The 67051-nt window shown below is 43.6% G+C and overlaps 2 long non-coding RNA genes across 2 annotated transcripts; both read left to right on the top strand.

Annotated features, from left to right (window-relative positions):
- Positions 1-20331: 20331 nt before the first annotated feature.
- LOC128265963 (uncharacterized) lies at positions 20332-21113 on the top strand. The gene is made up of 3 exons (XR_008268980.1): positions 20332-20444; positions 20554-20751; positions 20807-21113. It is a non-coding gene; the product is annotated as an uncharacterized LOC128265963 (long non-coding RNA).
- A 1872-nt stretch (positions 21114-22985) lies between these two features.
- On the top strand, positions 22986-24536 carry LOC128265964 (uncharacterized). Its single transcript, XR_008268981.1, has 4 exons — positions 22986-23131; positions 23209-23906; positions 23973-24299; positions 24365-24536. It is a non-coding gene; the product is annotated as an uncharacterized LOC128265964 (long non-coding RNA).
- The last annotated feature ends 42515 nt before the right edge of the window (positions 24537-67051 follow it).

The raw sequence follows: 67051 nt of genomic DNA, 5'->3' as shown, positions 1-67051 counted from the left end.
CTAGTATATCTAGTATACCCCACAACCCATGGTCATACCTGTCGAAATGCTGCACTACATACTCTCCGACACATATGTAAGACTGATCTGATCGGGTTTTTCTGGGTTTTTCCCGTATCCTTGCAGCGAATGCTGGATCAGATAATTATTCCCATAATGCACACCGCACAAGTATATACAATTACAAAAAAATACTATGATAAGTTTATAAATTATAAATTTTATATTTGAGGGTCGTGTTGGAATACCCCTATTCCTTATACACAAATATCTTTTCTTGTTCTTATGCCATATTCCAAATACAATATGAATGGAAGTTATTAAGCTATTAATAAAAACATATTCTATGGCCACACTGGCTGGCTCTTTCTCATTCTGTGCAAAATTTCTGCAGGTAAATTACATGTGCTGGTGTTGCGGTATAAAATATAAATCTGAAACTTAAAGCCAATCCTGTGTTTTTAATCTATAAAAAGAACATAAACAACAATAGAAGATTAAACTTGTTAATTTTTTTAGCCAACCCGACACGAATAATTTGCTTGTGTATGTTTGTTGGTAATTGTTCTAGTTTTCACAGAAAAATTGGGTAAACAAATCGTGAACTCTACTGCGATACGCCGGGGTCACCATGAAAATTTAATAGTAGTTTGTATTACCGAACGCGAAACTTGTGTGACTGCAGTAGGATTCGGATAATTTATTTGCTTTGCTACAAGCGACAAACGGCTCTCAAATTCTAAAGAATTTAGACGCGGTATATGAACGAAAAAGTCTAGCGCGCAGTTGGCAGTTCGTAAACATTTGCCTTTTCTTAAGCTATCGAGTGAGATGTCGCTTTGTCCCATTTTAAAATTTTTGATGATTTAATAAGTGAATTGTTGGCAGTAGGTGCAAAAATCAAGAGATGGATAAGGTTGCTCATTTGATGATCACATAACCTTGTCTTACGACGGTGTCCGCAGCAATAAGACGTTATCAGAAGAAAATCTGACATTAACGTTTGTTAAAAATGGGTTGCTAGATCAGAAAAATTAAAATTAAAAATGACTATAATGACAGGCCGAAAAGCTTTAAATACCACTGTTCAACATAAAAATTACAGCTTTAAAAAAAACTCATTTAAAATCGCGTAGCGAAGCATAAATATTTAAGGAAATTCTAAGAATAGGGTTAGGGTTCTGACAAAGAGGGACACATTAAAAAGATTGCTACCATTATAAAAGAACATGAACAAAAATAATAAAAACAATGCTTAACTGCTAAAACCGCAACATCTCAAGGCATTGCATTCATGGTGAAAGAAGTGGAAGACCAACCGGGGATATATTTGTGGATTTATCCTCGATTCCGGTGCAAGCGATCATCTAATACGCCGATACTATGGAGTTGGTGCCGCCATTAAGATCGCTGTGGTTAAGCAAGGCGAATATATTTTCGCATCTAAGCGCTGTATTCCGAGCAGGCTGCTGGAAACTTGATGTCGGTAAAGTGCCTACAAGAGGCAAGAATGTCTATCAAATTTGACAAGAACAGTGTAACCATTTTTAAAAATGGGTTGACGGTGATTGAGACACACGAATTTAAACAATATACCTTTTGTTAAGTTTCAGGCATTTACCATAGATGCGAAACATAAAAATAATTTTCGATTATGGCATGAGAGGCTTGGCCATATATCAATGGCAATTGTTAGAAATAAAAAGAAAAAATATATTGTGTTGATAACACCCTTTTAAATAATTTAGAAATATTCCATGAAATTTTGCGAGTCATGTTTAAATGAAAAACAGCAAGGTTACCGTTTCAGCAATTTAAAGATAAGACCCACATTCAAAGACCCCTATTTGTAGTGCACTCAGATGTTTGTGGTCCGATTACTCCAGTTTCTCTAAATGAAAAGAATTACTTTGTGATCTTTGTGATCAGTTTACAAACTATTGTGTAACTTACTTACAAAAAACACAAATTTGATGTATTAAAAGTGTTTGAAGACTTTGTAGCGAAAAGTGAAGCTCATTCTAATTTGAAAATTGTTAATTTGTACATAGACTATGGTAGAGAATACCTCTCAAATGAAATGCGTCAGTTTTGTGGTAGGAAAGGTATTACTTATCACTTAACAGTGCCACACACACCGCAACTTAATGGTTTCAGAAAGGATGATTAGAACCATTACAGAAAAAGCTCGTGCCATGGTAAGTGTTGAAAAACTTGACAAAGCAGTGTTAACTGTAACTTATTTATTTAACAGAACTCAAAGCAGAGCAATTGTTGATAGTATGATGACCCGTATGAAATGTGGCATAATAGAAAACCCAATTTAAAACATTTAAGAGTGTTTAATGCAACTATTTATGTGCACAATTAAACCAAAAAAGGAAAGCTACGATCCAAATGGTTTTTAATTGTGGGATGCTTTGGCTGTCGATGAAACCAATATGGTTAATTCTAGAGCTGTTAAATTTGAAGCAGTGTTTCCGAATGATAGTAAGGAAGTTAATTAAACTAAATTCCCGAATGATAGTTAGGAAATTAATGAAACTAAATTCTCGAATGATAATAAGGAAATTAATGAAACAAAATTTCCGAATGAAAGGAAAACTACAAAACAAATATCCTGAATGATAGTAAGGAAATTGATTAAAACCGAATGATAGTTAGGAAATTCTCGAATGATAATAAGGAAGTTAATGAAACAAAATTTCCGAATGAAAGAAAACTACAAAATAAAATTCCTGAATGATAGTAAGGAAATTGATTAAAATTTTCTGAATGAGAGTAAGAAAGAAAGGGAGATGATTTCCTGAATGATAGTAAGGAATCGAACAACTCGAGTGAGAAAAATGAACATGAAATTGGAAATCAATTAAATTCTGATAAAATTGAAATAACGAGTAGAAGAAGTGAGAGATTAAAAACAAAGCCACATATAGTTTAAACAAATTCATATTAAATGCTCACACTGTTTTTAACGATGTTCCAAATACATTTGATGAATTTAGTATAGGAATGATAAATTGTTTTGGGAGGAAGTCATAAAAACAGAATTATGTGCTTATACATTAAGTAATACATAGACAATAACAGAAAGGCCTAAACATAATAACATTGTAGATAGCAAATGGGAATTTTCCGTTAATTACAACAAACTAGGAAATCCAATAAGATATAAGGCTAGATTAGTTGCATGAGGATTTACTAAAACATACCAAGTTGATTATGAAGAGACCTTTGCTCCTGTAGCTAGAGTTTCTAGTTTTCGATTCATCTTATCGTTAGCAGTTCAATATAACTTGAAGGTTCATCAAATGGATGGATTAAATGAGGAACTATATACGAGACTTCCTAAAGGTGTACCATGCAATGGTGACAATATATGTAAATTGAATAAGGCAAGTTACGGACTCAAAAAACCAGCTAGATGCTGTTTTGAAGTTTTTGAGCAAGCATTAAAAGACTGTGAATTATGAACTCTTCAGTAGATCGCTGTATTTATATTCTTGATAAAGGTGTTATGTGTTATTATACGTTGATGATGTGGTAATAGCTACGGGGAACATGATATCAATGAATACTTTCAAAAAGTATTTAAATGAAAAGTTTAGGATGACCGACTTTAAAGAAATAAGGCATTTTATTGGTATTAGAATAGAAATGTATTAAGATAAATTTGTTTGAGCCAAGCTGCATATGTTAAAAGAATTTTAAATAAATTGAACATGGAATTTTGCAGTGCAGTAAGTACCAAGCAAACTAAATTATGAATTACATAATTCTGATGAAAACTGCAATGCTCCATGTCGTAACCTAATAGGATGTTTAACGTACATAATGCTTTGTACACGTCCAGACTTAACAACAGCAGTAAGGTATAATAGTAAAAATAATTCCGAGTTATGGCAGTGTTAAATAAGTGTTTTAAGGTATTTAAAGGGCACTGTTGATATGATACTAATTTTAAATTAATTGGTTATGTAGATTCTGATTAGGGAGGTAATGAAATTGATAGAAAAGTACCACAGGGTATTTATTCAAAATGTTTGATTTAAACCTAATTTGCTGGAACACTAATAGACAAAACTCATTAGCAGTCTCATCAACTGAAGCTGAGTACATGGCGTTATTTGAAGCTGTGAGAGAAGCGTTGTGGCTGAAATCTCTCCTTAAAAGCGTTTATATAAACCTTGTAACTCCAATTAAAATCTACAAAGATAACCAAGGCTTTATCAGTATAGCAAATAAGCCTTCATGTCTCAAACGAGCCAAACATGTTGATATAAAATATCTTGAGTATATTTGCACAGAGAACTTGCTGATATCTTTACCTGCTGCTAAATTTTTGGAGTTAGGAACTGAATTGGGATTACTGCACGACGACTGATCTACAGATTGCTGATGCTATTTTTTAATTAAATATTTCGTTAGTTTGTAAAACATAAGTTACTAAAATTTAATTTTTTTTTTTAAACATGTAAGACTAATCTGATCTGTTTTTTCTAAGTTTTCCCCGTATCCTTGCAGCGAATGCTGGATCAGATAATTATTCCCAGAATGCACACCGCACAAGTATATACAAATTACAAAACATTACTATATGATAAGTTTATGAATTATACATTTTATATTTGAGGGGGCGTGTTGGAGAACCCCTATTCCTTATACAAAAATATCTTTTCTTGTTCTTATGTTATATTCCATATACAATATGAATGGAAGTATTTTAAGGTATTAATAAAAAACATATTCTATGGCCACACTGGCTGGCTCTTTCTCATTCTGTGCAAATTTCTGCAAGTAAATTACATGTGCTGGTGTTGTGGTATAAAATATAAATCTGAAAACTTAAAGCCAATCCTGTGTTTTTAATCTATAAAAAGAACATAAACTACAATAGGAAGATTAAACTTGTTAATTTTTTTAGCCAACCCGACACGAATAATTTGCTTGTGTATGTTTGTTGGTAATTGTTTTAGTTTTTCACAGAAAAAATTGGTAAACAAATCGTGAACTCTACTGCGATTACGCCTGGGTCACCATGAACATTTAATAGTAGTTTGTATTAACGAACGCGAAACTTGTGTGACTTCAGTAGGATTCGGATAATTTATTTGCGATAATAACTTTTTTAGCTTTGCTACAAGCGACATAACGGCTCTCAAATTCTAAAGAATTTAGTCTATCGTCGCAGTTGGCAGTTCGTAAACATTTGCTTTTTCTTAAGCTATCGAGTGAGATGTCGCTTTTGTCCCATTTTAAAATTTTCGATTTAATAAGTGAATTGTTGGCAGTAGGTGCAAAAATAGAAGAGATGGATAAGGTGTCTCAATTGATGATCACATAACCTTCGTCTTACGACGGTGTCATCGCAGCCAGAGAGACGTTATCAGAAGAAAATTTGACATAAACGTTTGTTAAAAATAGGTTGCTAGATCAGGAAATTAAAATTAAAAATGACTATAATGACACAGGCCGAAAAGCTTTAAATACCACTGTTCAACATAAAAATTACAAAACAACTCATTTAAAAATCGCGTAGCGAAGCATAAGAAAACATTTAAGGAAATTCTAAGAATAGGGTTAGGGTTGTGACAAAGAGGGACACATTAAAAAGATTGCTACCACTATAAAAGAATCATGAACAAAAAAATAATAAAAACAATGATAAACTGCTAAAACCGCAACATCTCAAGGCATAGCATTCATGGTGAAAGTAGTGGAAGACCAACCGGGGATATATATTTGTGGATTTATCCTCGATTCCGGTGCAAGCGATCTTCTAATACGCCGATACTATGGAGTTGGTGCCGCCATTGAAGATCGCTGTGGCTAAGCAAGGCGAATATATTTTCGCATCTAAGCGTGGCATCGTGCGTCTGCACAATGACTGGAGGACGTGCTGTATTGACAAGAACGGTGTAACCATTTTTAAAAATGGGTTGACGGTGATTGAGAACACAGGAATTTTAAACAATATACCTTATGTTAAGTTTCAGGCATATACCATAGATGCGAAACATAAAAATAATTTTCGATTATGGCATGAGAGGCTTGGCCATATTATTAATGGCAAACTGTTAGAAATAAAAAGAAAAAATATATTTGTTGATAACACCCTTTTAAATAACTTAGAAATATTCCATGAAATTTGTGAATCATGTTTAAATTAAAAACAAGCAATGTTACCGTTTCAGCAATTTAAAGATAAGACCCACATTCAAAGACCCCTATTTGTAGTGCACTCCGATGTTTTTGGTCCGATTACTCCAGTTTCTCTAAATGAAAAGAGTTACTTTGTGATCTTTGTTGATCAGTTTACACACTATTGTGTAACTTACTTACAAAAACACAAATTTGATGTATTAAAATGTTTGAAGACTTTGTAGCGAAAAGTGAAGCTCATTTTAATTTGAAAATTGTTATTTTGTACATAGACAATGTTAGAGAATACCTCTCAAATGAAATGCGTCAGTTTTGTGGTAAGTATGGTATTACAGTGCCACACACACCTCAACTTAATGGTGTTTCAGAAAGGATGATTAGAACCATTACAGAAAAAGATCGTGCCATGGTAAGTGGTGCAAAACTTGACAAAAGCAGTGTTAACTGTAACTTATTTATTTAACAGAACTCAAAGCAGAGCAATTGTTGATAGTATGATGACCCCGTATGAAATGTGGCATAATAGAAAACCCAATTTAAAACATTTAAGAGTGTTTAATGCAACTATTTATGTGCACAATAAAACAAAAATAGGAAAGCTACGAACCAAATGGTTTTCAATTGTGGGATGCTGTTAATGAAAAGTTTCTCGTTGCAAGAGATTTGGCTGTCGATGAAACCAATATGGTTAATTCTAGAGCTGTTAAATTTGAAGCAGTGTTTCCGAATGATAGTAAGGAAATTAATTTAACTAAATTCCCGAATGATAGTTAGGAAATTAATGAAACTAAATTCTCGAATGATAGTAAGGAAGTTAATGAAACAAAATTTCCGAATGAAAGGAAAATTACAAAACAAAATTCCTGAATGATAGTAAGGAAATTGATTAAAATTTTCTGAATGAGAGTAGGAAAAGAAAGGGAGATGATTTCCTGAATGATAGTAAGGAATCGAACAACTCGAGTGAGAAAAATGAAACATGAAACATGAAATTGGAAATCAATTAAATACTGATGAAATTGAAATAGTAGTAGAAGAAGTGAGAGATTAAAAACAAAGCCACATATTTCATATAATGAAGATGATAATAGTTTAAACAAATTCATATTAAATGCTCACACTGTTTTTAACGATGTTCCAAATACATTTGATGAAATTTAGTATAGAAATGATAAATTTTTTTGGGAGGAAGTCATAAAAACAGAATTAAGTGCTCATACATTAAGTAATACATAGACAATAACAGAAAGGCCTAAACATAATAACATTGTAGATAGCAAATGGTTATTTTCCGTTAATTACAACGAACTAGGAAATCCAATAAGATTTAAGACTAGATTAGTTGCACGAGGATTTACTAAAAAAATACCAAGTCGATTATGAAGAGACCTTTGCTCCTGTAGCTAGAGTTTCTAGTTTTCGATTCATCTTATCGTTAGCAGTTCAATATAACTTGAAGGTTCATCAAATGGATGGATTAAATGAGGAACTATATATGCGACCTCTTCAGTAGATAGCTGTATTTATATTCTTGATAAAGGTGTTATGTGTTATTATACGTTGATGATGTGGTAATAGCTACGGGGAACATGATATCAATGAATAATTTCAAAAAGTATTTAAATGAAAAGTTTAGGATGACCGACTTTAAAGAAATAAAGCATTTTATTGGTATTAGAATAGAAATGTATTAAGATAAAATTTGTTTGAGCCAAGCTGCATATGCTAAAAGAATTTTAAATAAATTTAACATGGAAATTTGCAGTGCAGTAAGTACCAAGCAAACTTAATTATGAATTACATAATTCTGATGAAAACTTATAGGATGTTTAATGTACATAATGCTTTGTACACGTCCAGACTTAACAACAGCAGTAAACATTTTAATTAGGTATAATAGTAAAAATAATTCCGAGTTATGGGAGTGTTAAATAAGTGTTTTAAGGTATTTAAAGGGCACTGTTGATATGATACTAATTTTAAATTAATTGGTTATGTAGATTCTGATTAGGGAGGTAATGAAATTGATAGAAAAAGTACCACAGGGTATTTATTCAAAATGTTTGATTTAAACCTAATTTGCTGGAACACTAATAGACAAAACTCATTAGCAGTCTCATCAACTGAAGCTGAGTACATGGCGTTATTTGAAGCTGTGAAAGAAGCGTTGTGGCTGAAATCTCTCCTTAAAAGCGTTTATATAAACCTTGTAACTCCAATTAAATCTACAAAGATAACCAAGGCTTTATCAGTATAGCAAATAAGCCTTCATGTCTCAAACGAGCCAAACATGTTGATATAAAATATCTTGAGTATATTTGCACAGAGAACTTGCTGATATCTTTACCTGCTGCTAAATTTTTGGAGTTAGGAACTGAATTGGGATTACTGCACGACGACTGATCTACAGATTGCTGATGCTATTTTTTAATTAAATATTTTCGTTAGTTTGTAAAACATAAGTTACTAAAATTTAATTTTTTTTTTTAAACATGTAAGACTAATCTGATCTGGTTTTTCTAAGTTTTCCCCGTATCCTTGCAGCGAATGCTGGATCAGATAATTATTCCCAGAATGCACACCGCACAAGTATATACAAATTACAAAACATTACTATATGATAAGTTTATAAATTATAAATTTTATATTTGAGGGGGCTTGTTGGAATACCCCCATTCCTTATACAAAAATATCTTTTCTTGTTCTTATGCCATATTCCAAATACAATATGAATGGAAGTATTTTAAGGTATTAATAAAAAACATATTCTATGGCCACACTGGCTGGCTCTTTCTCATTCTGTGCAAATTTCTGCAAGTAAATTACATGTGCTGGTGTTGCGGTATAAAATATTAATCTGAAAACTTAAAGCCAATCCTGTGTTTTAATCTATAAAAAGAACATAAACTACAATAGGAAGATTAAACTTGTTAATTTTTTTTGCTTGTGTATGTTTGTTGGTAATTGTTATAGTTTTTCACAGAAGAATTGGTAAACAAATCGTGAACTCTACTGCAATTATTTGTATTTGTATTTATTATAAAATTTCATTCTAACGCTGCAAGTTTGGAACTTATAAGTTAATGCGCTAGTCACTAAGAGTTTGCAAATATTAAATTGTTACATTAAACTTAAAACTAATTTTCATAAAAACTAACCTAAGTCGCCTTATATTTTTACTTTAATTTACGTAATTTTATCTTGAATTGCGTGGCACTGCTAATATTTTTAAGGTGGTTTGGGAGCTGATTCCATGATCGAATAGCATTAATTAAAAATTGTCTTTCGGATGTCAATGATCTAGGTCTTATGCAAGTAAGATTATTTGCTCTTCTAGAGGATGTAAATTGAAGTTTTTCGAAAAGATACGAAAGTTCTTTTTGGAAAATAATTTTTTGCAGAAAAATTAAGTTTCGCATTTTTATCCATTTATTTAGCGAGATATCGAATATTTTCAGCGAAAATTCGGATACGTGATCTCTATGTGGTTGGTTGAATATATACCTGGCTATGCAATTAAATAGAACTTTAATTTTGTTCTTTACTTATGACAAGACATTTTGATTTTGATGGGTTGATCCCAAGTCCATTGTTGCCGGCCCACTCAATTACACGTTCAAGTTCTCTGTTACAAACATCTATGCATTCATTTATTCTGTTTAAAGAACGACTCACATACATTTGGACATCATCAGCATACAAGTGTACATTACATTCAGCCATGAGATTCTCAAATACCTTTGATAGGTATGGTTAAATGAATATGGGTCTGTACTCATTAGGGTTTATGTTGTCAGACACAGTGGCGTCACTCTTAATTCTTAGTATACTTTGAAGGACATCACACTGATTAACACAATAAAAAAAAATAAACCTAAATCTAATATCACAGACGGTTTCAGGTACAAATCGTGGGTTCAGATATATATTTTCAGTGATTTCAGGTACTTTTTATTAAGTTCATTTACATTCATGTCTTGTTACGCCGGGGTCACCATGAAAATTTAATAGTAGTTTGTATTAACGAACGCGAAACTTGTGTGACTGCAGTAGGATTCGGATAATTTACTTGCGATAATAACTTTTTAGCTTTGCTACAAGCGACATAACGGCTCTCAAATTCTAAAGAATTTAGACGCGGTATATGAACGAAAAAGTCTAGCGTCGCAGTTGGCAGTTCGTAAAAATTTGCTTTCCCTTAAGCTATCGAGTGAGTTGTCGCTTTTGTCCCATTTCAAAATTTTTGATGATTTAATAAGTGAATTGTTGGCAGTAGGTGCAAAAATAGAAGAGATGGATAAAGTGTCTAATTTGATTTTTTTTTTTTACATATGCATTTTATTTATTGAATCTTCTCTAAACTGATACTAACAATACGTATATAAAATCTTAAATAAAAAACTATATATATGCCTCCTACATCCTTTTTGGGACACCCAAGGTTGGGTGGGTGCGTCGTGGCAAGGACATCAAAGCCACCAATTTCGTCCAATTGTCAATGTTTTGATGCAAATATAGCTTTGTTTTGTTTTGCTTTGTGGTAGAGATGGTAAATCGTCAAGTTAGTGACGTGAGACGTCCGATGAGTCGGAATCAATTGCTCGGACTGCAGGGCATGAGGGGTACTCCGCCCTGGGACTCCGTGGCTAGCCGGCGCTGCCCTCCGGGAAAGATGCTGTTCCGTAACAATATGGCGCCCAAATTAGCAAATAAAATATGTGATAGCCGAGTCGACGGCGTCTCGCATATTTATTATCTCCAGCCAGCCCACGAACGGTGGCTTGCATGACACACATGCAATTGCACCGGGATGCGGACTGGTGGAGAAAAGTTGTTTAAATTTTGTAGGAAGAAAGAGAGGCTGTCCACTAGAGGTAGGACAATTGCTCCCGAGGCACAGTTCACAGGGATTAGCTGTGATTTGGCGGTGACATCCTCTTCGAAGGAAATCGAATGATTCGCATTCCAGGTCGTCCGTGCAATAAGCACGAAAGGTTAAACCAAAAACTGTGATAAAACTGTGATATAGGTATTAGGGACATATTTTTTTGTTAACGTAATTTTAATGAATGTTTTGTTTTGGGGTTACAGTGTAGTTGTTTGTTTTGCGCAGATCCTTGCGTTTTCTGGGTATTTGCGTTTTCATATCATATCGGTTCAAAACTTAAATGTGTGGTCGTGACCCGTGACGTCGTCACGAGCTGCTCGGCCACCGCGACTTGAATGAAAAACGCAAAGTCCAAAAGGAAATCCTATGCGATCCTGCAAACAGCCGAAGTCCTTAACTGGCGACTTTCAGCACAGCTGAAAGTTAGTTCAGTTGACGAGCGGCTTGTTTAGTGAAAATTCGGACGAAATTGTAGACGCAAGACGACTGGCGCGGAGTCTACCGGCTGGTGATCGGCTCCATCTCCCCTTATTGAAGCCGGAAAAAAAAAAAAGATAGAGAAAGAAATTTAGTCTTGAGGGACTTGTTTTTTTAATAGGAGCTAATTATTGGTGTGTATTTGTTTAGCCTTAGGTATTTGTTGGTCCTTAATATATTTTCTTATTTATTTCTTATTTATTCATTGTTTATTGGTTCTATTTATTCATTATTATTATTTATTGGTTCTATTTATTCGTTATTATTATTTATTGGCCTGGTAATATAAGTATTCGTATTTATTTATTATTTATCACTTACTAGCTACAGCACAATTTATTTATTTATACATAATTTGGGTTTTTGGTTGGCACGTTGAATTCGGGGTTCAGAAGTCGTGTTAGGGGTTATCAAAATTCAGGATGTCAAAGCGACAAGGCAGCAAGCATGATCACCTGCTTCGGTCGAAGGGTTTTTCAGGCGAGGACGACGAATAGATGTGGTCCACGGATGTGGAGGTCGCTACCGTGGCTGGCTTGCCGCGCATATCGGAAGGGTTGCCCAGGACTCCGCTTGCCCGTTTGCGCCAGGGACTGCAACAAGAGCAAAAAGGACCACAGGACACAGAGCTGCAGCAGGACCTAAGGCAGCAGCAGATCATGGAGGGAATTGGTTCCGCGGCGGATGAGTTATTGCAGCTGGGAGATAAGGACGCAAGACTCCACGATCCTTTTGTGGATTCCGCGGCAAGGTCGGCCGTTAATGTGGCTTTGGCACAGGCGGCGGAGACCCATCGGAAGGCCCAAGAAGGCGGGATCAATCAGGCACTGAGGGACGAGATCCGAAGTGGCTTCCTGGAGATGATGAAGCTGATGAACGAGGTGTTAAGGACTGCTGCTCAGCGGCCTCAGCTTCCCCTGGAGAGCATGCCGGACGAGCGAAGGCGTCCGGATTCAAGGATCAACGCGGGAATCCCTGGTCAAGCCCCGCAAGGTGCGGTGCCAAAGAGCACACAGGTCGCCGGCATGGACGGTTCCAGGCTACCTCCGCCGAGGGTGCCACCCAAACCGCCGAGGAGGCCGCTGGATTTCCAGGAGTTGGAAAGTAGCAGTCCCGGGTATCCTCTGGATCATGGCAGGTCGCGCCGAGACGAAGGCCCGGCCCGCAGCTGGTGCGTTGAGGACCGCAGGGCCTCAGAGTTCCGGGAGGAGCCGCGTCTGTATGCCAATGTGGGGCCGGCAGCCTCCAACCAGCAATGGCGAATTGAGCGGTGGGGCGTATCCTTCGACGGGGAGGATGAGCGAAACTCGGTGGAAGATTTTCTCTTCCGGTTGGAGTTCCTGCAGCGGCAGTGCCAATGCCCGTGGCAAGAGGTGCTCCGAAACTTCCACCTGGTGCTCACTGGGCGGGCTCGGGAGTGGTACTGGGTGCACGTGCGTCACTGCAGGGTGGACAGGTGGTCCCAGCTTCGAGCCTCGCTGATGAATAGGTTCCGATGCCATCAGACGGAGCACGATCGGATGCACCAACTTCTGCAGAGGGAGCAGCAGCCCGGAGAAGGAGTTGGCGATTACGTCCACGCGATGCAGCAGTTAGCGGCTCGACTGAAAAGGCCACTGTCAGAGCGACAGCTGGTGAAGATTATTAAAAAGGACTTGAGGGAGAGCATCGCAAGGTTTGTCTACGCGATGGATGTGCTCACGGTGGATGAACTGCGGGAAGAGTGCTGCGAGGTGGAGCGCAGTTTTGGACGACGTGGACGGACCACGTACACGCAGCCGATGCGGTATCCTCTGGCGGAGAAGGCCAAGGTTAGCGAGGCGATTGGCCCAGATCCTGGTGAGGATCCTCCGTGGCAAGAGATGGACGAAGTGCGGGCGAAGCCTAAAAATCCGTTCCGAGCCGGCTGCTGGAATTGCGGAGCCGTGGATCACGGGTTCCGTGACTGCGCAGCAGCCGAACGCAGACTGTTCTGCTACCGATGTGGGAAGCCAGACACCGTGTCTCCCAAATGTCCGGATTGTGCGGAAAACGGTCGGCTGGGCGATCAGAGAGCGGAGAGGATGCGTCCAGACAGGAGTTCCGCAGGGAAGAAGAGTTGGTAGACTTAAATAAATGTTTACCTTCTAAGAATAGCAATAAGTCTAATTTACAATACTTACCTTATGCGGAGAAGATGCGTCGGTACCTAGATATCAGGAACAGGATCTTCTCAGAGCACCAGTTAGGCGGGAAGCGTATGGTGTCTTGCAAGGTGCAAAAGGCCAGGGACCGATTTCGCAAACGTCGGAACTGCCGACGCGAAGCAGTGGCCGCCGTGAAGCGCAGTTTATCGCGAGATCCCAGACCGTTCGCCGCAGTCCGAGTCCTGACCAAGCAACTGACGGGGTTGTTGGACACTGGAGCGAGTGTGAGTCTGCTTGGAAAAGGTGGCAGAGAGCTGGTCGAGGCCTTGGATGTGCCCGTCCAGAAGTACTTATCCGCAGTCCGTACGGCCTCTGGAGAGGATCGGTCAATTATAGGACGGGTCAAGTTACCGGTGGAATACCGAGGACGGACAGAGCACATTCTCTTCTACTTGTGTCCTTACCTGGAGCAGCCAGCTTATTTTGGAGTGGATTTTTGGCAAGCATTCGGACTGGCCCCAGCGATTATAGGCCCCATCGATTCGGAAGGCGTGAAGAAGGCCGAAGAATTACACGCCAGGGACATGGAGCACTACGCTGAGGTCGAGGATGACGATGAGGAGAAAACCGATCCCGAGTCCTGGACGCTTTCCAAGGCCGAGGAACAAGAGCTGGAGGAGATCAAGCAGCAGTTATTGACTTTCGAGAGGGATGGCTTAGGTACCACCACTCTGGAGAAGCACACTATTGAGCTGATGGACGGAGCCAAAGTGTTCAAGGATCGACCCTATCCGATGTCTCCCGCGAAGCAGACGGTATTCGAGGACGAGGTCGACAAGATGCTAGCGCTCGGAGTCATCGAGGAGAGCAAAAGCCCCTGGAGCAACCGCACCACCGTAGTATCAAGATCTGGAAAACACCGGTTCTGCTTAGACGCACGTAAGCTTAATGATGTGACCATCAAAGATGCTTACCCGTTGCCCAGCATAGACGGCATCCTGTCCAGAATTGACCGAACGTACTACATTTCCAGCGTGGATTTGAAGTTCGCTTTTTGGCAGATTGAGTTGGACACGAGCAGCAAGGAATACACAGCCTTTACGGTTCCTGGTCGGCCTCTTTACCAGTTCCGTGTGATGCCTTTCGGACTCTGTAACGCATCACAGAGGCTGGTGAGACTCATGGACCGAGTAATTCCAGCTGAAATCCGCTCGAATGTGTTCGTCTACTTGGATGATCTGCTAATACTAGCGCCTGACATAAGAACGCACTTGAAGTATCTTCGCCGAGTCGCTGAATGCCTGAAAGAAGCAGGGTTAACCATTGGGCTGAGCAAGTCGAAGTTTTGCTTCAAGTCTTTGACCTACCTCGGCTTCATAGTGGGTAGAGGACGTCTGCGGATGGATCCAGGGCGTGTAGCAGCTATTAGGCGGATGCCTGAGCCAAGGACCATGAAGGAAGTGAGAGCCTTTCTTGGAACCGCTGGTTGGTACCGTCGGTTCATAAAGAACTTCGCAACTTTGGCTGCCCCGCTCACGGAATCCTTGAAGAAGACGGGAAATAAGAAGTTTTCCTTGAGTCCAGAAGCACAGCTGGCAGTAGAGTCCCTGAAGATGGCCCTAACTACTGCGCCAGTGCTGGTACATGCGGACTTCAAGCGGCACTTTTTCATCCAGTGCGATGCATCCCAGATCGGAGTCGGTGCAGTGTTGTTCCAGCGGCATGAAGACGGCCAGGAGCAACCAATAGCGTTCTTCTCGGCCAAGATGAATCGTCACCAAGTCCATTACACCGTTTCTGAAAAAGAATGCCTCGCAGCCCTGCTGGCCATTCGAAAGTTCCGGCCGTATGTGGAAGGAATGCCGTTCACGTGCATCACCGATCATGCCAGCTTGAAGTGGCTCATGTCCATGAAAGACCTTTCGGGTCGGCTGGCTCGGTGGTCATTGCAACTCCAGGGATATGACTTCAACATCGAACACAGGAAAGGAAGCGAGAACGTTGTGGCAGATACCCTTTCGCGTTGTGTTGAAGAGCTAACGGTGGACCCGTCAGAGTTGCTCGGCTTCGAGACCACTGAGTTTGCTGGAGAAGAGTACACGGAGTTGTTACAAGAAGTGGAAAAAAACTTGGCCAACCTACCTGACTTGAGGATAGTGGATGGTCTCATCTTCAAGAGAGTCTCTTCCGCAAATCTGGATGACGAGGTGGAAGGCTTCGAATGGAAGTTTTGGATTCCCCAGAGTCTGACCCACAGCATAATTGAGCGTGCACATTCGGATCCAACGGCAGCTACGGCGGCAGTTTTACTGGCCTGGCATGGCACTGCAAGTCCGGGAGTCCATACGCAGGTGTGAAGTGTGCAAGGAGACGAAATCCCCGAATTTCCGGATGCAAGTTAGTATCGGTGAGAGAGTCCAGACTGAGCAGCCATTTCAGAAGCTGTACATCGATTTCCTGGGGAAGTACCCGAGGTCGAAGAAGGGACAGGCCTACATCTTCATTGTGGTGGATCACTTCTCCAAATACACATTTTTGAAAGCCATGCAAGAGGCATCGGCCTCCAATGTAGTGGAGTTCCTCATTCACGAGGTCTTCTACAAGTTTGGGGTTCCAGAAATTGTGCATTCGGACAACGGCCGCCAGTTTACGTCCAAGATCTTCGAGGAGGCGATGGAAAGCTTTGGCATCACGCACATCAAAACGCCAGTTCACTCTCCGCAAAGCAACGCAGCGGAAAGGGTAAACCAAAGCGTGTTGGCGGCAATCCGAAGCTACTTAGAAGAAGATCATCGAGAATGGGACGCGTATCTTCCGGAGATTGAGGTGGCCCTCCGCAACGCGGTCCATTCAGCAACTGGAGAAGCTCCGTTCTTCACCGTATTCGGACGACACATGTTCCTGAACGGAGCCAGCTACAAGTTGGCAAGGAAGTTGAAGTCTCTGTGTGATCACGAAATGTCTGGGATGAGAACAGCTGATAAACTCCAACTGCTCCAGGACAAGGTGCAGAAGAACCTCGAATGTGCATACGATCGGAGTCGCCGGCGGTACGACAAAAGGGCTCGTACTTTCCTTGCGAAGCCAGGTCAGGAAGTGTATCGCCGCAACTTTGCCCCCAGCGATTTCAAAAAGGCCTTCAATGCAAAGATCGCTCGGAAGTTCCTGAAAGCTCGGGTGGTCAAGACAGTCGGCAATAATGCGTACGAGCTTGAAGATCTTCAAGGACCATGTACCATGCCAAGGACATTAGGTTGTGATCTGGAAAGAGGAATAACAAAGTACACGAACTCAGAATCGGCATGTGTCTACTTCCCGTAAAGCGTGGGCCCCGCGTTGGACACCGTTGGAACTGAATCTTGGTATCGAGGCCGGCTGAATCCGAATAGTCCAAATCCAAATACTCCCAAGTATTCCTGCGCTTGTCTAAAACTTTGTGTTGGCGTCTCTCGGAATCCAGGATGGTGTTGCATTTTCAGTTGAAGCCGTCTGGAAAATACTAAAACGAACCGATACGTCAGCAGGTCCCGCTATCGATAAGAGTCGGTGGTGAAACCTACTATTGATAGCGGGAGAGGATTTAGCTATTTAAATTTAGCCCGGTTCGCTCGTTAACTGGGTTAAATAGCCTTGAATACGTTCGCTGACCCATCTTGAGAGAGCGGGAGGGAAAATGGCGACGACTTTGGTGTAGGTCAGGGTTTTGCTTTAGTTGCAGCAATAAGTCGTAGGAGAAAAGTTGTGGAAAAATAGTTCATATGTGCATTATTAGTGTTTAGATAAATTAAAGTGAGTGGTTATTTATTTGCAATAAACTTATGAATAACAGTGTTTTTTGTAATATAAAAGCCATATTATCTAGAGGGCCCCGGAAATTTAAAAGATTTGGGAAGTGAACACTTACCAGGCGGACCTAGCCGCCGCAGCATTAGCCGCAGCAGCATTGGCCGCAGCATTAGCTGCAGCAGCATTGGCCGCAGCAGCATCAGCCGCAGCAGCATCAGTTGCAGCAGCATCTGCCGCAGAAGCGATCAGGAGCAGCAGCAGCAGCCTCCAGCGCCAGCAGCTACAGCGACTGCCTCCGAGACGGCCAGATGCGGAGATTCCCTCGGTGAGTCCGTTCCGGGAACGAATGCCCGCGCTGGCCACGTGGTCATCTCCAAGTCCACCGACGCACTGCCTCCCGCCCCTCTTACGCGGACGCTGCGCTATCCTCCGGACCAATTTGCTCCGTGCGGACTCGCGCTGGTTTTCGCCGCTAGCGATTTTTCCATTCTGGCTGCAGTTTCAGCTACATCCGAAGAGGAACTCTGCAATAAATAAGCTTTAGTCATTGTTTTTGTAATATCACCTAGTCCAGATTGTCAATTACTCACTGTGAAATCTAATCTAAAATTAGAGGCTTAATTCCGGACCCTGGCCGCGCGTCCAACTACCTATAAATTGGGTCGCGAAATTTAATGACTTGTGGGATTTATTTAGCGTACTTACATTTTCAGCACGTCCCTTCTTTTCCCTTCGAGCTCCTCAGGATTAGGCGACCCGGTTGACAAACGCCTCCAATTTAGTGCCGTGCGGCGGTTTTTGCCTGACACTTGTAGTATTAAGCGTCTAAAAATTTCCCTTCGGTTGTTGCCGCTTTGACTGCTTTTCATCTGGGCGACGGTCTGAGATCGGCCTTGAGTGTTTCTAACGAAAAGAGTAGATTATTAGTAGGCATCAATAATGAATGTATTTATTTATTAAACTTGCCCAAGATTAAATGTGAACAAGCTACCGAGATGTTTGTGTAAGTTACCTTGGGCGGGGAGATGAGCCGATCCTAATCCACCAGGAATAGACTCCGGTCTGCCGGAGATGGGGCGTGCCTCCTACATCCTTTTTGGGGCACCCAAGGTTGGGTGGGTGCGTCGTGGCACTAACCATACAACATATAGACTGGTCATTTCATACAACGCATTTGGACACAAAAAAACGGACCGCGAAAGGTCCACCGTGCTCACAGCAGCAGGTCCATGCACTTCGTGTGCGTTCGGGTTTTTTGCTCTCTCATTCTTATTCTCATTTTTATGCTCGCGCACTCATTGCACGAGTTCAGTCGATCAGTCGCAGAGAGGCGCTTTTTGAAGAAGGCTGCCCTGCGCTTGAATTCATCTTTGTATGTATGCGTGATCATGCATTCTCATACACGGGAGCATGTGTTCGTTTATTTCATTTCGGCGCATCAAGAATATTTTGTCTTTTGCCACTTTTCAAACTTGGTACCCTAAGAATATGGGCGTATTTACTATTGGGTTATGATATAAATATGAATATTTTATGTTGTAATATATTTTTTAATATTTAAGCATACATTTTATTTTTGTTTACAAATTCAAATAAGTGGTAGCAGTTAAATGTTTTACATATATGTATGTATTCGAATTTATAGAATTCAGTCCACTGAGATGGGAACAGGGCATATCGCAGTCGTGCCACTTAAAACACCGACTGCTCTTCAGTGGTTGAGAAAACATCAAACTAAATCAGCTCTTGTGGATGTTTTGCGAGCGGTTGGTGCCTGCATACCCTACCGACGATTGATTTTAAGGGGAGTGGGCTTTTAGGACACTTGTTTTAAATGTTATGTTTAGTGATCTTTGGTTGATTTATTTTTAATGATTCGCAGTGTAATTTTAATTGTCTTTAAACAAGTTATAAATAATAAAATACTTTTTACATTTTTGTAAACGTAAATGGAACAAATATAAAAATCCGCATTTTTTAAATGATAATAATTTTAGATTTTAATTGTACCAATATCTTGGATTATAACAAATTGTTTAAAGACAGTTAATATATATTTTTGTTCCATTTACGTTTACAAAAATGTAAAAAGTATTTTATTATTTATTACTTGTTTAAAGACAATTAAAATTACACTGCGAATCATTAAAAATAAATCAACCAAAGATCACTAAACATAACATTTAAAACAAGTGTCCTAAAAGCCCACTCCCCTTAAAATTTATCGTCGGTAGGGTATGCAGGCACCAACCGCTCGCAAAACATCCACAAGAGCTGATTTAGTTTGATGTTTTCTCAACCACTGAAGAGCAGTCGGTGTTTTAAGTGGCACGACTGCGATATGCCCTGTTCCCATCTGAGTGGACTGAATTCTATAAATTCGAATACATACATATATGTAAAACATTTAACTGCTACCACTTATTTGAATTTGTAAACAAAAATAAAATGTATGCTTAAATATTAAAAAATATATTACAACATAAAATATTCATATTTATATCATAACCCAATAGTAAATACGCCCATATTCTTAGGGTACCAAGTTTGAAAAGTGGCAAAAGACAAAATATTCTTGATGCGCCGAAATGAAATAAACGAACACATGCTCCCGTGTATGAGAATGCATGATCACGCATACATACAAAGATGAATTCAAGCGCAGGGCAGCCTTCTTCAAAAAGCGCCTCTCTGCGACTGATCGACTGAACTCGTGCAATGAGTGCGCGAGCATAAAAATGAGAATAAGAATGAGAGAGCAAAAAACCCGAACGCACACGAAGTGCATGGACCTGCTGCTGTGAGCACGGTGGACCTTTCGCGGTCCGTTTTTTTGTGTCCAAATGCGTTGTATGAAATGACCAGTCTATATGTTGTATGGTTAGTGCCACGACGCACCCACCCAACCTTGGGTGCCCCAAAAAGGATGTAGGAGGCACGCCCCATCTCCGGCAGACCGGAGTCTATTCCTGGTGGATTAGGATCGGCTCATCTCCCCGCCCAAGGTAACTTACACAAACATCTCGGTAGCTTGTTCACATTTAATCTTGGGCAAGTTTAATAAATAAATACATTCATTATTGATGCCTACTAATAATCTACTCTTTTCGTTAGAAACACTCAAGGCCGATCTCAGACCGTCGCCCAGATGAAAAGCGGTCAAAGCGGCAACAACCGAAGGGAAATTTTTAGACGCTTAATACTACAAGTGTCAGGCAAAAACCGCCGCACGGCACTAAATTGGAGGCGTTTGTCAACCGGGTCGCCTAATCCTGAGGAGCTCCAAGGGAAAAGAAGGGACGTGCTGAAAATGTAAGTACGCTAAATAAATCCCACAAGTCATTAAATTTCGCGACCCAATTTATAGGTAGTTGGACGCGCGGCCAGGGTCCGGAATTAAGCCTCTAATTTTAGATTAGATTTCACAGTGAGTAATTGACAATCTGGACTAGGTGATATTACAAAAACAATGACTAAAGCTTATTTATTGCAGAGTTCCTCTTCGGATGTGGCTGAAACTGCAGCCAGAATGGAAAAATCGCTAGCGGCGAAAACCAGCGCGAGTCCGCACGGAGCCAATTGGTACGGAGGATAGCGCAGCGTCCGCGTAAGAGGGGCCGGAGGCAGTGCGTCGGTGGACTTGGAGATGACCACGTGGCCAGCGCGGGCATTCGTTCCCGCAACGGACTCACCGAGGGAATCTCCGCATCTGGCCGTCTCGGAGGCAGTCGCTGTAGCTGCTGGCGCTGGAGGCTGCTGCTGCTGCTCCTGATCGCTTCTGCGGCAGATGCTGCTGCAACTGATGCTGCTGCGGCTGATGCTGCTGCGGCCAATGCTGCTGCAGCTAATGCTGCGGCCAATGCTGCTGCGGCTAATGCTGCGGCGGCTAGTGGACGACGACCAGGTTAGGTCCGCCTGGTAAGTGTTCACTTCCCAAATCTTTTAAATTTCCGGGGCCCTCTAGATAATATGGCTTTTATATTTACAAAAAACACTGTTATTCATAAGTTTATTGCAAATAAATAACCACTCACTTTAATTTATCTAAACACTAATAATGCACATATGAACTTATTTTTCCACAACTTTTCTCCTACGACTTATTGCTGCAACTAAAGCAAAACCCTGACCTACACCAAAGTCGTTCGCCATTTCCCTCCCGCTCTCTCAAGATGGGTCAGCGAACGTATTCAAGGCTATTTAACCCAGTTAACGAGCGAACCGGGCTAAATTTAAATAGCTAAATCCTCTCCCGCTATCAATAGTAGGTTTCACCACCGAATCTTATCGATAGCGGGACCTGCTGACGTATCGGTTCGTTTTAGTATTTTCCAGACGGCTTCAACTGAAAATGCAACACCACCCTGGATTCCGAGAGACGCCAACACAAAGTTTTAGACAAGCGCAGGAATACTTGGGAGTATTTGGATTTGGACTATTCGGATTCAGCCGGCCTCGATACCAAGATTCAGTTCCAACGGTGTCCAACGCGGGGCCCACGCTTTACGGGAAGTAGACACATGCCGATTCTGAGTTCGTGTACTTTGTTATTCCTCTTTCCAGATCACAACCTAATGTCCTTGGCATGGTACACTCCGATCGATCGTCCTTGAAGATCTTCAAGCTCGTACGCATTATTGCCGACTGTCTTGACCACCCGAGCTTTCAGGAACTTCCGAGCGATCTTTGCATTGAAGGCCTTTTTGAAATCGCTGGGGGCAAAGTTGCGGCGATACACTTCCTGACCTGGCTTCGCAAGGAAAGTACGAGCCCTTTTGTCGTACCGCCGGCGACTCCGATCGTATGCACATTCGAGGTTCTTCTGCACCTTGTCCTGGATCAGTTGGAGTTTATCAGCTGTTCTCATCCCAGACATTTCGTGATCACACAGAGACTTCAACTTCCTTGCCAACTTGTAGCTGGCTCCGTTCAGGAACATGTGTCGTCCGAATACGGTGAAGAACGGAGCTTCTCCAGTTGCTGAATGGACCGCGTTGCGGAGGGCCACCTCAATCTCCGGAAGATACGCGTCCCATTCTCGATGATCTTCTTCTAAGTAGCTTCGGATTGCCGCCAACACGCTTTGGTTTACCCTTTCCGCTGCGTTGCTTTGCGGAGAGTGAACTGGCGTTTTGATGTGCGTGATGCCAAAGCTTTCCATCGCCTCCTCGAAGATCTTGGACGTAAACTGGCGGCCGTTGTCCGAATGCACAATTTCTGGAACCCCAAACTTGTAGAAGACCTCGTGAATGAGGAACTCCACTACATTGGAGGCCGATGCCTCTTGCATGGCTTTCAAAAATGTGTATTTGGAGAAGTGATCCACCACAATGAAGATGTAGGCCTGTCCCTTTTTCGACCTCGGGTACTTCCCCAGGAAATCGATGTACAGCTTCTGAAATGGCTGCTCAGTCTGGACTCTCTCACCGATACTAACTTGCATCCGGAAATTCGGGGATTTCGTCTCCTTGCACACTTCACACCTGCGTATGGACTCCCGGACTTGCAGTGCCATGCCAGGCCAGTAAAACTGCCGCCGTAGCTGCCGTTGGATCCGAATGTGCACGCTCAATTATGCTGTGGGTCAGACTCTGGGGAATCCACAACTTCCATTCGAAGCCTTCCACCTCGTCATCCAGATTTGCGGAAGAGACTCTCTTGAAGATGAGACCATCCACTATCCTCAAGTCAGGTAGGTTGGCCAAGTTTTTTTCCACTTCTTGTAACAACTCCGTGTACTCTTCTCCAGCAAACTCAGTGGTCTCGAAGCCGAGCAACTCTGACGGGTCCACCGTTAGCTCTTCAACACAACGCGAAAGGGTATCTGCCACAACGTTCTCGCTTCCTTTCCTGTGTTCGATGTTGAAGTCATATCCCTGGAGTTGCAATGACCACCGAGCCAGCCGACCCGAAAGGTCTTTCATGGACATGAGCCACTTCAAGCTGGCATGATCGGTGATGCACGTGAACGGCATTCCTTCCACATACGGCCGGAACTTTCGAATGGCCAGCAGGGCTGCGAGGCATTCTTTTTCAGAAACGGTGTAATGGACTTGGTGACGATTCATCTTGGCCGAGAAGAACGCTATTGGTTGCTCCTGGCCGTCTTCATGCCGCTGGAACAACACTGCACCGACTCCGATCTGGGATGCATCGCACTGGATGAAAAAGTGCCGCTTGAAGTCCGCATGTACCAGCACTGGCGCAGTAGTTAGGGCCATCTTCAGGGACTCTACTGCCAGCTGTGCTTCTGGACTCAAGGAAAACTTCTTATTTCCCGTCTTCTTCAAGGATTCCGTGAGCGGGGCAGCCAAAGTTGCGAAGTTCTTTATGAACCGACGGTACCAACCAGCGGTTCCAAGAAAGGCTCTCACTTCCTTCATGGTCCTTGGCTCAGGCATCCGCCTAATAGCTGCTACACGCCCTGGATCCATCCGCAGACGTCCTCCACCCACTATGAAGCCGAGGTAGGTCAAAGACTTGAAGCAAAACTTCGACTTGCTCAGCCCAATGGTTAACCCTGCTTCTTTCAGGCATTCAGCGACTCGGCGAAGATACTTCAAGTGGGTTCTTATGTCAGGCGCTAGTATTAGCAGATCATCCAAGTAGACGAACACATTCGAGCGGATTTCAGCTGGAATTACTCGGTCCATGAGTCTCACCAGCCTCTGTGATGCGTTACAGAGTCCGAAAGGCATCACACGGAACTGGTAAAGAGGCCGACCAGGAACCGTAAAGGCTGTGTATTCCTTGCTGCTCGTGTCCAACTCAATCTGCCAAAAAGCGAACTTCAAATCCACGCTGGAAATGTAGTACGTTTGGTCAATTCTGGACAGGATGCCGTCTATGCTGGGCAACGGGTAAGCATCTTTGATGGTCACATCATTAAGCTTACGTGCGTCTAAGCAGAGCCGGTGTTTTCCAGATCTTGATACTACGGTGGTGCGGTTGCTCCAGGGGCTTTTGCTCTCCTCGATGACTCCGAGCGCTAGCATCTTGTCGACCTCGTCCTCGAATACCGTCTGCTTCGCGGGAGACATCGGATAGGGTCGATCCTTGAACACTTTGGCTCCGTCCATCAGCTCAATAGTGTGCTTCTCCAGAGTGGTGGTACCTAAGCCATCCCTCTCGAAAGTCAATAACTGCTGCTTGATCTCCTCCAGCTCTTGTTCCTCGGCCTTGGAAAGCGTCCAGGACTCGGGATCGGTTTTCTCCTCATCGTCATCCTCGACCTCAGCGTAGTGCTCCATGTCCCTGGCGTGTAATTCTTCGGCCTTCTTCACGCCTTCCGAATCGATGGGGCCTATAATCGCTGGGGCCAGTCCGAATGCTTGCCAAAAATCCACTCCAAAATAAGCTGGCTGCTCCAGGTAAGGACACAAGTAGAAGAGAATGTGCTCTGTCCGTCCTCGGTATTCCACCGTTAACTTGACCCGTCCTATAATTGACCGATCCTCTCCAGAGGCCGTACGGACTGCGGATAAGTACTTCTGGACGGGCACATCCAAGGCCTCGACCAGCTCTCTGCCACCTTTTCCAAGCAGACTCACACTCGCTCCAGTGTCCAACAACCCCGTCAGTTGCTTGGTCAGGACTCGGACTGCGGCGAACGGTCTGGGATCTCGCGATAAACTGCGCTTCACGGCGGCCACTGCTTCGCGTCGGCAGTTCCGACGTTTGCGAAATCGGTCCCTGGCCTTTTGCACCTTGCAAGACACCATACGCTTCCCGCCTAACTGGTGCTCTGAGAAGATCCTGTTCCTGATATCTAGGTACCGACGCATCTTCTCCGCATAAGGTAAGTATTGTAAATTAGACTTATTGCTATTCTTAGAAGGTAAACATTTATTTAACTCTACCAACTCTTCTTCCCTGCGGAACTCCTGTCTGGACGCATCCTCTCCGACCTCTGATCGCCCAGCCGACCGTTTTCCGCACAATCCGGACATTTGGGAGACACGGTGTCTGGCTTCCCACATCGGTAGCAGAACAGTCTGCGTTCGGCTGCTGCGCAGTCACGGAACCCGTGATCCACGGCTCCGCAATTCCAGCAGCCGGCTCGGAACGGATTTTTAGGCTTCGCCCGCACTTCGTCCATCTCTTGCCACGGAGGATCCTCACCAGGATCTGGGCCAATCGCCTCGCTAACCTTGGCCTTCTCCGCCAGAGGATACCGCATCGGCTGCGTGTACGTGGTCCGTCCACGTCGTCCAAAACTGCGCTCCACCTGAGCACATCCATCGCGTAGACAAACCTTGCGATGCTCTCCCTCAAGTTTTTTTTAATAATCTTCACCAGCTGTCGCTCTGACAGTGGCCTTTTCAGTCGAGCCGCTAACTGCTGCATCGCGTGGACGTAATCGCCAACTCCTTCTCCGGGCTGCTGCTCCCTCTGCAGAAGTTGGTGCATCCGATCGTGCTCCGTCTGATGGCATCGGAACCTATTCATCAGCGAGGCTCGAAGCTGGGACCACCTGTCCACCCTGCAGTGACGCACGTGCACCCAGTACCACTCCCGAGCCCGCCCAGTGAGCACCAGGTGGAAGTTTCGGAGCACCTCTTGCCACGGGCATTGGCACTGCCGCTGCAGGAACTCCAACCGGAAGAGAAAATCTTCCACCGAGTTTCGCTCATCCTCCCCGTCGAAGGATACGCCCCACCGCTCAATTCGCCATTGCTGGTTGGCGGCTGCCGGCCCCACATTGGCATACAGACGCGGCTCCTCCCGGAACTCTGAGGCCCTGCGGTCCTCAACGCACCAGCTGCGGGCCGGGCCTTCGTCTCGGCGCGACCTGCCATGATCCGGAGGATACCCGGGACTGCTACTTTCCAACTCCTGGAAATCCAGCGGCCTCCTCGGCGGTTTGGGTGGCACCCTCGGCGGAGGTAGCCTGGAACCGTCCATGCCGGCGACCTGTGTGCTCTTTGGCACCGCACCTTGCGGGGCTTGACCAGGGATTCCCGCGTTGATCCTTGAATCCGGACGCCTTCGCTCGTCCGGCATGCTCTCCAGGGGAAGCTGAGGCCGCCGAGCAGCAGTCCTTAACGCCTCATTCATCAGCTTCATCATCTCCAGGAAGCCACTTCGGATCTCGTCCCTCAGTGCCTGATTGATCCCGCCTTCTTGGGCCTTCCGATGGGTCTCCGCCGCCTGTGCCAAAGCCACATTAACGGCCGACCTTGCCGCGGAATCCACAAAAGGATCGTGGAGTCTTGCGTCCTTATCTCCCAGCTGCAATAACTCATCCGCCGCGGAACCAATTCCCTCCATGATCTGCTGCTGCCTTAGGTCCTGCTGCAGCTCTGTGTCCTGTGGTCCTTTTTGCTCTTGTTGCAGTCCCTGGCGCAAACGGGCAAGCGGAGTCCTGGGCAACCCTTCCGATATGCGCGGCAAGCCAGCCACGGTAGCGACCTCCACATTCGTGGACCACATCTTTTCGTCGTCCTCGCCTGAAAAACCCTTCGACCGAAGCAGGTGATCATGCTTGCTGCCTTGTCGCTTTGACATCCTGAATTTTGATAACCCCTAACACGACTTCTGAACCCCGAATTCAACGTGCCAACCAAAAACCCAAATTATGTATAAATAAATAAATTGTGCTGTAGCTAGTAAGTGATAAATAATAAATAAATACGAATACTTATATTACCAGGCCAATAAATAATAATAACGAATAAATAGAACCAATAAATAATAATAATGAATAAATAGAACCAATAAACAATGAATAAATAAGAAATAAATAAGAAATATATTAAGGACCAACAAATACCTAAGGCTAAACAAATACACACCAATAATTAGCTCCTATTAAAAAAACAAGTCCCTCAAGACTAAATTTCTTTCTCTATCTTTTTTTTTTCCGGCTTCAATAAGGGGAGATGGAGCCGATCACCAGCCGGTAGACTCCGCGCCAGTCGTCTTGCGTCTACAATTTCGTCCGAATTTTCACTAAACAAGCCGCTCGTCAACTGAACTAACTTTCAGCTGTGCTGAAAGTCGCCAGTTAAGGACTTCGGCTGTTTGCAGGATCGCATAGGATTTCCTTTTGGACTTTGCGTTTTTCATTCAAGTCGCGGTGGCCGAGCAGCTCGTGACGACGTCACGGGTCACGACCACACATTTAAGTTTTGAACCGATATGATATGAAACGCAAATACCCAGAAAACGCAAGGATCTGCGCAAAACAAACAACTACACTGTAACCCCAAAACAAAACATTCATTAAAATTACGTTAACAAAAAAATATGTCCCTAATACCTATATCACAGTTTTATCACAGTTTTTGGTTTAACCTTTCGTGCTTATTGCACGGACGACCTGGAATGCGAATCATTCGATTTCCTTCGAAGAGGATGTCACCGCCAAATCACAGCTAATCCCTGTGAACTGTGCCTCGGGAGCAATTGTCCTACCTCTAGTGGACAGCCTCTCTTTCTTCCTACAAAATTTAAACAACTTTTCTCCACCAGTCCGCATCCCGGTGCAATTGCATGTGTGTCATGCAAGCCACCGTTCGTGGGCTGGCTGGAGATAATAAATATGCGAGACGCCGTCGACTCGGCTATCACATATTTTATTTGCTAATTTGGGCGCCATATTGTTACGGAACAGCATCTTTCCCGGAGGGCAGCGCCGGCTAGCCACGGAGTCCCAGGGCGGAGTACCCCTCATGCCCTGCAGTCCGAACAATTGATTCCGACTCATCGGACGTCTCACGTCACTAACTTGACGATTTACCATCTCTACCACAAAGCAAAACAAAACAAAGCTATATTTGCATCAAAACATTGACAATTGGACGAAATTGGTGGCTTTGATGTCCTTGCCACGACGCACCCACCCAACCTTGGGTGTCCCAAAAAGGATGTAGGAGGCATATATATAGTTTTTTATTTAAGATTTTATATACGTATTGTTAGTATCAGTTTAGAGAAGATTCAATAAATAAAATGCATATGTAAAAAAAAAAATCAAATTAGACACTTTATCCATCTCTTCTATTTTTGCACCTACTGCCAACAATTCACTTATTAAATCATCAAAAATTTTGAAATGGGACAAAAGCGACAACTCACTCGATAGCTTAAGGGAAAGCAAATTTTTACGAACTGCCAACTGCGACGCTAGACTTTTTCGTTCATATACCGCGTCTAAATTCTTTAGAATTTGAGAGCCGTTATGTCGCTTGTAGCAAAGCTAAAAAAGTTATTATCGCAAGTAAATTATCCGAATCCTACTGCAGTCACACAAGTTTCGCGTTCGTTAATACAAACTACTATTAAATTTTCATGGTGACCCCGGCGTAACAAGACATGAATGTAAATGAACTTAATAAAAAGTACCTGAAATCACTGAAAATATATATCTGAACCCACGATTTGTACCTGAAACCGTCTGTGATATTAGATTTAGGTTTATGTGTGTTAATCAGTGTGATGTCCTTCAAAGTATACTAAGAATTAAGAGTGACGCCACTGTGTCTGACAACATAAACCCTAATGAGTACAGACCAATATTCATTTAACCATACCTATCAAAGGTATTTGAGAATCTCATGGCTGAATGTAATGTACACTTGTATGCTGATGATGTCCAAATGTATGTGAGTCGTTCTTTAAACAGAATAAATGAATGCATAGATGTTTGTAACAGAGAACTTGAACGTGTAATTGAGTGGGCCGGCAACAATGGACTTGGGATCAACCCATCAAAATCAAAATGTCTTGTCATAAGTAAAGAACAAAATTAAAGTTCTATTTAATTGCATAGCCAGGTATATATTCAACCAACCACATTGAGATCACGTATCCGAATTTTCGCTGAAAATATTCGATATCTCGCTAAATAAATGGATAAAAATGCGAAACTTAATTTTTCTGCAAAAAATTATTTTCCAAAAAGAACTTTCGTATCTTTTCGAAAAACTTCAATTTACATCCTCTAGAAGAGCAAATAATCTTACTTGCATAAGACCTAGATCATTGACATCCGAAAGACAATTTTTAATTAATGCTGTTCGATCATGGAATCAGCTCCCAAACCACCTTAAAAATATTAGCAGTGCCACGCAATTCAAGATAAAATTACGTAAATTAAAGTAAAAATATAAGGCGACTTAGGTTAGTTTTTATGAAAATTAGTTTTAAGTTTAATGTAACAATTTAATATTTGCAAACTCTTAGTGACTAGCGCATTAACTTATAAGTTCCAAACTTGTAGCGTTAGAATAAAATTTTATAATAAATACAAATACAAATAATTGCAGTAGAGTTCACGATTTGTTTACCAATTCTTCTGTGAAAAACTATAACAATTACCAACAAACATACACAAGCAAAAAAAATTAACAAGTTTAATCTTCCTATTGTAGTTTATGTTCTTTTTATAGATTAAAACACAGGATTGGCTTTAAGTTTTCAGATTAATATTTTATACCGCAACACCAGCACATGTAATTACTTGCAGAAATTTGCACAGAATGAGAAAGAGCCAGCCAGTGTGTCCATAGAATATGTTTTTTATTAATACCTTAAAATACTTCCATTCATATTGTATTTGGAATATGGCATAAGAACAAGAAAAGATATTCCAACACGCCCCCTCAAGTATAAAATTTATAATTCATAAAAATATCATATAGTAATGTTTTATAATTTGTATATACTTGTGCGGTGTGCATTCTGGGAATAATTAACTAATCCAGCATTCGCTGCAAGGGTACGGGGAAAACTTATAAAAACCCGATCAGATCAGCCTTACATATGTTTTAAAAAAATTAAATTTTAGTAACTTATGTTTTACAACGAAACTATTTAATTAAAATATTTAAAAAGTAGCATCAGCAATCTGTAGATCAGTCATCGTGCATCCGCGGGCCCTGATAACATCCCTAGCTGTGTTCTAAGAAACTGTGCCGAAGCTCTGTCTAGGCCAATCACTTTTCTATTTAACTTATCTTTATTATCTTCAGGGTTCCCGAAAATTTGGAATGAATCTTTTATTATTCCAATTCATAAAAAAGGCTCAAGCTCCGATGTCGAAAATTATCGTGGTATAGCCAAACTTTCTTCCATGCCTAACTTTTTGAACAGCTGGTCACTTGTCAACTTCAACATATGTGTGCCTCCATCATCTCTCCCGCACAGCATGGCTTTGTAAAACAACGGTCGACCACTACTAATCTTCTCGAATTTTCTACTCTCATCCACCGTAGTTTCCTAAATAAATGCCAAACTGACGTAATTTTTACTGAATTCAGCAAGGCATTTGATTCAGTAAGCCATAGCCTTCTCCGTCGTAAACTATATCTTCTTGGTTTTCCACCTAATTTACTATCTTTCAAACAGAACTCAACGCGTTCTCTTCAATAATCAACTTTCCTCCGTCGTAAATGCTTTTTCTGGTGTCCCCCAAGGTAGTCATCTGGGGCCACTACTTTTCGTTCTTTTTATTAATGATCTTCCAAAAGTAGTGTCATTTGCCTCTACTCTAATGTATGCGGACGATGTAAAAATTTGCCTATCATTCTCTGACCAAATGCCATACCTTCGCCTACAGTCGGACATTGATCTATTACAATTATGGTGTTCCAACAATTGGTTGCTTCTTAATCACACTAAATGCAAATGTATGTCCTTTTACCAGACTACAGCCCACATACACTCTTACCATCTTGGAAACTCTACTTTAGAACGTATTGCGCAAGTAACTGTTCTTGGTGTCCTATTTGATAGCAAGTTATGTTTCAAAAACCATATTTCTGTCATCATTGGTAAAGCTAAGGGTGTTTTAGCCTTCATAAAACGTTGGGCCAAGGAGTTTGACGGACCGTTTACAACAAAGACTCTTTACATTTCCATGGTTCGCCCCATTTTGGAATACTGCTCATGTTTTTGGAGCCCTCAATACATTGATCAACAAAAATTAATCGAGTCAGTCCAAAAGCAATTTTTATTATTTGCTCTCCGACAGCTGAATTGGGACCCGGTGAGGCGTTTGCCACCTTACTCTTCAATGTTATTGTTAATTGACCTAAAGTCTTTAAAACATCGTAGAATGTGCAGCGGAGTAATTTTTTTGCATAAGCTTCTCATAGGTGAGGTGAATTCTGGCCTTTTCCTAAGCTATATTAACATCGCAGTTCCCTCAAGATTTACTCGTACTTTTCGACCTATTCACTTGCCAATTTGTAGATCCAACTTTGCGCTTCATGAGCCCTTTCGGGTGCTTTGTTCCAATTATAATGCAGTATACCCTGCAATATCTTTCGAAAATTCTATTGATCGGATATCATCTAACATTTATGCTTTTCTTGAATCATATAATATTTAGTTAGTTTTAAGTTATATATATTTTTAGCATATATGTGTAAGTTAGCAGTTCATTGTTGACTATAAATCAATAAATAAAATAATCTCAATTCAGTTCGTAACTCCAAAATGTAGCAGCAGGTAAAGATATCAGCAAGTTCTCTGTGCAAATATACTCAAGATATTTTATATCAACATGTTTGGCTCGTTTATGACATGAAGGGTTATTTGCTATACTGATACAGCCTTGGTTATCTTTGTAGATTTAAATTCAAGTTTCAAATTTAAATTTAAATGAATCGAAAACCAGAAACTCTAGCTACAGGAGCAAAGGTCTCTTCATAATCAACTTGGTATGTTTTAGTAAATCCTCGTGCAACTAATCTAGCCTTATATCTTATTGGATTTCCTAGTTTGTTGTAATTAACGGAAAATTCCCATTTGCTATCTACAATGTTATTATGTTTAGGCCTTTCTGTTATTGTCTATGTATTACTTAATGTATAAGCACATAATTCTGTTTTTATGACTTCCTCCCAAAACAATTTATCATTCCTATACTAAATTTCATCAAATGTATTTGGAACATCGTTAAAAACAGTGTGAGCATTTAATATGAATTTGTTTAAACTATATGTGGCTTTGTTTTTTATCTCTCACTTCTTCTACTCGTTATTTCAATTTTATCAGTATTTAATTGATTTCCATTTTTCTCACTCGAGTTGTTTGATTCCTTACTATCATTCAGGAAATCATCTCCCTTTCTTTTCCTACTCTCATTCAGAAAATTTTAATCAATTTCCTTACTATCATTCTGGAATTTTGTGTTGTAGTTTTCCTTTCATTCGGAAATTTTGTTTCATTAACTTCGTTCTATTTAGTTTCATTAATTTCCTAACTATCATTCGGGAATTTAGTTTAATTAATTTCCTTACTATCATTCGGAAACACTGCCTTAAATTTAACAGCTCTAGAATTAACCATATTGGTTTCATCGACAGCCAAATCTCTTGCAACGAGGAACTTTTCATTAACAGCACCCCACAATTGAAAACCATTTGGTTCGTAGCTTTCCTTTTTTGGTTTAATTGTGCACATAAATAGTTGCATTAAACACTCTTAAATGTTTTAAATTGGGTTTTCTATTATGCCACATTTCATACGGGGTCATCATACTATCAACTGTAACGACCTGATTTCTTATGTATTCTCGCTCGCTACGTTAACGGGCGGCTAGCTCAGAGAGGCTATGGGTTCGTTCCACCAAATTTATATTGGGTGATTGCCTTTGGCCAATGAATAACGCAAGAGTTCTGTTGGGATCGTAACGGTTTTTATTCGTCTCCTTATACAAGCCTCGCGGCTCTTCAGCTGCTGCTGCGGCGTCGCTCCTCGTCGGGACCGGCAAGGTGTTTCGCCTAGCAGGTAGAACGAGGTTCTGCCTTTTCGCCTAAGTTGGTCCGGATTGTGTCGGCAAGGTGTATCGCCTAGCAGGTTGAACTTGGTTCGATAATCTTCGCCCAGCCGCCTTTATCGCAGACTACACGCAACTTTCCCTAAACTGTCCTCGTAAGACTCCCCCAGACAGCGCTCTGAAAGACTTTTAACTTTCCCATGGCTGTGCTGCGTAAGCCTGTTTCCCAGACAGTTCCCCGAAAGACTTGAACTTTCCCAAAACTGCATCTCGTTCCTTAGACAATTCCCCGCGTAGAGTTTGAATTTCCCGCCCAGACATTTCTCCGTGTTTGAAATCACCATTCCGATTCCCCTCGTCTGGCCACTCTACTGACCCTATCTCGATCGCACTTATCGATAGTGGGTCGGGCCGGGCTTCAATGCTGGGACCCACTTTATTGGGCCTTGAACACCCGCACCCGCCCCCTGCTACCTTAATTCGGTAGCGCTGTCCTCCGTCCAGCATGAGTTTGGCCCACCTGCGCCTCCCTCGCTGCCGTCGCGCTTCTTCGGCCACCCGCGTCGGCCACTACGCCTCCGGAACCTCCGACCACGGTTCCGCGCCCTCCGACTGCTGTCTCCGCAGCGTCGGCCTCGCCCGTGGGGCTCGCGGCTCCGGCACGAGATCTGCCTCCGGTCTCCGGCGGTGATGGCCACTCCCACGGTCCCTTCTCCAGACCCTCCTGGGTTTCGCGCTCCTCCTCGGGTGTCACCTTCGGTCCCTCGAGATCGGCCGTCTCCGCGACGCGTTTCGCCGACTTTGCTCTCGGATCGCGCGGGTTCAAAGGCGGTGGGCGCTGCCACTCGATGGGCTCGATTGCCTCCAGCATCCGGGCCTCCTCCGCTGCCTCCTCGGGCGCGGGCCACGTCCATGTGACCGGCGGCTGCTCCTGCAGCGGTTGCGGCTCCCAAAGTGCGGCCTCCTTTGCCTCAGCGTCCCTCAGCCTCTGCTGCCACGCGTCGACTGCTGCCCTCCTCGCCACCGGCTGGGCCTCCCATTGTCGGACAGTGATCGCCCGCGCCTCCAAGATGCGAGCCCACTCCTTGGGCTTGCCCGACGGTGGTATCTGCCCTAGGCAGATCCTCCCCAGCCCTGCCGTCGCCCTGCTCAACCGGCGGAAGACCATCCGGTCCCTCGCAGCTCCTCGCGCCGCGTCGTCCTCTTCCGAGGACACCTCGGGACTGACGGTCTCCGTCCCCTCCTCCTCCTCACTCGCGTCCTCCTGTCCACTCTCGTCAGAGGAGATGTCGACGACCTTTCCGACCTCCGTCGCGCTCGGGCCTACATCCTCCTCCTCGGCCTGCAACTCCACGTCCGAGATCACCCCGGTGGACTCCTCGTCAGCCTCGCTGACCGGTGACGGGGATCGCGACACCAGGGGGGACGCCAGAAGCTGGAGGACGGAATCGGAGTCCCGTCTCCATTTCACCACTGGCTGTTCCCCGGCGCGCTCCTCCCTCACCTCGTGAGCTGGGTGCTGGTGCTACGTGCGCTCATGATGATGATCTTGTTTGGAAAGACCTGAACCATGCAGCGCCGTCGCTGACGAAACCTCGGTTCTTCCGCGTATCCTTGTTTCCGTTATTCGCGGAGACGTGTACCGGTAACGGGACTCGCTCTCCGCTCTGTGCCCGTGTAATGTTTCAAATTAACGGTGCCCTCCATGTACACGCCTCCTACGCAACCCGTGCATGTGTGCGTTTAGCCGGTAACGGAGCCTACGGCTATTTAACCCTCCCTGTCCCGCTCTCGCGCTCCTGATGTGTGCCTGTGTGTGTGCTTGACGGTTAATTTCGATACCGTGTATCGTCCTCCCCCTTTCTTTGGTTAGGGTACAGTGCTCCTCCGATACGCCGGATTTGTTGAGACTGCCCCTCTTTGCTTTGCGGTTTTAACTGGCTTATGTGCGTTTTTCTTTCTTTGCCCGTGTGTTCGTGCCGCAGGTTGCAAATAACCGGAGAGTCGAAATTAATTATTTAAACGGTCCCTCGTTTTTTGGGGCCAGTTTCGCCGCGAATCCTTCTGCCGCCTTGGATAGGTCTGGGTTTCCCTTCCTGTGCCGGTGGTTTCTTCATCAAACAACGCGCTCGGTAACCTGGGCTCTCTACCCTGCGTGATGAATGCCGGTGAATACCCTGTGGACTCGGCTACACTAGTGTTCACGACCAGCTGCAATTCTGGCTATTTATCGTCCCACGTTCTCTGGTCTTGTCCCGCGAACTGGGCGATCATTGTTTTCACAGTTCGATTGGCCCTCTCCATGCGATTTTCTTGTGGCGTGTACAGGGCTGTGAACTGGTGCCGTACTCCCAACTCTGTCAAGAACCGCTTGAACGCCCTGCTCGCGAATTGCACCGTTATCGGTGATCAAGACCTTCGGCACGCCGTACCTTGAGACAATCCTTTCCCGGATTGCCTTTTCCAGCGTCTCTGTGGGAGCCCTACGCATTGACACTATTTCCGTCCACTTCGAGAACCGATCTTCGAGCACTAGTAGCATCGAGTTCCCGTGTTTCGACCGAGGAAGCGGCCCAACGAAATCGGCGCATACTGTGGCCCAGGGCTCCTCTGGGATCTGTGTGAGCATTTTTCCGGCTGCCTGGAGCTGACTGGGCTTGTACCTGTGGCAGCTCTCACAGTTCCGCACGTGCTTCCTAATGTCATGGTGCATGCCCGGCCAATAATACCTCGCTGCCACCCTCGCGATCGTCTTCCGGCTGCCCATGTGTCCGGCCGTCGGCATATCGTGGTTCTCGGCCATGACTCGCTGCCTTGACCCGATTGGTACGCATAGCTTCCATGCGACCACATCCTCGTTGCCCGCTTTGTGAGGAATGTGCCGGTACAGCCGGTCGGCCTCCACTAAACAGTCCGGATATTTTTGGGGGTTCTGTACTATTTTGCCCCTTATGTCCCTTATCCAGCTACATTCGGCTTGTTTTGCTGGCTGACCAGGTGGCTTCGTTTTCAGCCTTCTTCAGGTTTCAGGTAAGGGCAGACGCGACAGTGCGTCCGCCACAATATTCAGCTGGCCTTTCCTGTATGTGATTTCGAAGTCGTATTGCTGGAGCTCCAGTGCCCACCGTGCGATTCTTCCGGTTGGGCTCTCGATGCTATTCAACCACTTAAGGCCATGTGATCTGTTATCACTTTGAAGTGGTATCCCTCCAAGTATGGCTTTAATTTCCTTATGGCCCACACGATTGCTAAACATTCCTTTTCAGTGGCCGAGTAATTCTTTTCCGACCCGTTTAGGGTCCGGCTGGAATAGGAGATCACCCGCTCACCCTGGTCGGGCACCCAGCTTATAATCGCTGGCATAGGTCTTCAGCACAAAAGGCTTTGTAAAATCCGGGCATGCCAAAATTGGGTCGGCGACCAACCTTGCCTTGACAGCTTCAAAGGCCTGCTGGTGGTCGTCGATCCATTCCCACTTGACACCCTTTCAGAGAAGGGCGTTCAGCGGATGCACTAGCGTGGCAAAATCTGGCACAAAACGCCTGTACCACGACGCCACTCCCAGATACTGCAGCAGTTCTTTGGCAGTTGCCGGTGGTTTTAGCAATGCTATCGCTGATACCTTTTCCGGATCCATCCCGATTCCTTGGTCTGTAATGCGATGGCCTAAGTATTGAAGTTCCTTCCTGAAAAACTTACACTTATCAGCGTTTACTTTCAGGTTCGCCGCTCGAAGTCTTCTAAATACTAGCGTCCGTCCGATGACGATTATATCATGCTGATACGAGAAAGCGTGCGGCATCATTTCGGGTCCAATTACCTGGTGCAACGCCCGCTGGAATGTTGCTGATGCCGAGTGTAAACCAAAAGGCATCACTTTCCATTGAAATAGGATTTTCCCTGGCACTGTGAATGCGGTGTACTGCCTGCTGGCTGCCTCCAACGGTATCTGCCAGTACCCGTCCTTTAAATCGAGGCTGCTAATATATTTAGCTTCTCGGAGTTGGTCCTGGATGAAGTTGATCATCGGCATTGGATATGCATCCTTCACGGACTTTGCGTTAATCTGCCTGAAATCCACACAGAGCCTCCATTTCCCGGTTTTCTTCCTCACCATGACTATTGGTGAGCTGTACGGACTCCTTGACGGTTCGATGCAGCCCTTTTCAAGTAGCTCGTCTACTTTGGCGTTGATCGGTCTTTAAAAACTGGTCCACATCCTTTTCCGAAAATCCTTTCGAGGCTTCCACGACTGCTACCGACAGTTTTTCCTCCAGCCAGCCTCTGTGTCTGTCCCTCGCCGGTATCACCACTCTGTGACCTGCGCATTTCACCTCGGCTCCGATTTTGGTGAGGAAGTTCCATCCTAGCACCAGTGAGTCGATCAATTATGGGAGGATCAGCAGCTCCATTGACACTTTTCTTATGCCCAGTCCGATTTGAATTTCTAGCTGCGGTTTTACGTCTCCGCATCTACCGTCCGCCATCCGTACTTGCCTCTTTGTGGGTCCAACCTATCCTGCCGCATGCAGCCTGTCCGCCAGCTCTTTGCTGATGAAACTCGCTGTCGCGCCGGTGTTCACCGTGGCCTTAACATTCGCGTCACCTATGAGCACTGTGGCGGACAGTTGCATTTCTTCCGCCTTCAGGTTCCCCATTATTTTTGAGAGGCAGCACCTTACGATCCCTGGGCGCCCCTCGGAGGCTCGTTGCGCGTTGCGCGTTTCCCGAACAGCACTCCACCGTTCGGACGCCTATCTTTCCGCATCGCCAGCAGAACGTGAGTCGCCGGTTCCGGCACTGCTTCGTCCAATGGTCCGCGCCCCCGCATCTGCGGCAAGCGTAGGCCGGATTCTGGGTAAATCCATTGCGGTCGGCACCGGCTACACACCGCACCCTGCTCTGCCCTTGGCCTTGGCACTGGGCGGTTCTGTGTCCTCTGGACAGCGCCATCAGGGTGTCCAGGTGCCGGATAAACATTCAGAGGGCCGGCGTGCTGTTCTCCCTTATCCTGTTCAGAACTTCTTTGGCAGACATCCCCAGGGGCCGCATCATCGTCTGCATGTCCACCATGTAATCCTTAAATTTTTCCCGTATGTCTGCCTCCGCTGCCTGACCTGATCCGCTAGCTTCTCCATGTAGCCTCGAGGGAGGAAATAGGCTTGGAAGCTGAATATAAAGTCTTTCCAGTTGTCCCACTGCCGGTTGTTGGCTATGAACCACTTTAGGGCTCTGCCCTGCAGCAGCTCCGGCATTGCTCGTGGGATCTGGTTTATATCCAGACCATATGTCACGGCTGACCACTCCACTCGTCTCCTTATAAAAGCCTCGCGGCTCTTCAGCTGCTGCTGCTCCTCGTCGTTGTCCTCTGCGGCGTCCGTTTTTTACCGTTTGACCTTGTTGCCCTTGACTCTTTCGGCATTCTCGCCTCCTTCGCTGCTGCTCTGCTTGGAGTTCTGTTAACTAAATAAGTTGCATGGCACGAGCTTTGTAACGGTTCTAATCATCCTTTCTGAAACCATTAAGTTGCGGTGTGTGTGGCACTGTTAAGTGATAAGTAATACCATTCCTACCACAAAACTGACGCATTTCATTTGAGAGGTATTCTCTACCATAGTCTATGTACAAATTAACAATTTTCAAATTAGAATGAGCTTCACTTTTCGCTACAAATTAATACATCAAATTTGTGTTTTGTAAGTAAGTTACACAATAGTTTGTAAACTGATCAACAAAGATCACAAAGTAATTCTTTTCATTTAGAGAAACTGGAGTAATCGGACCACAAACATCTGAGTGCACTACAAATAGGGGTCTTTGAATGTGGGTCTTATCTTTAAATTGCTGAAACGGTAACCTTGCTTGTTTTTCATTTAAACATGATTCGCAAATTTCATGGAATATTTCTAAATTATTTAAAAGGGTGTTATCAACAAATATATTTTTTCTTTTTATTTCTAACAGTTTGCCATTGATTATATGGCCAAGCCTCTCATGCCATAATCGAAAATTATTTTTATGTTTCGCATCTAGGGTAAATGCCTGAAGCTTAACATAAGGTATATTGTTTAAAATTCCTGTGTTCTCAATCACCGTCAACCCATTTTTAAAAATGGTTACACCATTCTTGTCAAATTTGATAGACATTCCTGCCTCTTGTAGGCACTTTACCGACATCAAGTTTCCAGCAGCTTGCTCGGAATACAGCACGTCCTCCAATTATTGCTCAGACGCACGATGCCAGGCTTAGATGCGAAAATATATTCGCCTTGCTTAGCCACAGCAATCTTCAATGGCGGCACCAAATCCATAGTATCGGCGTATTAGATGATCGCTTGCACCGGAATCGAGGATAAATCCACAAATATATATCCCCGGTTGGTCTTCCACTTCTTTCACCATGAATGCAAAGATGTTGCGGTTTTAGCAGTTTAGCATTGTTTTATTCTTCCTAGGAGCTCAGGTGTAAGAGTTCTGGTTCCTAAGATTTTAAATCTTATACTTGCTAAGTATAATGATGTGTCTAGAGGTTTCGTCCTCTATGTCGCAGAATCTGCAAGTTCTACTGCTGGTTATTCCCATCTTACCTAGGTGACTTTTCAGTCTACAGTGCCCGGTTAGTAATCCGGTAACGATCCTAAGTGAATTTTTCCCCAGTTGAATAAGTTCCTTGAACCTCTTCTTGTTATAGTTATTTATTTGAGTTTTGGCTTGCCTTAGGCCTGGGGTATTTCTCCAGTGTTCTTGTCTCATGGCGCCTTCCACTTTCCTAAGGTATTCTTTTATAGTGTGCCTCCCTATGCCACAGTAGGGCTCTGGGCCTACCAGGGGCTGTTCGGCTCCTAGTTTTGCCATTTTATCGGCAAGTTCATTTCCGGATATATCCTTATGTCCCGGAATCCATCTGAGGGCCAGCCTGTTTCGGCTGCCCAGTATATTTAGCTTACTCTTCACCTCTAGGACTAGCTTCGAGCGGATTTTGTTGCTATGTAAAGCAGTAATTGCTGCTCGGCTGTCCAAAAGGATCGATATGTCCTTTTCCTTGTACCCACGCTGTATGTTGAGCTCCGCACAACGTCCAATGGCACATACCTCAGCCTGGAATATGCTGATGTATTGGCCAAGGGATTCGTGGTATTTTATGCGAGGCCCTACCACTCCAAGGCCCGTGCCTTGTTGTGTCAGGGATCCATCTGTGTACTATGCAATGGTGTGTTTAGCCATCGGGTGCACTTCAGACAGTGTGGTCCAATCTTTCTTATTGCCTAGGTGTGCTGTGAAGTTCTGCTCGAAGATTAGTTCGGCTGTCATTTCATCCCTAGGGTGGAGTATTAGGGGCACCTCACCTAACAGATTAGTCGCATCCCTGTTATTTAGAATGCAACCACTACCTGTGCCCTCAGTGCTTATTCTCAGGAGTGTAGCTTTGCATTGGTTATCAATCACATAGTGGAGTGGTGTTAGCTCCATCAAAACTTGTAAGGCAGTTGTAGGACAGGTCCTCATTGCCCCTGTCATGCATACGCAGGCAAGTCTTTGTAGTTTTCCTAGCTGGTTTTGCATGCTGATGAGCTTAGCTCGTTTGCCCCATGCAAGTGCTCCGTAAGTGAGGATTGGTCTCACGATCATTAAGTATAGCCATCGTATTATCTGAGGCCTGGTTCCCCAGGATTTCCCAGCAATTTTCCGACAGGTATAGAGTGCTCTGTAACACTTTTCCAATGTCTTTTGGACATGGGAAGCGAAAGTCAGTTTACTATCTAAAGTGATTCCTAGATATTTAACCTCTCGGCTAGTTTCTATAGGAGTTCCTAGCAGTGAGATTTGTCTCATTCTCTGTAGTTTGTACTTCCTTGTGAAAGGAACGATGACTGTCTTAGCAGGATTTAAGTTGAGTCCAACCTCCCTGCACCAGTCCAGCGTTGTCCTTAGTCCGAGTTGGACGATGTCGCAGAGTGTCGCTTCAAATTTGCCTCTGGCGATTATCACGATGTCATCGGCGTATCCCTGACATTGAATTCCTTTTCCAGCAAGTTTGCTGAGAAGGTCATCTACTAGCAGACTCCATAGCAGAGGGGACAGTACTCCTCCTTGCGGGCAGCCTTTGCTGGTAGCAATTGTCACTCTTTCCGAACCCAGTGTACATGTTGCTTGCCTGGATTCAAGTAGGTTGCCAATCCATTTGCTCGTAGTAGTGTCTATGTTCCTTCTGGACAGGGCAGCTCGAACTGCATCATGTGATGTGTTGTCGAAGGCTCCCTCTATGTCTAGAAAGGCACAGATAGCTATTTCTTTGCTGTCAATTGCCCCTTCTAGGGTGCGACATAGTTGATAAAGTGCAGTGCCTGTTGAACGGCCTGCTCTATATGCATGCTGTGTGTTTTGCAGCGGACAGTCTCTGAGAGCTGTTCTTCTGATGTTGTAGTCTACCAGTTTTTCCAGCGTTTTAAGACAAAACGAAGTTAAGCTGATAGGTCTGAAGGACTTTGGGCTGGTGATGTCTTTCTTCCCGATCTTGGGGATGAAGACCACCCTAGCGCTGCACCATGCACTTGGGATATACCCAAGGGCTAGGCTGCTCACCATTAGTCTTCTTAGGCGGGTTAGGAGTAGTTCCTGCCCCTGCTGTAAGAAAGCTGGAGAGATCATGTCTAATCCCGGTGATTTAAATGGTTGGAAGGTTTCAATAGCCCATTTGAGTTTCTCGGGCGTAACTATAGATTTGGCTGCTGCCCAGTCACTGGCTACTGTCCTATTCCCCGGGTAATGCGTGTCAAATAGCAATTCTAATTTCTCCCGATCCGAGGAGGTGAAGGTGAAGGTTCCCTTTCCTCAGGGCTAAATTACTATCCGCTGCACGTTTAGCCATTGCTTTTTGCAGTCTCGCGCCCTCGTTGACGTTACTTATTGCCTCACAGAAGTTCCTATAGTTTTTCCGTTTGGCCTTCCTGATCTCTTTGTTGTAGAGCGTCAGGCTTTGCCTGTATAGTTCCCAGTTTCTATCAGTTTTTGGTTTGTTGAAGAGCTTCCGAGTGGTTACTCGTAGTAGTTCAAGACTAGCATTCCACCATGGTGCGTCTGTTTCCCGCCTCTGTCTGCCTAGAGGACAACTGTCTTCAAAGGCATTTACTATCTTGTGGCCCAGGTTGTCTACCGCTCTGTCTAATTCCAAGGGATGTCTAGGGTATCCTGACGGTTCGTTGGAAAGATTGAGCTCTAGAGTTGACCTGAATTTGTTTCTTTTAGGGTTACATCTTTTTGTTTTGAAGGCTACTTCAAACAAAATTGTCCTGTGGTCTGAAATTGATTCTTCTGGTGACACATGCCAGTTCTTAATGTGGTGTTTAAAAGAATTGGTTACTAGAGTTATGTCTAGCACCTCTTCTCGTACCCTAGTAACAAATGTCGGCCTGGCGCCGACATTACAGATCTCTAGGTTATTGTTTAAAATAAATTCTAGTAATTGCTCACCTCTGTTGTTGACATCCGTGCTACCCCAGATCACGTGATGTGCGTTGGCATCACATCCTATGATGAGGGGGATCTTGTTCGTCCGGCAGTGGTCTACTAGCCCGGGTATTTCTGGCGGTGGACAGGCCTCCTCCCCGGCAAAGTAGGCGGAGGCCACTGCTAGTTTCGGTGCAGCTTCTGTGCCGTTGATGGTTACGGCGACGCAGTCTCTGCTCATGAACTCTGAAAAGATACTATAATTGATATCTTTCCTTATAACGATGCATGATCTGGGAGGTGATCCTCCTGGATCGCATATTACCTTAATGTCCTTCGTGTACAGGCCTTTTATGCCATGGTGCCACCATGGCTCCTGTACAAGGGCTAGCCCGAGGTGTTGGGAGGTGAACATCATCGCCAAGACAGCAGATGCTGCTTTGGCCCGATGGATGTTTACCTGGGCTAGCCGAGTGCTGCATGTTGCAGCCATCACTCCGAGGTTTGATGCTCCGTGAGGTCTGGTGAAGAGAGAGAGCAAGTCTCTCCACCACCGGCTATCACGGTAACCTCGGCTTCTTCGCAGCTTTCGTCCAGGAGGAGCTCCTGGGCCAGCTCTTGGGATGACATAGGGTGTCCATCCCCTTGGTCGTCCCCAATGTCCATGCTGGTGATGGATTGTTCATCCTGTTCACCACTCTGTGACTTCGGCTCCACATTCGGTTGTTCGAGGGTATCCTCGACAGCCTTACATGTGCCGTCATTGGGCGTCTCTTCCGGAGCTCTCTTGGTCTTTTTCAGACCGCTCACGGTGACGTGGCCAAACCGGAAGTTGAGTTTGTGGTCACGCTCCACTATCTCATCCCTTCCGGTCTGGTCCATCCCTACGACCAGGAGTGCACCAGCTCCGTCGTTCTTCCTGGAGATGACCTTCCAGGCGTCCGTCTCGACCCGGTTTTGGAAACCAATGAAGGCCAATATTTCCTCATTGGTCCGGTCGGAGCTCCTCGGGCAGAACAACGTGGCGTTGAACGCTGCCGGGATGTCTGCTCCCGTGCGGGTTTCTAAGGGTACTCCCTTCCACGTCCGCAGCTGAGGTACGGCAATCTTGAGCCAATCAGCTGAGCCTTCATCCAGGCAGTCGATAATCAGGTAACCCACCCTGAAGTGGATTCCCCTGAACACGACGGGACCGCTCCACGCTGACGTGAGCATCTCGTCCATGACCGACTCCTGGAGCCCGGATAGTTCCCCTGCGGTCAGGCTGGCCGCCGGGAAACCCTCCGGGAGTATAGCCACCCTGATGAGGGTGGCTTTCTTGGAAGCCTCCGCGTAAGTCGGACGGGGTCCGATGACCGGTGGTGCCGAGCTAGAGGGTCTTCCTCCAGCGGTTGTCAGCTTCTGGTTTTGGTGGGGCTGGGAAGGTATCTTCCTGGCCTGCACTTTTGCCTTTTCTGCCGCTGCTGCTGATGTGCTAGGCCCCTCTTGCTCAGGGACCCGTGAGGACGTCTCACTAGCCCCTGGGCCGTGCCTAGACCTTTTGGGGGTGTCCGTTGGTGGTGTGCGGCTGGTGTTCAGCCGTTTGCCAGCCGGTGCTGTCCCCAATGCCGGCTGCTCCCTCGGCTCCTTTGCCTTCTTCAAGGCCTCCTCCGGTGTCATGCCCTGCAGGAGGTACCTCAGGTACCACTTTACCTTTGACCCTGGCAGGCCACTCCTGTTGGGGTCGTCCAGTCCTCCGGGCTGTTGCGGAGAAGTATGTGGTCCGCCCGGGCAGAGATCCGCCGTTCCCGGGTAAGGCGTACTTAGGACAGACGGTCGCCACTTGCCTGAACCCTCCGTTTGCGACTGGGCTATTTGTTAACTCGAGCCCCCAGCCAGGCTGACTATCGGCACGGGTCGAATGACACCTTAGTCCGGCACCGAGGTGAGATGTGGGGGATAGGATGGAGGTAGGTAGTTGTGAGGGAGGGGGTGTGTAAGGCTACGGTGTTAAGACGGCCAAACAAGCGTCTTGTCGGTATACCTCCATCGGTATACCCGCTGTTTGTCCGGGGTTGCTTATTTGCTTACGCTTATTCGCAACTAACCTTCCCAGAAGGTCGTTCGCTATCCGCAACCTGCGACCCGCCTGGTGGCCTCAGCTAAGCCTCCCTTCGAACCATCCCACTAGTTCTTGAGGACCAGGTATACCGCGTCTAAGTTCTTTAAAATTTGAGAGCCGTTATGTCGCTTGTAGCAAAGTTAAGAAAGTTATTATCGCAAATAAATTATCCGAATCCTACTGGAGTCACAAAAGTTTCGCGTTCGTTCATAAAAACTACTATTAAATTTTCATGGTGACCCCGGCGTAATCGCAGTAGAGTTCACGATTGGTTTACCAATTTTTTCTGTGAAAAACTAGCATACAATTATTCGTGTCGGGCTGGCTAAAAAATTAAAAAGTTTAATCTTCCTATTGTACAGGATTGGCTTTAAGTTTTCAGATTTATATTTTATACCGCAACACCATCACATGTAGTTTACTTTCAGAAAGTTGAACAGAAAGAGAAAGAGCCAACCAGTGTGGCCATAGAATACGTTTCTTATTAAACCTTAAAGTACTACCATTTATATTGTATTTGGAATATGGTATAAGAACAAGAACAGTTATTTTTGTATAAGGAATAGGGGTATTCCAACACTTCCAAATCAAATTTCGTCGCTGGAACTTTTCTGCCGTTCCTTTGGTTGTTGCCCAAGACGTTCTTCTGCAACTTTAATTGTTTAAATTGCTTCTTCAGTTGGAATATGGATTTAAAAAAGGAAGTTGAAATTGTCGAGTCGGCCAACCAGGTTTAGAGTGCTAAAAGTTGAAAGTTAATCTGTGGCGTTTAGTTAATTTTGTTTTGGCCCATATTTAAACTTTTTGCATTCCTGTAAAATCGGTAGATAGTGAAGCATTCTAACCAAGAAATAAGAACAACCAAACTACTGCAATGAACATATTATATTTCGAATTATATGTGAATCGCTTTGGCCCATAGACAAGCCATAAAATACTCGTCGTCGACCCAATTAGTGCGCACCAATTTAGGGTATAAATAAAACAGCTGGAAAAATTGTGAAAAGTGTAGTTCTCAAAAATTAGCGGCAAAAACTTTCGCCACAGTTTGTCCGCTCTTTTTACAATTTTCAAGCGTTTTTCATAATTTTGAAAATGCTTCACTTTTGTAAAACCAAATAGAAGTGAAAGATACAAAAGATGTATACCGCGTAGAGTTGGAAGAGAGGGCCGTAATGACAAAGTCATTTTTGTCTTATATTTTTTGACACTTTTTAGGTTTCCGACTGCATCGGATCGAGTCATTCTTGCAACTGCTGTTGTGAGCGTTCAAACCAAAAGTGGCGAGTTTGTATTAGCTCGAGCGTTGCTCGACTCTGGTTCACAAATAAATTTTGTGACCGATGAGCTCGCTCAGAGGCTCAAAATTACAAGGAGCACGTGTGCCCAAGCCACAAATAAAATACACATGATTGTGAAGTCGCGAGTAGGAAACAGACAGTTGTCGTCCGGTTTTTGGATCATGAAAATATTTCTAGTTATCATCCGGATCAAGCGGTGAACACCAGCGGGTGAAAGGTTCCTTCTGTTGGCAGATCCATTCTTCTTCAAGCCCCAAAAAATAGATATGCTTATCGGAGCTGATACGTTCTTTGAACTTTTATCTATTGGCCAGATTAAGCGGTTTTTGGATCATGAAAATATTTCTAGTTATCATCCGGATCAAGCGGTGAACACCAGCGGGTGAAAGGTTCCTTCTGTTGGCAGATCCATTCTTCTTCAAGCCCCAAAAAATAAATATGCTTATCGGAGCTGATACGTTCTTTGAACTTTTATCTATTGGCCAGATAAAGCAGGGACCTGAACTCCCCATCTTACAAAAACCAGTTCTCGGCTGGATACTGTACTAAAAAGGCTCAGCTGCCAGGAGGAAGCGTTGGAGTCAAATAATAGAATTAATTAGAATTAATAAGTTAGCCATTGCGGCCGACGTCAAAAAAAGTACCGCCAAGTGATGGTGGACGAAGCTGCCCGAAACTTCCAGCTCATAGTATGGAGACGAGATTCTTCCGAGTCCCTGAAAATCTTTAAGTTAAACACAGTTACATATGGAACTTCGCCAGCACTCTTTTTGGCGATTTGGTGTTTAATGCGGCTAGGAGAGATGGCGCAAGCAACTCATCCAAAAGTCGCAAAGGTTATTCAGAATGATTTTTTTTTTGACGATATGTTGACTGGCGCCGGATGCGTTGAGGACCTGCAAAGCCTTTGAGACGAAGTTTCTCAGGTCTTGCAAGGCAGGTTTTGAATTGGCAAAGTGGTTTTCAATCTGCTTAGAGTTATCCGCATCTGATACCGCTGTAATGCAACTTATGGCAGACTCAGACGTAACTAAGAGCCTTGGCGTTGGATGACTCTTTCCTTGATTTTCGCGCGACAAAGCGAAATATTTCGACTGCTCGACTTTTCGACCCACTTGGCCTCTTGTGTCCTTTAGTCACAAAGGCAAAGATGTTGTTGCAGGAACTGTTGCTTCGAAAATTAGATTGGGACGAGTCGCTACCGACGCATTTGCTTACATCGTGGGAGACGTTTAAAGCGACGCTTCTGCAGCTACCGAAAATTAAGGTATCGTGATTCGTCAACACAGATCCACAAGTCCCGATTCAAATACATGGTTTTGCAGACGCTTCCATGCGAGCGTATTGAGCGTGAAGATTTGAAAGTGTTTTAATTGACCGCCAAATCGAAAGTAGCTTCACTCAAGACGAAAACTTTGCCTCGCCTTGATCTGGGTTGCAGAAATTCAGGAGTGGTAGGAGAAAGTAATTTGGAGACGCGTTCCCACGAAAGTCAAACCATCAGACATAGGGTCCCAAGGATTTGACGTAGAGGAGCTTACAACGTCCATTTGGTTCGGTGGACCTTCGTTCTTGCTAGACTCAGAAAACAATTGGCCTGTAAATAGACATTTCGAGCTGCCGGCTGAAGTAGTGTCGATGTAGCTACGCAAATCGGCATTAGCTCTCGTAGTAGGGCCAGAGCCAAATTATTTGCTTAAAAAAAAGAGTCTTTTCGTCGCCCCTGAAGCTTCTGAGAGTTTTCGTGTGGGTTTTCCGTTTTGTTCGAAAATGCAGAAAGGTGTCGAAGCCCTTTGAAAAGTTATCCAATTATCCAGTTTTCCAGGGATGACATAAGTAAAATTTGGAAAAATAAACCGGTAACAAAGAAAAGCTAAACCCTTTTCTTCAGGAAAATAAATTAGATTGGTGTTCCTCGACATTGCTACGAGTTGGGGGTCGGTTATGGAATGCTCCTATCCCGTACGAAGCCAAATTCCCGTTGTTGCTGTCTAAAAGCTTACAGTTCGTCAGATTCTATGTGTTATACTTGCACGTTACGAATTGTCACGCTGGCCCACGAGCTGTCATAAGTCGTCTTTGCGAGAAAATATGGCTAGTTAATGCTCAAGAAGTCTGCCGAACAACAGTTCGGTCGTGCTTGCGCAGCTATTGCTGCAAGCCGCAACTCTTGACGCAGATTATAAGAACTTACTAGCAGATAGACTTCGAGCTCTCCGCCCGTTCAATATTTGTGGCGTTGATTTTTGTGGTCCCTTCAGCACAACGTATCGTATCCGTGGTAAGCCACCGTACAAGTCGTACGTGGCCTTGTTCGTCTGTTTTGCGTCCAAAGCGGTACACTTAGAACTAGTGTCTGACCTTACCACTGATGCGTTCTTGTTGGCGTTTAAAAGGATCGTGAGTCGTCGCGGGATTCCAGAGAAGGTGTGGTGCGACAACGCCACCAATTTTGTCGGCGCAGATCAACACATGAGGTAGTTCCGAGCCCGTCTTGAGGAGCAGGGGGGCGGTATCGAAACATTCGCATCAAAAAAAGACCTTTTGACCTAGGAGGAGCTCGGAACTCCCCTCACTAGCGTGGAGGCCGTGCTCAACTCCAGGCCCTTCGGAGCTCTAAGCAACGACCCAAACGACGGTCAAGCCCTGACCTCGGGTCATCTACTCATCGTCTGCCCTCTTCTGGCTCCACCATCAGCGGAGCTGTAGGGCGAGAGCGGGAGCCAATAAAGCTTTCGTCCGTTTGCTCTTGCGAATTCGCCCCGTCTCTCGCCACCTTAGCATAAGTTAGGTTCTAAAAGAAATTATTGGAACATTAAATTTAGTGATCATTTCAACTCTTTCGAAACCAATCCCTTTCGTCGTCGCATTTTCGCAAACCTTACACAAGTTATTATAGCAAATAATTCAGCCGAATCCTACTGCAGTCACACAAGTTTGGCGTTCGTTTATACAAACTAGTATAAAAGACCGTAAATTTCGTCGCTGGAAATTTTCTGGCGTTCCTTTGGTTGTTGCCCAATTAGTTTCTTCGTCGCCGCTGCAACTTGTTTAGTTTGCTGCTTTCGATGGAACATGGATTTAAAAAAGGAAGTTGCAATTGTCGAGTCGGCCAACCAGGTATAGACTGTTAAAAGTTGAAAGTTGATCTGTTTCATTTTGATAATCGTGTTATCTCCCATCTTACAACTTTTTGCATTCGTGTAAAAATCGGTAGATAATGAGCATTCTAACCAGGAAGTAAAAATTTGCATGTTCTAGCAATTAAAAGTTTGCATTAAACATAACATATTTCGAATTATATGTGAATCGCTTTGGCCAATAAACAAGCCATAAAATACTCGTCGTCGACCCAATCTCAGTATTTATAATTTTATTATTTATAATTTTATTATTTAAAATTTAACAGCCACAGTTGGGATATTTTATATTGTGTCCGGTGGAGGAAATTTATTCCAGTAAATATTTTATTTCAAAATAAACTATTTCTTTTGGTGTGATTTGCAAGATCTTAAACAAACAAAATATAAAAAATATAATAAATTTATTAGTTAAAATTATTTCAGTGATTTTTTTTTCACGTTGTACTAAATATAATTTTATGCAGCGGCGGAATATTCTGTCACCCTGCGGACTTTGTTGGTATTTTTAATGTCCCGCATATTAAAAGGAAGTACAACCCCCAAAATCTTTCGACTTTGTCTTTGCTTTGTTGGCTTATGCGCGCGAAAAATTCCAGGATGATGCCCTTCAAGTATTCATCTCGGGATTAAAACGCAGCCTCACAGATGTCCTCTTCTCGGCGAAGCCGAAGGACATTCCAACAGCACTTGCTTTGCCTCAGGAGGTGGAGGCAAAACACGAGAGATATTCCTTCGCGGCCTCATTTCACAAAGCAACACAAAGCTCAAGTTCACTCTGCTCCACGCAGTGACAGGCTTTGTGAAATTTCTTCCGAGCCCATGGATATTGACCCTTCGCTGTCCAAAATGCACAAACCTCCTCAGGCACCGGCTTACCAAAACAGAAAGCCGGCCGTGTCCGATCGATCGGGCCCGCAGAAAAGGCAGAGAGTTAACCACGTCGCGCAGAGCGCTGGCGAAACTGAAGAAAAATACACCGCCACAGCTTCCAGTGCAGCGGCCAAAATCGATGATGACGCCATCTCAGAGTATGACTCAAATGTAATAAATTTTTTAGGGCAAGATCCCTGCTGGCCATCATCAGACGAAGAGTAGCGGGGACTAAAATAAGATTCCTTATTGACACGGGCGCGTCGAATAATTTCATCTGACCTCACAAAGGATTGAAAGGCGTTCTCCCAGTAGACTCCCCATTTACCATTCATTCAATTCATAAACTATCAAGAATAAATGCTTCGTATCAATATTCAATTTTAAGAATACTTTTTTCATACTACCAGACTTGACTACCTTTGATGGAATAATCGGCCTTGTCCTATTAAAACAGGCAGGGGCGTCACTCTGCCTAGCTTCCGGCCATCTAAAATGGGGCACCGAAGTAGAGCACCAACGTGGATTGCTCAGATGCACCGCCATTGGCAAAAACGCGTTCTTAGAAATGATAAAGACTAGGAAAAAGGCTTTTGCAGACCCTAATGAGGCTTAACCTTACAACACATCGGTGGTAGCTACTATCAGAACGGTTAGTGGGGAACCCTTATACGCGAAATTTTACCCGTACCATATGGGAGCAGCGGATTTCGTCAACAAAGATATTGAAGATCTGCTTAAAAATGGGATAATTCAGAAGTCGGTATCCCCTTACAAAAATCCGAAATGGGTTGTGGATAAAAAAGAACCCGATGAGCATGGAAACCGAAAAATGCGACTAGTTATTGATTTTCGCAAATTAAACGAAAGAACCGTGTCCGACAAATATCCCATGCCAAGTATAAATTTCTCAAACATCACCAAATCATACTCGCAGAACGCGACAGAGAAAAAACTTCTTTCTCAGTAAATGGAGGGAAATATGAATTCCGCAGATTACCGTTTGGCCTCAAAAAATCAAGGCAGCATTTTTCAGAGGACCATCGACGACATCATACGGGAACAGATCGGCAAGTTCTGCTATGTTTACGTTGACGACGTAATCATTTTTTCAGAAGATGAAACTCTTTCATCAAGCACGTAGATTGGGTTCTTAAGAGCCTGTACGATGCGAATATCGGGAGAAAAATACAGCATTTTTAAGAAAAGTGTAAGCTTTCTTGGGTTTAAAGTCACTTGTAACGGTGCTACAACAGACCCAGGCCATAAAAGAATTTCCGGAACCCAAAAGTGTTTTTGAGGTACGAACATTTCTAGGACTAGCCTGCTACTATCGTTGTTTCATTAAGGACTTCGCAGCAATAGCGAGGCCTATATCGGACATCCTGAAGGGGAAAACGGAACAGTTAGTAGACACACGTCACGAAACATTCCGGTTCAGTTCTCTGAGGCCCAACAATAAGCGTTCTAGAAACTACGAAATATTTTGGCATCCGACGACGTGATGCTAAGGTCCCCGACTACAAAAAGGCATTTGATCTAACGACAGATGCCTCGGCCTATGGCATTGGCGCAGTATTGTCCCAAGAGGGTCGCCCAATAACTATGATCTCAAAGACATTGAAAGACAGGAAGGTTAACTACGCCACAAACGAGAGGTAACTCTTTGGGCACTGGCCAAGCTGCGAAACTATTTATATGCAGTAAAAGATATAAACATTTATACTGATCACCAGCCATTAACATCGCAGTACCGAATCCAATACAGTGCGAAAATCAAATCAATCGCATCGACGAGTCCGGCGCTAAAATGTTTTATAAGCCCGGCAAGGAGATTTTCGTCACGGATGCCCTCTCCAGACAGCAACTTAACGTTGTGGAGGCGGAAGAAGCTTTTTCGTGTGCAGCCACTATCCACAGTGAAGTGTCGCTCACACACACCATCGAAGCAACGGAGAAGCCATTGAATTGCTTTCAGAACCAGATAACTGTGGAGGAAGCACGCTTTCCGTGTAAACTCAGCTTTGAGCTCTTTGGAAATAAGAGACAACACAACATTGACTTCACATGCATGGAATCGATGCTTGAGCGAGCTCGCGGACACCATAGTCCCCAAGGGTGTAAATGCCATTCATTGCGATCTGCATAAACCATCCGGTCCGGCAATTCCCAGCCACCAAATCTGGCATTGCAAAAACCGAGTGACAGACATTTTTGCAATTGTGGAGAGACGAGAAATCATTACTGCCGAGCACAATAGGGCACTCAGATCAGCACAGGAGAATGTCAAGCAGGTGCTCTCCAAAAATTATTTTCCTAAAATGACTAAATTAGCCAACGAAGTTGTTAAAAACTGGAAGACCTGCGCGAAGGCCAGATATGATAGGCACCCCAAAAAACAGGAAATCGGCGAGTCACCGATCTCGTCCCATGCAGGGGACAAGAAATTCTTCCTGACGTGCATCGACGAATTCTTAAAGTTCGCAACCCATTCCCTCTAGAACAATTGAGGACCTGAAACCAGCACTTTTGCAGCTAATGAAATATTTTCCAAAAGCCAAAACGATCTATTGCGACAATGAACCTTCATTGAATTCGCATACGATCTCGAGCATGCTGACTAACCACTTTGGGGTTGGTATCGCAAATGCACCACCCTTACACAGTGTATCTAACGGACAGGTTGAACGCTTTCACTGCACCCTGCTGGAACTCGCCAGATGCATTAAGATTGACAAAGGTATAACCGATACCATAGAGTTGATTTTAATAGCCTTTGCCAAGTACAACAAATAAATTCACTCGGTCATTAACAAAAGACCAGCTAATGTTGTACAGACGAACTCGGAGGACTTGTAAGAAGCCAGGAGAGCGCATCCCGGCAGAAAACGGTCTTCGAGGTTGGGGAAAAGGTATTGGTAAAATCCTACAGAAGGCTAGGAAATAAACTCACACCCCTGTGTGAGGAGAGAGCCGTAGAAGCGGGGACCACGGTCCTCATTAAGGGGAGGGTGGTCCACAAGGACAATCTTAAATGATACAACCAACGATATCCTTCTTTATTCATTTTTATTACATTTTTAAGCTACTTGGCATAAATTCTTACTAGCTATAAGTTTCATTGCCACCGGCATACTTTTTGGTTTAAGTTTATTTCATTGGTGGTGGGATACCTCTCTATAAGCAAAAAAATAGCTCAAGTTCAATTTCACATATTCGGACTCATATTTTATTTCTTCCTATCCTTGGCGTCGGCTCACATAACTGATTATTCGCAGACCTAGTATATTCCCATCATTGACGGCCAAATACTAGTGTGGGAGGAATTCGCGTTTGTCACTCATACAGTTAAGTCAAGTAATAGGCAAATTCACATAACTGATTATTCGCAGACCTAGTATATTCCCATCATTGACGGCCAAATACTAGTGTGAGAGGAGTTCGCGTTCGTCACTCATACAGTTGAGTCAAGTAATAGGCAAATTCAAATAAACTCAAATATTCAAAATCAAATTAATCAGCTAACCTCGACCGTTAATCAAATTCTGAGATCTGCCAAAAAATCACAAGTAGATACTAGACACTTATATGAGACACTACCTGCTAGAAACAGAATGCTGACGATGGAATTACAGAATTTAATGCCTGCAATAACCCTTGCCAAAATTAATATTGTTAGTCCGAATATTTTAGACCACGAAGACTTAAAATCAGTTTGGCTTGAGGAACCCACCAGCACTCCCATTGGGGATCTTTTGTCTGTTTCGTCCGTGAAGGTTCTACAGTCCGTTAACGTTCGGGTGGACAATGGGATCGAAGTCTGGATACATGGTACACTCCTCATCACATTCGACAAACAGGCCATGATAAACACAACCGTCTCCGGGGGCAGCAAGCTCCCCCTTATTGAAAATCACTGTCAACCAAGATGATCTCAGACTCCCGTACCTTCACCGCTTGAGAGAACGAAACTTGGAGTTTATCAAGGAGTTCAGAAATGAGATCGACAACAACCAAAATTATCTCGCAGCAATTATTGTAGGAGCAATATGCTGCGCGCTCATCACGTACCAATGACTTAGTAGAGCAAAAAGATCCGCAATCTAAATAAAAGAAGTAATTGCAGAATTATAACGGCCGAGGGCGGCCTTAACTTAGAAGGGGGAGTAGTTAACTGGGGCCAGCCAAACCAAAGTCGTTATCCACAGTTTACGTAAACAACATCGCCCCAGCCAAATTGCTGACCATGCAATGAGCCGGATGCATGTGCCCAGACGGCAAACAAGCCTCTGTTAGCTTTAAGTCAATCCCTTAAGTTCAGTTCTGATTTAGATTCAATAAAGAGCATAAAACAAACTCCGTCAACCGCCGTTAAACAATTTATCATTTGAACACTGACTGAGTCTCTAGGCCAGAAGTGATCGAAGGGCAGTTACCCTCCCAACGTAACCTTCCTAAATCATCATTTGGGAGTTTTTAGGCCAGCCGGCTAAGAGCCAGCAGCCAACAACCAACAACCAGCAGCCTGCAGACAACAGTCAGCAGTCAGCAGCCAACAACCAACAACCAGAAGCCTGCAGTCAGCAGCCAACAACCATCAGCCTGCAGCCAGCAGTCAGCAGCCTACAAGCGACAATGGACCTGACGTCTACCTACACCGAGAGGACAGGAGAAGCTATCGTTCATCTCACTAAAATTCTAATTTACACATACACACGCACACCGACACCGCTGCCGCTACTTCAAGTTATCTTTGGTCGTTTTCGTTCTCGATCGGTGCAGCAGGGCAATTTTCGGTGTGCTTAAACGTTTGTTCGTTTTTTAGGTATGCTTAAGCTTGAGCGTTAGCTCCCCTACTGTGCATGCGTGCGGCATGTTACTGTCGCAGGGTTTATATACAAAATATAAAAAACCTATTTAAATATTTTTTGAAATCGGCTCCGCCAGCAAATCGCCCACCTCAATGCCGCCTGCACAGCGTTGCTCTCCCAACTTTAAGCGGAAAACACTCATAATTTAAAAATTTTATAATCCTTTTCGAAACTTTCGTTGACACAGACGACACTTTACACGATATTGAAAAATTCAATAATTTAATTTCGAGTTTAGCTGGAGACGCTTTAGGAACAGTTAGGGCCTTTCAAGTCTTTGCGGAAAATTATCCCAAAGCCCTTGCTAGCCTAAAGCGGGTGTACGAAAACGATTGTCTTATTTTTTTGACAACAGATCTTTTTAATTGTCCGACTGCATCGGATCGAGTCATTCTTGCAACTGCTGTTGTGAGCGTTCAAACCAAAAGTGGCGAGTTTGTATTAGCTCGAGCGTTGCTCGATTCTGGTTCACAAATAAATTTTGTGACCGATGAGCTCGCTCAGAGGCTTAAAACTACAAGGAGCACGTGTGCATGAGCTTGCGATTGGTGGAACTAATGTCCAAGCCACAAAAAAAAATTCACACGATTGTGAAGTCGCGAGTAGTGAACAGCCAGTTGTCGTCTGGTTTTTGGATCATGAAAAATATTGCTGGCTATGAAAGGTTCCTTCAGTTGGCTGATCTATTCTTCTTCAAGCCCAAAAAATAGATATTTTTATCGGCACTGATACGTTCTTTGAACTTTTATCTACTGGCCAGATAAAGCAGGGGCCTGAACTCCCCATCTTAAAAAGACAGTGTGCCTCTGAAAATAAATTAAAGGCTGAAAAGGCTCAGCTGCCAGAAGGAAGCGTTGGAGTCAATTGACACAACCCTGCAGAAAATTTGGTCTGTGGAGGACTTGCCGCCCAAGGCTAAAGTCCATACTCCTGAGCAACAACTCTGTCAACAACACTTTGAGAAAAAATACTCAAAGATTGTAGTCCGGTAGATTTTCAGTTCGTTTGCCGTTCAAATCTGACCCAAATACTCTTGGTTCATCATACGAAGTTGCGAAACGTAGATTTTTGTCGCTAGAAAGGAAAGGAAAGGAAACCCTTCGCTAAAGAAGATGTATCTTGAATTCATGGAGGAATACGTTTCAATGGGCCACATGTCCTTCACCAATGACAAAATTCCGAATACTCCGCACTGTTTCATTCCGCACCAATGCGTTTTACGGCCACAAAGTACTTCAACTAAGTTGAGAGTAGTTTTCGATGCATCGAGCCGTACTTCCACGCAGGTAGTGTTGATTGACATCTTGATGGTAGGCCCACTATTGCATAAATTTTCCCTTGCGTCCGACATCAAAATGATGTATCGCCAAGTGATGGTGGACGAAGCTGACCGAAACTTCCAGCTCATAGTATGGGGACAAGATCCTTCCGAGTCCCTGAAAATTTTTAAGTTAAACTTTGCCAGCACTCTTTTTGGCGATTCGGTGTTTAATGCGGCTAGGAGAGATGTCGCAAGCAACTCATCCAAAAGCCGCAAAGGTTATTCAGAATGATTTTTTTTTTGACGATTTGTTGACTGGCGCCGGATGCGTTGAGGACCTGCAAAGCCTTCGAGACGAAGTTTCTCCGGTCTTGCCAGAGGCAGGTTTTAAATTGGCAATGTGGTTTTCAAACTGCCCAGAGTTATCCGCATCTGATAGCGCTGTAATGCCACTTATAGCAGACTCAGACTTAACTAAGACCCTTGGCGTCGTTTGGTTACCGGTCAAAGATTACTTTCCATTTCGGTTGGATGACTCTTTCCTAGATCTTCGCGCGACAAAGCGAAATATTTTGTCGGTGACTGCTCGACTTTTCGACCAACTTGGCCTCTTGGGTCCTTTGATCACAAAGGCAAAGATGTTGTTGCAGGAACTGTGGCTTCGAAAATTAGATTCGGGCGAGTCGCTACTGATGCAGTTGCTTACATTACGTTTAAAGCGACGCTTCTGCAGCTGCCGAAAATTAAGGTATCGAGATTCGTCAACACAGATCCACAAGTCCCGATTCAAATACATGTCTTTGCTGACGCTTCCATGCGAGCGTTTGGTGCGTGCATCTTTTGTGGTCCCTTCAGCACAACGTATCGTATCCGTGGTAAGCCACCGTACAAATCGTACGTGGCCTTGTTCGTCTGTTTTGCGTCCAAAGCGGTCCAAGTGGCACCAGGGGGAGCCCAACATCGTCTTGGGAGCGCTCGCCGTGATCACAGAAGACAACCTTCCGCCCCAGTGGAGGATAGGCCGTGTGGTAGCGGTGCACGCCGGCGCCGATAGCAAGTTTCACGTGGCGGACGTTAGGACGCAGTAGGGGGAGTTTTGGCGAGCAGTCCACCGACTGGCCCTGTTGCCCGTGCTGGTGTGGGGGACGTCGTCCCTTCATAGGGGGCGGTGTTTGCGCACTTGGCGCGTTTATTTAAATTGAAGTCACTAGTTGTAGGGCGAGAGCGGGAGCCAATAAAGCTTTCGTCCGTTTGCTCTTGCGAATTCGCCCCGTCTCCTTAGCATAAGTTAGGTTCTAAAACAAATTATTGCAACATTATATTAAATTAAAGCCACTCATAGAAGGTTCCAAAGCTCAACCGAGGTATGATCGTCAACGAAGTTTAAGTTAAGAAGCGAATTCAGTTCGAGACTTGTTTTAAGACAGTCAGTGTTCTTCCAAATAAAAAAGTCTGTAACCAGTATAAAAATAAATTAAATAAAAATTTTTTTTTATATTACCCTAATGGTTCGGAAATTTAATTGGCCCGGCCGGTAGGATCTTGAAGTCATTTTAAAAGTCGTCGGTACTGATCAACTAAAGGATATTACTATACGACTAGTAGATAACGATCAGCGGAAATTCCGTGAATATACAAAAAGACAGAATGTGTAATTTTCTCACGCAGAAACAAAAGAAATAAAATCCAATTCGGTCAACTCGAGCTTAAATATTTAAAACAAAAAGGTGTCAATATTGAAAAAAAAAAAAAAACAAAGAACATTTAATTAACAAATCCACCAGTGCTACCGCAGTTGTCTGAGATTAATCTGAATCAACTAACCGGACAAATCAAAGAGCTAGCTTATTTCGACGGAAATCCATCGAAATTAAGTAGCTACATTACCAGAGAAGAGTTTTTGCCGCAACTTTATTCTTATCAAGATGTTCGTCAAATCCACATCATCTTTGGAGCTAATGAGAGGACCATCATCGATTCCGCGCAAGCAGTCATCGAAGAGGAAAAATCCCATACATGGGGAACAGCAAAAGTGGCCTTAATTAAAGCTTTTAAGGATCAAGCCATTCGAGAAGATCATACAGCACGTTCGTGACACCCGTTATCAAGGAAGCATCAGTAAGTTCGTAAATGAACTAAAAACCAGAAGATCAAATTAACACAATAAGTTAGAATTAAAATCAGATCCAACAGACAAGTTAATTCACACAAGTTCTTCAAAAAACAATAAGGGATTTTATCGAAAGGAAACTTCCCGATAGATTGTATAATTCCTTATCAAAAAAAGATATAATAACACTTGCCAATTTAAAAGAAGAATGGTTCTAGGTCATTGGGATGCAGACACTTTTGATATTTATAAACCCAGGCGCCATGATAGTCGAAGGAATTATTATTATCAGAGGAATAATTCCCATTCTATCCAAGAAACAACATAAATATAATTATCCAAGAAATAATAACAATTCAAATTCAACAAATCCCCAAAGTTCACCAAACAGGAATTAAATTCCCTCTCAAAAGCAGGGAAATTATCATGAGTATAGGAGGAACCTAGATCAAGGTAGGGCCCAAAACACCGAATACACCTGTTAAGAGACAACGAACGGACGTAAAATTTCAGCAAGTTGCCTCGGATACAGAAAATGTTGCCCATATTTCAGAGTAATGATTAAAGAAAAACTTTTTAGAGCTATGATAAATACAGGGTCATCTATCAATTTATTGCGTTAAATTTTGTAAAGAATCAAGAACAAGATGAGAAATTAAAAGTATTCACAATAAATGGATCAATGGAATTAAATAAAAGTATAACATTAGACCCATGCAACATCTGCCCAGTTAAACAAAAGTTTTATTTACATAAATTTTCTGAGAGTTATGACATTTTAATAGGTAGAGATTATTTGAAAGAAAGTAAAGCGAAAATAAACTATGAAGAAGAAACAGTGACGTTAGGAGACACATTACTTTATATAAAATATGATGAAAATGATGCCTTAGTCCACCATCAGTTAAAGGTAAAAGAGATTGAAGAGGATAAGACCGCATTGAAGAGGATAAGACCGCATTAGAATGTCTTAATCCGCCCTTATCAAAGGATCAATCATTTAATTTTGCAATCAATAATAAATTAAAAGAATGTAATGAATACAGATTAGAACATTTGAACGAAGTGGAAAGAGAAATTTTAAAGAAAGTTTGGTTTGACTATAATGACATACAGTATATAGGAAGTGAAAATTTGACTTTTACAAATACTATTAAACATTCAATACGAACCAAACATTAAAACCCAGTATATAGGAAGCCATACAGATATCCTCAAACCTTTGATGAAGAAGTTTTTTTTTTCGCACTTGGCGCTTTTATTTGGAGTCACTAATTGTAGGGCGAGAGCTGGAGCCAATAAAGCTTTCGACCGTTCGCTCTTGCGAATTCGCCCCGTCTCTCGCCACCTAAGCATAAGTTAGGTTCTAAGAGAAATTATTGGAATATTAAATTTAGCGATCATTTGAACTTCATCGAAATCATTCGCATTTTCGCGCAATTTACACAAGTAATTATCGCAAATAAATTACCTCGAATCCTACTGCAGACACACAAGTTTCGCGTTCGTTAATAGCAACTAGTATAAAATTTTTCAAAGTGACCCCGAGTTGATCGCAGTAGAGTTCGCGATTTGTTTACCAATTTTTTTCGGTAAAAACTTTAATTATATCGTGTCGGTTCGGCTAAAAAATTAAATTCCGAAATAAATTTCGCTGATGGAAATTTTCTGCCGTTCCTTTGGTTGTTGGCAAGACGTTTCTTCCGCCGCTGCAACTTAATTTGTTTAATTGGCTGCTGCCGCTGGAACATGGATGTAAGAAAGGAAGTTGCAATTTTCGAGTCGGCCAACCAGGTATAGAGTGCTAAAAGTTGAAAGTAAATTTGTGGCGTTTTGTTATTTGTGTTTTGACCCATCTTTCAACATTCGTATAAAAATAGTCAGTGAGCTTTCTAACCAAAAAATAAAAATTTGCATGCACTAACAACCAAACTTCTGCAATAAACATACTATATTTCGAATTATATGTGAATCGCTTTGGCCCATAAACAAGCAAATAAAATATTCGTCGTTGACCCAATTAGTGCAAACTTAATTCCCCAATTTTCGTCGTAGTGAGCACCAAGTTAGAGTATAAATAAAACAGCTGGAAAAAGTACAAATTGTGAAAAGTGTATTTCTCAAAAATTAGCGGCAAATACTTTCGCCGACGTTTGTCTGGACATTTTCCCGCGCGTTTCAGAATATTCCCGCGCTTTTTACATTTTCCCCGCGCTTTTCATAATTTTTGCGAGCATTTCGGCGTCAGGCTTATATATTCGTTGACTTTAGATATCGGTCTATGTATCATTTTCCTTTAGCATTTGCCTAGGAAGAGCCGCTAGCCGCGTACACATACACACGCCCACCAACACTGTTGCCGCTAGTTATCTTTGGTCGTTTTCGTTCTCGATCGCTGCAGCAGTGCAACTTTCGGTATGCTTAAACGTTTGTTCGTTTTTTTCGGTATGCTTGAGCTTGAGGGTTAGCTGCCCTACAGTGCGTGCAATAAGTATATTACTTGTTGGTTTTCTTAGATTATTTAACAAATTAATAATATTAATAACAATAAACATTTAACACCTCTTCGATATCAACGAAATAAATACAGATAAACGCAATAGCAACCAAGAATATCGGTGTGCTTAAACACCAACGAGGATGTTTGAATGAAAAGTATTAACCGAACGAATCGCCATTTTAAAGAAGCTAAATTATCTGTGATTCGATTTGAGATTCTAAACACGCACATTGAAAATGCTTCACTTTCGCAAAACCAGGAAGAGTGGAAGAGAAGGCCGTATTGACAAAGTCATTGCTGAATAAATTCAAACAAAGTAATATCGAGAAATCCGCTCCGCCAACTTCTAGCGGAAAACACTCCGAATTCAAAAATTTTATAAGTCTTTTCGAAACTTTCGTTGACAATGATGAATTCAATTCAATCAATTAATTTTCTTGTTTAGACGCTTTTGGAACAGTAAGGGCCATAAAAGTCACTGCGGAAAATTATCCCAAAGCCCTTGCTAGCCTGAAGCTGCGGGTGTACGATAATGATTGTCATATTTTTTTTGACAACATATGCAAAAATTTTACCAGCCTTCAGCTACAGCCTTGAGAACCCTCTTCGACACGGTCACAGCCTTGTATGACTTATTGCTGTCTATTGGGGATGATAGACGCTTTAATAGTGCTATTTTAATACATCTGGTAATGAGCAAGGTCGATTCTGGAACTAAAAGATAATGGGAAGAACTTTCACTTTGGAACGAATGTGGAGCGGCCCTCAACAGGCGATACCAACATATGTTAGCGGAAGAGGCTGCCAAGCCACTGTTCAGCAGACCCAATCTAACCCTAAGACGAATGGAATTAGGAGTTTTTCGTTTGTCGTGTATTGTAACTCAGCTGAAAATCAGATTAGAAACTGCGCTTCCTGCGCCCTAACAGTTCAGCAAAGATTCGATTTCGCTTAAAGAGCACACTTATGCATTAACTGCTTAAGAATGGGTCACTCAGTCAAAAAATTCAAATCGAACAGATGTAGAGTGTGCAAGTGTTGCACGTTGCAACACATATATTCCCCAAACAAAAATCTCGCGTTGCCACCCCCTTCTCAGCCCACGCTCATGCAGGAGTCTTCATCCATCGGATCGAGTCATTCTTGCAACTGCTGTCGTGAGCCTTCAAACCAAAAGTGGCGAGTTTGTATTAGCTCGAGCGTTGCGCGACTCTGGTTCACAAATAAATTTTGTAACCGATGAGCTCGGTCAGGAGCTCAAAATTAGAAAAGAGGACGTGAGCATAAGCTTGCGAGGCATTGGAGGAATTAATGCCCAAGCCACAAAAAAATACACACGATTGTGAAGTCGCGAGTAGTTGTCGTCCGATTTTTGGATTATGAAAAAAAATATTTTTGGTTATCATCCGGATCAAGCGGTGAACTCCAGCGGGTTGAGGGTGCCTGAAAATATTCAGTTGGCAGATCCATTCTTCTTCAAGCTGATACGTTCTTTGAACTTTTATCCCTTGGCCAGATAAAGCAGGGGCCTTAACTCCTCATCTTACAAAAGACAGTTTTCGACTGGATAGTGTCAGGGGGATGTGCCTCTGAAAATGTAATGTTTTTTTTTTTTTTTTTCTACATATGCATTTTATTTATTGAATCTTCTCTGAATTGAGACTAACAATAAGTATATAAAATCTTAAATTAAAAAGCTATATCTGACAGTCAAGTTGACTGACGCGTGATGTAAGGGCTCTAATAACTATTGCTGAGCTGGAAGGTCATTTCGTTGCAATCGGGTCCGGTTGGAAACCCTGGCTAGGCCCCTGGCGAGCTGGTTTGGATGAGAAGTTAGCTTGGTGTGGTAGGACGCCTTTTGTTTTGAAATTTCGTCTTTTACGGGTAGAATGCCCAGATCTCTGTGGATGTTGTCGTTCCGAACATACCAAGGTGCCCCAGTGATAGTTCTCAGGATTTTTGATTGTGCTCGCTGGATAATGTCGATGTTACTGCTGCTCGCGTTTCCCCACAATTGGGAGCCGTAAGTCCAGACTGGCTTAACCGTTGAATTGTAGAGCAGAACCTTGAAGTCCAGCCAGAGGGGGGAGCGAGCGTTTATGAGCCAATGGAGGTTATTGGGTTTTAGTTTTAGATGAATTTTCTTAGCTTCGATATGTCTCCGCCATGTAAGTCTTCTGTCAAGGTGGACGCCAAGGTACGTTACATCGTCAGCTTGTGGAAGTGGCGTGTTATTCAGAGTTAGCGGGGGACACGTTTGTCAGTAAACGTTATGTGTTTACACTTTTGCGCATTTATTTTTATACGCCAGTCTGATAACCACCTCTCCACTACCACGAGATGATCAGCTAGTTGTGCTGTTGCCTGAATTGGGCATTTGGACCGACTTAAGATCGCGGTGGGAATATCTGCGGTGTAAAGGAGAAATAGAGTTGGACCAAGGGCGCTACCTTGAGGAACTCCAGCCTCTATCGTGTAATCGTCGGATATTGTAGTGTTGCATCTCACGGCGAAGGCTCTGTTGTAAAGGTACGATTCAAGTATCCTGTGAGTGTTTTCCGGTAGAAACGCTCTGATTTTATGCATAAGGCCATCGAGCCAGACTCGGTCGAAAGCCTGCGCAACGTCAAGGAATACCGCACTGCAGTATTCCCGAGACTCGAATGCAGTTCGTATTTCTGTTGTTAATCTGTTAACTTGCTCTATTGTTCCATGGCTTTCTCGAAAGCCAAATTGATGCGCCGGAATAATGTTGTGCTCTTTCAGATATGGGATTATGCGTGTCAAAAGGCTTTTTCGAGCAGTTTGACAGACACGAGAGTAAACTTATCGGTCTATATGAGGCTGGTGTTGTGTGATCTTTTCCTGGAAGTAGCCAAGTCGTGTAATACCGTTAAATAGTTTACAAATTACCTCAACTGCACAGTTTGGGAGTTCAATTAGCATCTTAGGAGTTATTAGATCACCGCCTGGGGTTTTTTTTTGTTTTTAATTGCTCGCTGATGAATTTTGCAACTTCGTTTGCTTGGAACAGAATTGGCGCCGTCTCAGTTCCACCTCGAATTGACGGCGACGGTAGTGTGAATGAATTATTTGCAGGGTTTGGCTGAAAAACATTTCGAAGGTGTAAAGCAAATGTACAGGCTCTGTCTTTGTCGCTTCTGGCCCAGCTGCCTGAAGAGTCTCTTACGGGAATTACTGTTTCGGCCGGCGCACTTAGATTTTGGTGGGCCCTCCACAGGGGATGCTTGGTGCTGGTGGGTGAAAGTTTCTCAATGTACTGGCGTTGTGCTTTTTCTTCTTTGTGCCTTAGAGCCCTGGTAAGTCTGCGACCAGCTTCCTTAAGACTATGTTTTGAGGATGGCGATCTGCTGGTTTGCCAAGCACGCCTCAAACGTCTTTTCTCCAAAACAAGCTGTTCGATTTCAAGGTTAGTTTTGTGTTGGTGTGTGTGCCCATCCCTCCCTTGCGATGTAGAGCACTTTGGCTGCTGCGATGAGTACAGACTCCAGTGCATTGGCATAGAAGTCGATGTCCTCCTTGAAGTTGAGCTGTGGAGTTAGTTCGATGTGGGAACTTACGTACTTTTTGAACTTCAGCCAGTTGGTTCGATGCGACGTTAACCTGCAAGGGTGCTCGATTAATTCCGGGCTTTGAAGAAGAGTTATTAGCACTGGTGAGCGGTCCGATGATAGATAAAAAAGCGATTTTGCAGATATTAGATTGCGAGAAATAATTTTTGTCACAGCAAAATCAATTAAATCAGGTAGTTTTCTAGGATCTGTTGGCCAGTATGTAGGACTGCCTGGTGAAACGTAGTCCAGTTTGTTGCATGTTTTGATGAGTGCATTATATAGTTGCCTTCCTTTGGGGGTAACAAGGCGGGATCCCCAGTGTGTGTGCTTGGCGCTGTAATCACATGCTGCTATGAATCGCTCTCCAAGTGAATTGTAGAAGTCCATGAATTGGTCTTCTGAGACTGTAAAGCGGGGTGGGCAGTAGACAGCGGCAATGGCAAGGTTGCTGGTGCCCAACTGTAATTTTATCGATGTAGCTTGCAGATAATTTTTTGCAAACCGTTGGTGAAAGTGGTGTTTGATACGGTTTCTTATTAATATGCCGGCTCCGCCATGTGCTTTACCATTTGGATGATCGGTGCCGTAGAACGTGTTTCCTCGTATTTGAAAGTTATATTTGCTGGTGAGATGCGTTTCTTCCAGCAACATAACGTCGATGTGATTTCGTTCAGAAATTGAGTTATTTCAGGTATATTCCATGAAACACCGTTGGCGTTCCACAGAGTTATTTGGAGGCTAGGCATAATTATTTGGACTGCTGAGCTGCAAGCATTTGTAACAAGATATTTTGGTTTTGCATTAGAGTTTGCATGGTGGTTTTCATGAAGGACATAAATTCCATCATATTTTGTTGCAAAGTTATCATCATAGTTTCCATGTTACTTTGTGGCTGTCCCATGGCCTGCTGTATGTTATCAGTTTTCGGTTTTATGTGAGCTGTGCCTGATCTTAGAGCACTGGCTTAGGAAATGCTGTTGGTGGTAATTGAAGGGCCAAATGATGACCTGGCTGCTTTTGCGAAGAAAACTTCGGGTGTCGTTTGTGATTTCATGTAAATGTTCTGGCGTGCCGTTGTCGCTCTTTGCATCCGACTTTTCATCTCCTTGTAGACTGGACAGCCTCTGTAGTTGGCTGTGTGGTTTCCTTGGCAGTTTACACACTTTTTAGTGAGAGAGTCTCCCTTGTTGGCAGGGCCACAAGCTACACAAACTGACCTGAGGGTGCAGTAAGCCCTGGTGTGTCCGTATTCCTGGCAGTTTGTGCATTGCACTGGCCCGTTCCGTTTGTGCGGCTCTTCTACTGTGATCCTACGGTGCAGAAGGTACTGCAACTTGTAGATTGGGTGCACTGCGTTTTTTTTCAAAGTTCTGCTGTCTGGCCCCAGCTCGACCTTGAAAAGTGGTTGGTTGTTTATAACATTTTTGGCGCAAAAACCGTTTTCTTTTAAAGCCTCTATAATTTCGGAGGGGGTCACATCGGGTTCTATTCCCTTGAGGACAACTTGTAAGCCCTTGCAACTTTTTAGCTGGTACGTGTAGTAATTCTTTTTGGCATTGTTTAGGTTCTTCGACACTGCTCGGAAATCATCTTCGGTTTTGGTTTGAAGTTTGGTTTCGCTTATATTCCCTTTCATAAGCGGAATAACATGAAAGTTATCCTTCCCGACTAGCTCGGAACTATTTAATTGACTAGGACGTTGGAGATCTTCTCCCGAATAAAGATAGGTGGGGGCTTAAGTTTCTTTGGGGCTAATTCTTCGTACTCTGTTTCAGGCTCCGCCAGAATGGAAAATCTATTTTCATTTAATGGCCCGAGATTTTCAGGGCCTTTGTTGGTACGGTTTATTTTGGGCATATTGCCGTCAGATTTTTTTGGGGGGGTTAGCTTGCGCTTGGAAATATTAATATAGCGATCCATGCCTGTCTGCATGGCCGAACCCGCTTGCGGAATTGTAATTTTTTCTACCGTAGCTTTGTTTTTGCCGTTTAACCCGATTTTTGCACTTGGTTGTGTTGTTGCTTTACCCGCTGCAGAAGGAGAGAGTGGAGTCGTTATTGCATTGTTGGCGACAGAGACCGTTGTAGTTGACGTAGTAGTTGTTGTTGCACTAGGTGGCAGAAGCTCGGTTGGAGTTTTGCATTGCTCACTCCATGGTGTTTGTGCGGTGAAAAGCAGGGCGGGAGAGCAAGCTCTCTGGTTTTCGGCGGTCAGTGAACTTGCACTTTCTTGCACTTTCGGTTCTAGAGTATTACTCGTGAACGAGAAATAAGCATTGTTTCGGGCCAAAGAGAGACGACGTTTGTCTTGCTCTCTCTGAATTTTTTCACGGGCTTCGTCTTGTTGTTTTTGGCGTTAAGTGCGCTGATCCACGTTCTTACTCATTTATTGATAGAGCGTAATATTTATTAATTAATTAACTAAAACTTTAGTTTACGATATGCGAATTAGCATCGCGAATCGCAAAACCTCGCGTTTATAAATTTTTTCGAACGTTTTCGACTTAGTGGCTTATTGTTTTTCCGGAGCGTTAAGAACACACGTCTACACGCGACCGAAGTTGACTTATTGATGGGGATGTGCCTCTGAAAATGTATGTTAAGGCTGAAAAAATAGTATATTTCTGCTGCCAGGAGGAGGCGTTGGAGTCAATTGACACAACCACAGGAATTTTGGTCTGTCGAGGACTTGCCACCCAAGGCT

Source organism: Drosophila gunungcola, unplaced genomic scaffold, assembly GCF_025200985.1.
Source record: "Drosophila gunungcola strain Sukarami unplaced genomic scaffold, Dgunungcola_SK_2 000190F, whole genome shotgun sequence".
In the NCBI taxonomy this organism is placed as follows: Eukaryota; Metazoa; Arthropoda; class Insecta; order Diptera; family Drosophilidae; genus Drosophila; species Drosophila gunungcola.
The sequence above is the reverse complement of the archived record's forward strand: the minus strand, read 5'-3'. Positions and strand labels throughout refer to the sequence as shown.